The sequence below is a fragment of the Cajanus cajan genome, chromosome 3 (assembly GCF_000230855.2).
Source record: "Cajanus cajan strain Asha chromosome 3, NIPB_CcT2T_4, whole genome shotgun sequence".
NCBI classification, from domain to species: Eukaryota; Viridiplantae; Streptophyta; class Magnoliopsida; order Fabales; family Fabaceae; genus Cajanus; species Cajanus cajan.
Genome location: NC_138519.1, coordinates 9,394,467 through 9,466,555, shown reverse-complemented (window position 1 = coordinate 9,466,555; position 72,089 = coordinate 9,394,467). Strand labels below are relative to the sequence as shown.

General features: G+C 34.4%; 4 protein-coding genes and 1 long non-coding RNA gene across 7 annotated transcripts in view; 4 read left to right on the top strand and 1 right to left on the bottom strand.

Annotated features, from left to right (window-relative positions):
• LOC145956023 (uncharacterized) overlaps positions 1 to 392 on the top strand; it is a 417-nt gene extending 25 nt beyond the window's left edge. Inside the window, exon 1 of the mRNA XM_083071578.1 lies at positions 1 to 392. This exon is cut by the window's left edge and continues 25 nt beyond it. Coding sequence (XP_082927704.1) covers positions 1 to 392 — 392 coding nt within the window.
• A 3,889-nt stretch (positions 393 to 4,281) lies between these two features.
• LOC145956501 (uncharacterized) lies at positions 4,282 to 5,745 on the bottom strand. The gene is made up of 2 exons (XR_014432763.1): positions 5,421 to 5,745; positions 4,282 to 4,536 (listed from the first exon to the last, which is right to left on the bottom strand). It is a non-coding gene; the product is annotated as an uncharacterized LOC145956501 (long non-coding RNA).
• An 11,763-nt stretch (positions 5,746 to 17,508) lies between these two features.
• LOC109791595 (disease resistance-like protein DSC1) lies at positions 17,509 to 26,167 on the top strand. Of its 3 annotated transcripts, XM_029269922.2 has the most exons (6): positions 17,509 to 18,325; positions 18,488 to 19,143; positions 20,364 to 20,672; positions 20,901 to 22,002; positions 23,063 to 23,359; positions 23,460 to 26,165. In XM_029269922.2, exons 2-6 carry the CDS (start codon positions 19,109 to 19,111, stop codon positions 23,628 to 23,630), a joined length of 1,914 nt encoding a protein of 637 aa, XP_029125755.1. In that variant the 5' UTR covers positions 17,509 to 18,325; positions 18,488 to 19,108; the 3' UTR covers positions 23,631 to 26,165. The 3 variants fall into 3 exon arrangements, with proteins under 3 accessions (XP_029125755.1, XP_082926477.1, XP_020206493.1); XM_083070351.1 differs by lacking the exon at positions 18,488 to 19,143 and having other exon boundaries at positions 17,511 to 18,325; positions 23,460 to 26,164; XM_020350904.3 differs by lacking the exons at positions 17,509 to 18,325; positions 18,488 to 19,143 and having other exon boundaries at positions 20,464 to 20,520; positions 20,589 to 20,672; positions 23,460 to 26,167.
• Positions 26,168 to 28,820: 2,653 nt separating this feature from the next.
• On the top strand, positions 28,821 to 33,570 carry LOC109791596 (disease resistance protein RPV1). Its single transcript, XM_029269923.2, has 5 exons — positions 28,821 to 29,827; positions 30,605 to 31,709; positions 31,817 to 32,113; positions 32,232 to 32,459; positions 33,240 to 33,570. Exons 1-4 carry the CDS (start codon positions 29,130 to 29,132, stop codon positions 32,400 to 32,402), a joined length of 2,271 nt encoding a protein of 756 aa, XP_029125756.1. The 5' UTR covers positions 28,821 to 29,129; the 3' UTR covers positions 32,403 to 32,459; positions 33,240 to 33,570.
• A 7,290-nt stretch (positions 33,571 to 40,860) lies between these two features.
• Positions 40,861 to 46,345, top strand: LOC145956022 (uncharacterized). Its single transcript, XM_083071577.1, has one exon. It carries the CDS (start codon positions 40,861 to 40,863, stop codon positions 46,321 to 46,323), a length of 5,463 nt encoding a protein of 1,820 aa, XP_082927703.1. The 3' UTR covers positions 46,324 to 46,345.
• The last annotated feature ends 25,744 nt before the right edge of the window (positions 46,346 to 72,089 follow it).

Here is a 72,089-nt window from a genome sequence, read left to right as displayed (position 1 = left end):
TTCAACTTACAACTTTTGAGGGGACTGACCCACTGGATTGGCTCTTTCAGGCAGAGCAGTTTTTCCTTTTATACCAAATTGCTATGGAACACCGTCTCCACATTGCTGCTTTTTACATGAAGGGCGAGGCCCTTAGTTGGTTCAAGTGGATGTACCACAATCATCAATTAACGGATTGGCATTCATTTGCTCGTGCCCTAGAGTTACGTTTTGGTCCATCTTCTTATACCAACCATCAACAAGAGCTATACAAACTCCGTCAATTTGGGACCGTTTCTGAGTACCAGGCTCAATTTGAGAGATTATCTAATCGTGTCTATGGCCTTTCTCCTGAGAATTTACTAACTGCTTTATTTCAGGACTTCGGCCAGACTTACGACATGAATTATTGATATTACACCCACCCACAATCTCAGAGGCCATTGGTTTAGCTAAGCTGTTTGAAGCTAAATTTCGTGATTCTAAACCCAAAACCCCGAAACCCTACCTTACAACCCCCTCAACCAACTCCCACACTCATACTAGCCCTCCTACATCCACTTCTCCTACCCCGGTTGTTCCCCCCATTAAACGCCTGACTTCTGCCAGATGCAAGAACGAAGGGCTCTTGGTCTTTGTTACAACTATGATGACAAATTTATCCCCGGCCATAAATGTTCTACCCCTCGTTTCCTACTTCTCATAGAAGATGACCCTGACGTGACTACCAACACACCATCCCCAACTGAACCTACCTCCTTATCTCCCTTGTTTCATTTATCATTTTAAGCTTTAACAAGTCACCCTTCTCCTCAATCCTTCCAATTTCGGGGTTCCATTCACAACCTAAATGTGAGGGTTTTAATTGACACTAGCAGCTCCCACAATATCCTCCAACCCAGATTGGCATCCCACCTCCAACTACCCATTACACACTACAAGAAAAATCAGCATTATAATGCTGAAAATCCGTAGGTAACTGTTAATTACCTACGGAAAAAAATCCGTAGGTAATAAGCTCGTAGGTAACGTTACCTACAGAATTTTCTGTAGGCAAAGTTACCTACGAAATTTTCCGTAGGTAACGTTACCTACGAAAAAATTCCGTAGGTAACGTTACCTACGAAATTTAATTTTTTTTTTAATTTTAATAAATTTATTAATGTAACAACCTTCATATTTAGCCTCTCAAGGATCTTATTTCATGACACTTCACTTTTTAACGTGGTTTGTCCTTACTGCACATTTTCTGGGAAACTTCCCAGAAGGTCACCCATCCTTGTACTACTCCAGCTCAAGCACACTTAACTGTGGAGTTCTGATGAAATGGGCTACAGAAAAGCTAATGCATGTTATCAGTATAAGTAGTACAAATTAATTCATTTAAGTCATTCTCATCTATACAATCTCATACTTATACTATTTTTAGATCCCTCTCATTTTGGTCTGTCTAGACTGCTATAAAAATATAAAAATATATATAATAATTATATTATATTTAATTAATCTTTATATATATATATATATATATATATATATATATATACTTACTTGTATAATTAACAATCTACTTATTTATATTTAAAATTAATATTATGATACAATTTAAATTATTTATTATAAATTTAAAAGTTTAAATAATAATTTATATATTTTAAAATGATAAGGGCTATAATAACACCGGTGTAATTTTTCTAAGTATTACACCGCTCAATAACTTTATATTAAATATGAATTTTGTAAATCCAACCGTTAGATCGAAAGTTAATATCACTTTATATGTTTATATCAAATTTTGTTAAAATTGAACAACAACTTAAAGGTAATCAAAATGTTATTTTAGTATATTTTGAAATGTATATATTACGTCAATTTTGTTTTACAAGAATAAAGTATCAAATAATCTTGAACTAATATAAAATTTTGTATATATCAGCTAAGAGTACAAAACTTTCAATCTAACGGTTGAAGTTATAAAATTCACATTTAAAATATTATTTTTATAAATTAAATTTTAACATTATAATAAATAACCCTTATTATTACACTGGTGTTATTATAACCCTTCTCTTTTAAAATATTATTTTTATAAATTAAAATATTAAAAGAAAAATAATGTACGCATTTCGTTTCTACATTGTATTAAAAGAAAAAATATATATAATAAAAATTGTGAGAAAAAGAAAATCTTAAATAATACCTACGGAAAAAATTCCATAGGTAATATTCCGTAGATAACTAAACATTACCTACTGAAAAAATTCCATAGGTAACTAAAAATTACCTATGGAAAAAATTCTGTAGGTAACTAAAAATTACCTACGGATAAAATTTCCTAGGTAACTAAAATTTTTAACATTTTAAATAAATTATTAATTAATTAACTTAATATATTTATTCATCTTGAATTTAAGATATAAAATTCAAAAAATATATTTATTCTTGTTTTATTTTCTAATTATCAACCATTAATAAAATACTAATTTAAAATCTTATCTAATTATATTATAATATTTTCATATCAAATTTAAAACCAAATATTAGTATGTTATTTTTTATCATCATTAATTTATAAAAATAAAAAATTTAAAATAATAATTTTTATTAATATTTATTTTTTACTATAATCTATTTAATTTAAAAGCATACGCTACAAGTTATTTCAAAAAAACTTATATTACACTTAAAAATTGATCTATTTGAAGAAAAATGAATAAAAATAAAAATAATAATAATAATTATTATTATTATATTAAATTTATATAATATATTAAAATTATATATACTTTTGTTTATCTTTTTAAATATTAAACTTTTTGATTTATATAATAAAGTAAAATTTATGAGTTTATTGAAAGATAAATTCGTATTCTATTTACATACTTTATTACAATTTTTAAAAAATAAAATAAATTATTACTAATATTAAACTTTAAAATATTAAAAGAAAAATAATATACGCATTTCGTTTGTACATTGTATTAAAAGAAAAAAAATATATATAATAAAAATTGTGAGAAAAAGAAAATCTTAAATATTATCTACGGAAAAAATTCTGTAGGTAATATTCAGTAGTTAACTAAACATTACCTATGGAAAAAATTCCGTAGGTAACTAAAAATTACCTACGGAAAAGGTAACTAAAAATAACTTACGGAAACAATTCTGTAGGTAATATTCCGTAGATAACTAATTCCGTAGGTAATATTCCGTAGATAACCAAACATTACCTACGGAAAAAATTCCGTAGATAACTAAAAATTACCTACGGAAAAAATTTCGTAAATAATATTCCGTAGATAACTAAATATTACCTACGGAAAAAATTCCGTAGGTAATATTCCGTAGATAATAACAGTTTTTCTTGTAGTGACACCTATCCCTCACTTCTCTGTGATGGTGGGCAATGGACAACATATTGCTTGTACGGGGTTATGTGAGCAAGTTCCAATTACATTGCATGGTCATTCCTTTTCAGTTCCCTTTTATTTGATGTCAATAGAGGGTGCTGACGCAGTACTTGGTATTGATTGGCTACGTACCCTTGGACCTCTAACTGCTGATTTTTCTACCCTTAGCCTATCTTTTACTCATAATGATGTGCCCATCACCATCAAGGCCGAACCTAACCACACCCCCACATTAGCCACGTTCCATCATTTTAACCTCATGCAACACCACAATGCGATTGCTTCATGCCATCTCATCTTCACCCACCGATGTAACAGCCCAAGCAACCCGCATGAGGATATTGTCCGCTTTGGCCCACGGCCGCACGGTTTTGCTCTTGGCGATGACACGCATGCCACCCCAAAAGGCCTCCTCACAAGGAAGGTATCCACACCCATATATATGGCATGCTTCGTTCGCCTTCCTAACCGATGTGGGACTATATCCACCCCCCCTCAAGGGAGTCCAGCGCCCTCGCTGGCACACCGATCCGGGCCCCGGCTCTGATACCAATGTAACAGCCCAAGCAACCCGCATGAGGATATTGTCCGCTTTGGCCCACGGCCGCACGGTTTTGCTCTTGGCGATGACACGCATGCCACCCCAAAAGGCCTCCTCACAAGGAAGGTATCCACACCCATATATATGGCATGCTTCGTTCGCCTTCCTAACCGATGTGGGACTATATCACTAAATGTGACACCCTCTACCCCAACATAAATACAATAGATATAAACCATCTATATATAAATTCTTTCTTAGTCTAATATAAAATAATTATCTCAAGTATCATTGGGTAAAAGATGCACATTCATAATTTTCAACTTTAAGTATCAAATTGTCAAGAAATAATAAAATAAAGATTATAGATTAATCCCAGTAAAGGTGGCAGGGCCTCCTAGTTAGAAATTAACTTATAATCTTTTAGAAAAATTATAATATGACAAAAATACACACTTTCAACATAAATAACATAAAAATTACAAAAGAAAAATAATAATAATTTAACAATAAGTCTAGCTAATCCCGATGTCACATCCTATCAGAGCGAAACCCAAACAGAAGCCTAAGCTTCACCACCAACATCCTCAGCCTCATGCTAATTATCTGCATCATAATTTAAATATACACAAAAATGACAAGGGAGTGAGAAACTTCTCACTCAGTTGCAGATATAGAAATAAAAGTTAAATAGCACACACACACGCAATATAATTCACATATATAATCAATCTCACATATATGCTTATGTATAATGATTTTCTTGACTTGACTCACTATTGTATGCATGTGGCGCCATACGGAAGTTGCAGAATTCATCACTGGTGACCCGAAGGCACACCTATACAATTGTCGGTGACCCTAAGGTACACCTATCATTGGTGTTCATACACCTCGTTAGCATATCGTGGGTGACCCAAAGCTACACCTTGTTAGTCGTGGGTATGCGGCCTCAGCGGCACACCTGGAGTAATATGTGCATATGATGCATGTCATACATTCACAGACTCAACCTTTAGCATGTTACACATATTATATTCATATTTCATAATTAAGAATTATTTCAATAATCCAATTTAATAGTCCAATAGTCCAACAGTCCAAACAGTCCAACAGTCCAAACAGTCCAACAGTCCAACAGTCCAACAATCCAACAGTTCAGAGGTTGCTTAGGTATCATATTTTTCAATAATAATATATTAAGATCTTTTAAGTAAAGTAGGAAGCTTAAAAGGTAATATAAGATAATAAGGAGGCTCAGCCTTCCATTTAAATAATAGATTACAAATTTATAAATACTTAGGAGGCTTAGCCTTCCATTCAAATAACAGATTCTAATATGTAAATAAATAAGATATAAAACAAAACACATCAATAATACATATTCAAAGAAATAAACAACAGGCAAGGGATCGGGAGCCAATCCAACAAACAAACTATTTAACAATTATTCCCACACCCCCAAGTGAGGTTTCCCACTCCCCCCTTACCTGGGTTTACAGAAATTTGGGCAGAATCTCCTCCTCTCTATCTTTCCTTAAAAGGAATCGGAATTAGGGCAGAATCTCTTCCTCTTTCTCCTTAAACAAGACACTAGAGCAGAACCTCCTTTTCTTTCTCCTTCTCTCTCTCTTACTTTCTCTCTCTATTTCTCCATAATTTCCTTCTCTCTAGAATTCTAAATTTTCAAAACCTTAAGTCCCTATTTATAGAATTTTTGAAGTTACTATGCACTATGCACTATTCATTAAAATAATATTATAAATTACTATGCACTATGCACTATTCATTAAAATAATATTATAAATTACTATGCACTATGCACTATTCATTAAAATAATATTATAAATTATTATGCACTATTCATTATTATATTCAAATTTATTATAAAATTTGAACCCGCGTCCCTCGTGCAGCCGCCCTTCACTGTGCAATTGCATAGTGAAATACTATTCATACATACATATACGTAAATAGTAAAATACATATATATAAATAGTAAAATACGTATACGTAAATAGTAAAATACATAAATAAAATACTTATTCACATAATAAATACATAAAAAAAATATTTCTTTTCATTGAATAAAATTTGGGATGTTACAACCGACTTGATGACAATACCCACAACCCTGAACTCCATCTTCCCCCCACTTTAAACCCTGAAATTAAGACCCTCATATCCAACCATACCTCTATCTTCAATAAACCTACAGGCTTACCACCCATTCGTACTCATGACCATCATATTACTTTGCTTCCCAATACCCCACCTATTAATGTCAAACCTTACAGATACCCCCACACTCAAAAGGATGCCATGTCTCACATCATACAGGACCTACTTACTCAAGGTCTCATCATTCCTAGCCATAGCCCTTTCTCCTCACCTGTTTTACTAGTTCACAAAAAGGATGGTACTTGGCGGCTATGTGTTGACTACCGGGCTCTCAATTCGGTAACCATAAAAGATCGTTTCCCAATTCCCACGGTGGATGAACTTTTGGATGAGCTAGGCAAAGCTACAATTTTTTCTAAATTAGATCTACGCTTTGGATATCATCAAATCAGGATGGCTCCTGAAGACACTTATAAGACAACTTTTCGAACTTGTGACGGTCATTACGAGTTCCTAGTAATGCCATTTGGGCTTACTAACGCACTCTCCACATTTCAATCAGCCATGAATGATCTTTTTCGACCCTACCTCCGTAAATTTGTTTTGGTTTTTTTTGATGATATCCTCATTTATAGTCCAACATTTGCTGATCACTTACATCACTTAAGTGTGGTTTTTGATCTATTACTTACTAATCAATTTTTTGCTAAATTCATTAAGTGTGTTTTTGCTGTTTCTTCGGTTCAATATCTTGGTCACATCATTTCAGCCCATGGAGTAGCACCTGACCCTGACAAATTAAAAGAAATTCAAGAGTGGCCTCAGCCTCGTTCACTCACGACTCTTAGGGGATTTTTGGGCCTCACCGACTTTTATAGACGTTTTATACGCCAATACGCCACTCTCGTCGCTCCTCTCACCGATTTACTTGCTCCTCAAAAATTTACATGGACACCTGCTGCTTCATAGGCTTTTACATGCTTAAAAAATAAACTCTCTACAAGTCTTATTCTTCACCTCCCTAATTTTGATGCTCTTTTCATAGTGGAGACAGATGCTTCTGGGGTGGCCATTGGGGCAGTTTTGACACAGCTTGGGCATCCCATTGCTTTCTTCAGCAAGAAGATGAGCCCCAGGCTTCAGGCATCTGTTGCTTATACCCATGAGTTGTATGTTTTCACAGAGGCAGTTAAGAAGTGGCGTCAATATCTCATAGGCAGGCACTTCCACATTTATACAGACCAAAAGAGTTTGAGTAATCTCATTCAACAGACTATTCAAACTCCTGAACAACAAAAATGGACCTGTAAACTCCAAGGCTACAATTTTGATATATTTTACAAACCTGGGAGATTAAAAACAGTGGTTGATGCCTTATCCCGTCAGTTTGGTGACACTCAGCCGTTCATGTCCTGCATCTCCTCTCCTGTTCCTGTGTTATTGGGTCAACTGCAGCAATATTTTCAAAATGACCCTGAAGGAATTGCGTTCATTCAACAGGTACAAACTTCCTAGGAACTTAGTGCCAAATTTCATATTGCTAATGGTTTGATATACTACGGTGATCGCCTTTTCATCCCAGCAATTTCTGAGTTGCGCCAATCTTTGATTGCGGAGTTCCATGCTTCTCCGACTGCGGGTCATTCGGGACTCAAACCCATGGTAGCGCGTTTAGCTGCATCATTTTACTGGCCTGGCCTGTACACAGACACAAAGTTGTTCATCAAACAATGCACAGTATGCCAACAAAATAAGTATATACCACAACGAAAGCCAGGATTGCTACAACCGTTACCCATCCCGTTACAGGTTTGGGACAACATCACCATAGATTTTATTACGCATCTGCCCCAATCACATGGCCACACTGTCATTTGGGTGATCTGTGATCGTTTGTCCAAATCTGTCCACTTCATCGGGCTTCCTACGCATTTTTCGGCAAAAGATTTGGCTCGCCGTTTTTCTGTTGAAGTTTGTCGCCTGCATGGGATTCCTAGATCTATCACCACAGATCGTGACCCATTGTTTCTCAGCCATTTCTGGAAGGAGCTTTTCCACCTACAGGGAACAACACTGCGCTATAGCACAACTTATCATCCAGAAACAGACGGGCAAACAGAGGTCGTAAATCGGTCTCTTGAAGCATACCTTCGATGTTTTGCCTCTGATTTTCCCAAGCGATGGTTCTTATTTCTTCATCTGGCTGAGTATTGGTATAATACATCTGTTCACTCTGCTATTGGCATGTATCCTTTTGAAGCCTTGTACGGCCGAGCTCTGCCCCATTTTCCTCATCTCCATCTAGCTTCACTACAAGAAAATGACGATTTTGCGACGGTTATATGGCCTACATTGCGACGGTTAGAACTGCCGCAAAGACAACATTGCCTCTATATTAACATTGCAACCCTTTCATCAACTGTCGCACCAACTGCCTCTAAATTAATATTACAACCCTTTTTTTACCCGTCGGAAATTATAATTTTTTTTTATTTTAATAAATTTATTAATGTAACAATCCTCATATTTGGCCTTTCAAGGATTTTATTTCACGATATTTCACTGTTTAGCATGTTTTATCCTTACTTGTGCAATTTCTGGGAAACTTCCCAGAAGGTCACCCATCCCTGTACTACTCCAGGTCAAGCACGCTTAACTGTGAAGTTCTGATGAGTAAGCTACCGAAATGTATATGTATGTTGTCAGTATAACTTGTACAAATTAATTCATTTAAGTCATTCTCAAATATACAATCTCATATTTGTACTATAATAATAATATATAATAATTTTATATTACAAATAATAATAATAATAATAATAATAATATATTTAGTTATTCTTTATTTATATGTACTTACTTTTATAATTAACATCTACTTATTTCGATTTAAAATTATAATTTAAATTATTTAAATTTTTTAATTTATAATGATAATATAATTTATAAAATTATAAATATTTATTTATTACATACTTATAAATTAAATTTTAATATTTTAAATAAATTATTAATTAATTTAATATATTTATTTACCTTAAATCAAACATATAAAATTAAAAAAAAATGTATTTATCCTTGTTTTATTTTCTAATTATCAACTATTAATAAAATACTAACTTAAAATCTTATCTAATTATATATAATATTCTCATATCAAATTTAAAACCAGATATTAGTTATACAAAAATATTAAGATCATATAGTAAATTGGCAATAAGATTTTAGTTAAATAATTTAAAATAATTAATGTTTCAATTATATTGTTAATTAGAAAATAATTTATTCCAAAACTAATTAAATTTTTTATATTAATTATTAGTAAAATTTAATAATTTTTAAATTAACAATTAATTGGATCGATGAAATTCAACACACACTATGATTTATTGAGCGGAATAAATTTACCAAGAGTTATTTTGTAAGTTATCTTAAATCAAACATATAAAATTCAAAAAATGTATTTATCCTTGTTTTATTTTTTAATTATCAAATATTAATAAAATACTAACTTAAAATCTTATCTAATTATATCATAATATTTTCATATCAAATTTAAAACCAGTTCTTACATTTTCGACAAATATAAATTTTTCTAAAATATTCTATCAATAATATAGCTTTTCCTACAAAAAATTTCTCATCGAAAATATAAATTTTCTGACAGATTTAATTTTATTTTTATAAGAAATCATCTTCGATTAATATAACATTTTGTATATATGATTTAATAGTAAAAGATTTTCAATTTAACGGTTAAATTTACAAAATTCACATTTAATATAAAGTTATTGAGTTGTGTAATATTTAGTAAAATTTACACTGATGTAATTATAAACCCCCTCATATATATATATTAAATGTGACTTTTACTAAGTATTACACCGCTCAAGAATTTTATATTAAATGTGAATTTGGTAAATCCAACTGTTAGATTGAAAGTTCATATCTCTCATAGATTATATATACAAAACTTTATATTAACCCAAGATGATTTGATACTTCATTTTTATAAAACAAAATTGATGTAATATATTCATTTCAAAATACATTAAAATATAAACAATTTGATTACCTTCCAGTTGTTGTTCAATTTTAACAAAATTTGATATACACTTATAAAGTGATATGAACTTTCAATTTAACGGTTGGATTTACAAAATACACATTTAATATAAAGTTATTGAGCAACATAATACTTAATAAAAGTTACATTGGTATAATTATACAGGGACGGATGTACGTTTGGAATAGTGGGCACTTGCCCCACTACTATTTGACATATACATAATTTTTTATCTAAAAAAATAATATATTTTAAAAAATAAAAATTATATTCTAATAAAATAAAAATATAGATTCAGAAAAAAACGTTTATTTATTTTATATCTGTCAAATTTTTGAAAGAAATTAATTCTCATGTAATAAAAAAAATTTCTTAATAATGAATTAATTTTTTAAAATTTTTTAATTATAATATATATGTATATATATATATATATATATATGTCTTAATATTCACATATATAATGTAATATATTAAAATAAAAAGTTTTTGATAAAATAAAATTTTTACCATGCATGTTTATCTTTTGTGTTTTTTATTTATTGTATACGTTGATTGAAAAAATCAAAATAGTAAAATTGTATATATTGATTAAAAAAATCAAAATAAGAAAAATCAGAAGATTTATGTTCCATTTAGAATTGTTATTATAAGATATATTTTAAAATAAATTATCATCTAAAAATATATATTAGATATTAAAAACATATTTATATCATAAATAAATTAAACTGGATTTTTATAAAATTTAACATATTTATTTTTATATTTTTAATAGTGTTAAAAAGATGGACATTTAAAATAAAATTTATAAAATTTAACATTGTAAATTATTCAATAATATGTGATGTGATAACTCAAAAATTAAGTTATAAAATGATAATTATACTTATTTATATACTCTAACACATCTTACATACAAGATAAATTTATAAGTTTGTTGAAAGATAAATTTATATTCTAGTCACGATTTTGAAATTATATAAAGAAAAAAAAATTGTGTACCTCATGTTAAAGAAAGTATATATAAAATTGTTAATAAAATATAAGTTCATTAAGATAATATACATAATACTTCAAAAAAAAAAATTAAATTCTAATAAAAAAAATGCTGAAAATTTTGCGACGGTTTATGACTAACTGTCGCAATGTTAAATTTGCGACGGTTTATGATTAACTGTCGCAATGTTAAACTTGCGACGGTTTATCATAAACCGTCGCAATGTTAAACAAATTTTGCGACAGTTTATGATAAACCGTCGCAATATTAAACAAATTTTGCGACGGTTTACGATAAACCGTCGCAATGTTGAACAATTTTGCGACGGTTTTGAAAAACTGTCATATGAAGGGTCGCAATATCAAAGCGGCGACGGTTTCTAGATAACCGTCGCAATTTGTCCGTCGCAATTTATCATTTTTCTTGTAGTGCTTCCTTGATAATACTTGAGATTCGGGCCTCATTGCAAGAACGACACCACATATTGACAACATTGAAAGAGAATCTTAAGCGAAGCCGTCAAAGTATGATAGATCAAGCGAACAAAAAACGGGGTGATATTACCTTTGATGTCGATGACTGGGTTTGGTTGCGTCTCCGGCCTTATCGACAAACTTCTGTACACCATTGTCCATCAGCCAAGCTCGCGAAGCGTTATTTTGGGCCGTTTCAGGTGCTCTGCCGCATTGGCAGTGTCGCCTATGAGCTTCAATTACCAAGTACCTCCAAGATACACCCTGTGTTTCATGTTTCTCTCCTGCGCGCCTACCACGGCCCCAAACCACCCTCACACATTTCCGCGCCGCCGACCACCCTCAAAGAAGACAACCACGATCTTCAGGTTGATACTACCAATATTAAACCCCCTGTATTCCAACCCTCACACCCTACTCCTTTAGTGCCTACTCATCGGGCCCCACACCACTTTAACTCCCCCACTTCACCTTCTGACTGCCCATGTGAAGAGCTTCTCGAGACTTCTCAAGTCTTTCCCACCGCACTGTCCAATATAACTATTGAGGAACAGCCACGTCCTTTTCAGCAACCCACGTGGTGTCCACCACTTTCTCCACCTGTTGAGACCAATCCAGCAACATCTGGCCCATTAAACCTTGAGGACAAGGTTTCACTGAATGCGGGAGGCTATGTTAGGCCCAAAAGAATTACATCAAATCCATATTGGATGAAAGATTTCTTTTAATTTCTGTTATTTGCTTTAGTAGCTTTTCCTAAATGGGCTGTTGATGTTTTGGCCCAATTCTATTGCTTTTTAAGTGTATGGGTTGTCAGATTGAAGGCATGAATGAAGTTTTTTTCCCAGTTTTATAATTTTTCGTAGCTTTGCCCTAGTTTTCCGAAAGCCATCCTATCAACATTTGTATTTTAGGATTTGAACAATAGAGATGAATTGCATGAATAGGAACCTTGTACACGGTCATAGGGGTTGGAAGGAAAGTTGTCATTTAAACTTTTATATATAAAACCCTGAACTCATCGAGCAAGTTCTCGATCGCTTTGTTTCAAAACACCACCATTTCAATTTTTATCATTTCTGATTCCAAACATTTCGGTTTCAAAACCATTTCATTTCATTATTACCTTATCTTGAGCCTCTGACACAGTCAGGTACAGGTTGGACTAATTTCATCATGTTGGCTGCTCCTGTACTTGGAGAAGGTTGTTGGCTTTCATGTTTTTGCGTGTCCTAGCTAGTTGGAATTTGGAGATATTTATTTTATTTTCATGTTGATAGTTAGAGTTGTTAAAGTGGGTTCGGCCTGGTGAGTCAACCTGACCCACCACGGATTTGAGTCGGGTTGGATTGAAAAAAATTAAAAATTCCATTACGGGTCAATTTTGAACCTGACTCACTCGAATTGAACTCGTGGTGAGCCGGACTGACTCACTAACCCATGATTAAAAAAATACAAAAAATATAATAATTATTGGACCATGGTGCAACCTAACATGAGACAATAATGATTTAATGTTGAATTATGATTTGTAATTTTTATGATTTTGGATTGTATTTGAAGTTTAAGATGATTTTGGATTATATTTATCTATTTGAGATTATTTAGATTTAATTTGATTGTATTTAAAATTATCATTTAATATTTGGGATGAATGATTCATATATAAATGTCTTAATTCAGAATCTTATATTTTTAAAATAAGTTTGAGCTTTTTGATCAGTTTTAGTTGTATATTAAAAAAAAGATTAAAAAAATTATATTTCTTTTAAGGTGAACCAACCAGTTTAATCTACCAACCTGTGGTAGGTCGGGTCGGGTTTGACTTTTTTGAGCTCACTAATAAATAAGCTAAGTTGGATTGACCTACCAAATAGTGAACCCATAATGGGTCGAACCGGATCGGATGACCCTTTTGACAACTCTATTGTTAGTTGTGATTCCTTTTGTTGTTCCTTAAAAAATCTGATACAAGAAAAAGTCCTTTCTTTTGCAGGGTAATCAGAGAACATGATAAGCTCTAACAATTGAGGCTGCTTACAAATGTGAAACAGGAATAGGGCAGAAGAATGCACCTACAAAACCGAGCTTTTTTACATGTTGAATTTTACAAAAAAATGTATACATGTTTTTGTATACTGTCCTCGCAATAGCTGCGCTGGTTCTCTTCTCTGTTTATTGTTTTTCAATTTGTCCTTATATGTTCTTAATTTGGACTTAAAAAAATTCCAATCATATTTTAAGAATTGTATTCAAAATTACACTTATACATTTATTATATTATGAATATTGAAACATATCTATATATACATAATCTATCTTGTATTTTTAAAATAATGATATTTCTATATCGGATATATATTATATCAAATACATGTTTCGTTGTGCTTCAAACATAAAAAAGTAAAATTAGTTTCTATTTTCTAAAATTTGTGATTGAGTTATTAATGTTATTATTTTCTTACTTTAAAGATTGGGAAGCAAAGGTGAATAACAAGATGCGATTTTTTTTCTGATAGAATATAATCAGAGTCTCACATGAATTATAAGCATATAGATATTTTCATTTGTATGAAATTTTTTGAGTAATGATAAAAAATAAATTATCTTATGAGAGTAACTAAACCCATAATTAATAAAATCTTATCTATATGAAAACATGTATACCAGAACCGGTAAATAAAACTTCCATTCAAAAGTTTTACATTTTTTTTTGTTTTCATGTTAGGTAAAAAGTCCTTTTCACGGTGATAATTATTAATTAAGAAGACATAATGTATATTCAAGCTCTAACAAATTAGATCACTACCCTTCTAGAAGATCAAAATGGACAACTGTAAATTTAAGGGATGTATTGGTTTGAGCTTTCATAAGATTTTAAAAGACTTTTTTTTTTTGAGTAAAAAAGTTCGTTGGTATTCAATCAAGATTTTATATCACTTAAAAATAATCAAGTGGTATTCAATCTGGATTTTCAAGATTTTTTAAAGAGTCCATTAAAATCTATTGGTATTCATTTGATATTTTTTACAACTTAAAAACAATCCATTAGTATTAAAAAATAGAGTTAATTATCCCTACACTGCCAATGTAAAGTTTTTTACACTGGCAACCAATCATATCTTTTAAAGTTACTTATTTTATTATTATTTCATTAAAAGCAACTGACATGTCACTATTAAAAGATATGATTGGTTGCCAGTGTAAAAAATCTTTACACTGACAGTGTATAAGTGATTAACTCTAAAAAATAAAAGGATTTTAAAGGATTGTTATGTTAGAGGGATTTTGAAGGACTTTCTAGTGCTATCTATAAATACCAAATTCATAAAATAATAATCACATCCAAACTCATCAGATTTTGGAAGATTGTTTGAAGTGACTTTTCAAGTACTTCAAGAATTTTCAAGTAAATTTTTCATTTTTTTTATGCTTCTGTCTTCTCTATTTTTTCTATGCTAATAATATTGCACTATTGTTCATTGCTCATATATAATACTGTAATACTGTTCCCATTCCATTTCCCTATTTTGTGAAACTCTGATATGTAAATGATAGTGTCATTAACTTGTTCTATTTTTCTCTTCATTCTCTTTAATTGACCTCCTTTATTTTATTTTATTTAGTTAAATTTTTTCCTTTATATAACACAAAAAAATGCTTGAAATTTAACTTTTAAGTGGTAATTTTTTTATAACATGCGTCAAAAAAAAGGGAAAGGTGAAAGATGAAATTGATATCATGATCTCTACAATATATATATATATATATATATATATATATATATATATATATATATATATATATATATATATATATATATATAAGATGAATTTGAGTTAGGGTTTCTGTGAGTAGAATGAGATAAAAATGGATCTTAGTTGGAGAAAAAACCCTCTCAGTATAAAAACTGCGATCTCTCTCCTTTCCTTGAGTTTGTTACTCTTATCCTTCCTCATTTAGTGACTCAACAATTATTTTATTTTTTTACTATGATTTTTTTTAATTTCTATATTGTGAAATTAGAAATTTTTTATATTTAAAAAAAAGAAAATTAACATAAGACATTGCAGTATCTAATTTTGTAGGGTTTAGGGTTTATGCTCCATTAACTTATTTTAAAAAAAGGAAATATTGTTAAAATATTTGTTAGAATAATTTACATTGTTAAAAAATTATCATTTACTATATATAACTAAAATACTAAATATATATATATATATATATATATATATTTTCTCTGTATCTAAATACATCCGTTTATATAAAAAAATTTATATATCTAATATTTTCTCAGTATCAAATATACTGATTCCTTCATCTTCAACATTACCGGTTAATGAAGATCATACTTTTGAGGTTATTATTCAAATTCAGGAACAAGAGCGAGAAGACGCTAATGCTTGAAGGACTAGTATAACTATGGATATGTAGGTGAATGCTATTTAAGAGGATATGATATTATGAAAAATTCTTATTATTATTTATCTAGACATTTTTTTTATTATTTTTATTTTTGACTCTTTAAATTTGAATGTATGAAATTTTTTTGAAATCTTATCATATGTCAAAAATTCACGAAAATTCTACAAAATCTACATAGCCCGTAAAATCCATTAAAATCATGATTTAAAAGTCTTGTAGAATCCATTAAAATCCTGATTTAAAGTCTTGTAGAATCCTGCAAAATCTTAAAAGTTATGAAAATCCTGCAAAGTCTTTTAAAATCCGCAAGATTTTTTTTTAACTAAAAAAGTTCTTTAAAATCCTAATCCAATACACTCTCTTAGATTACAGTTTTACTATCATTGCCAAAATGTTGCCGGTACAAGTGGAGGAAAGGATAAAATGGGAGAAATTAAACAATTCTATTGCTAAGGTTTTATGTGCTTTTTTTTTTTTTTTGGAAATGTGTATAACTCAAGATGTACATGTAAATGTCTTCAGTCTTTGACCCTGCCTTGAAATGGGATGTATATCGTCCTTTATCTGCACAATTCTATTTTTTTTCTTAATTTTTTTTTTTAATTTTAGGAATGAAGTAGAAAGAGATACCTGTTGGTGGTATAGAAAATTTCAATGATCTAATCAAAAGAAGCAAGAGAGGATTATAGATCGACTTGGTATAGAGATTCCAGGAAATGTTGTAACTTTTAAAGAAGGAATGAAATGAAAATTGAGAAGTATTATGAAGTATATTGATTAGAAAACAAAAAAGATTGTGAAGAAAGAGACATCATCATATATAATTATGCCCCAATGGATTGGACTTACACAAGAGCTATAAGCTTTAAATACAGTCACAATAAATTATTTAACTATCACATTTATACTCAATTTTGTTTCTCTCTTTGTGTCTAATACTAACATCGTGATGTCCATGAAACATTTTTCATTAATTCTATTATTGCTTAACTTTTAATTTCAATTTAATTAATGAAAGGGATAAAGAAAACTGGCTTCAAAGTTAGTTGCGTAATAACTTTGTAATCTTTAATCAAAGCCGTTTGTTTACATGTTTTTGTATTAAAAAGTATTCTTATTTGATGATTGTTATAATTTTTATTCAATTTTGGATTTTTACCCATTTTTACACTTTGTTCTTGTATAGGTCATATTTGAAGCTACTGATATCAGATTTGAACGTTTTTGGTGTCTATGGAAAGATAAAAGAGAGTTCTACAACTTTTCTATTAGAAGAAAAATCTAGTTCAATTGTTAAGGGATCCAAAAATGCATTGCAAGGTTACGACCCTATGTAGTATTTTCTGTTTGTTTTTAAATTATAATGTTATAATTTGTTTAGTGATGTAATTAGTTAATTTAGTGGGTTGAACTTTTAATTACTCAGATTAGGCCTACTATATTTCTCTATTAATAGGTGTTGTGAACACGTCGACACTCATTTTTTAGATTTCAGATTTCCTGCTCTAGAAGTTTCTCTCATTTTTCTCTCAACTCTCTTCTTTTCTCTCTCACGAATTCCTCTCTATTTTGTCCGAGACTTTCATCTTCTCTCTGAACAGATTTGTGTGTGGACAATGATGGAGATGTGTGACTAAGTTCTCTTAATCGATTCAAGTTTTCGATTATGCGGCAAAATCCTCTCAAATTCGAATTCCTCTCATCTCTTCTTTTCTGTTCTTCAATTAATTTTGAATTAAATTCATGATTATGGATTTTGTTTTTGATTAATTGAAGGACATAATTAATTCGAATCAATTTAGAACATCAAATTGGATTCAATTCAAATTGAAATAATACGAAATAGATTTGTCTTCGTAGGATTTTCATAGAGTACGATTACGTTCTTAGTTCTTTAATTTGAATTAAATATTAAATATTGAAATTCATATTATATTTTTTTTACTGCAATAATCAGAATTTGGATTGATGGTTTATCCGATTGGATTTTAAAATTCATGATTCTGTAAAGTTTAAATTTTAGTTTATAATTATTATACTCCCATGTACTGCAATAAGACATTAGAATTCTGAAGAGGTGAATATGAGTTATACATGGTTTTTGAACGACATATATGTGAGGTAGCCCCTGAATCTATGATCCAAGTGCTATTTTTGTCAGGAAAATCCACATTCATGCAAATACTTGTGACATTGGTGCTAATGCATCAGGAGTATTTTCTGACTACATTTGATTAGTCAGAAAAGTGATTAACTGTTGGCATTGAGCATGAGTCAGGTTTGATGAGGGATTCAAATTCAAAGATTCAGGTGAGTTTTCAACTTGATTCACAGCTTTTGGTTGACGATTTTTGAAATAGTTAGGAGGGTAACCCATAAGTTTGTAACATTTATCTTTGGTATGACCGAACATCTCACAGTGATCACATTTTGGCCTTTCTTTCTTAATAAATCCCTTTTTGTTGCTATCAGATTGTGTTTTAGAAGGTTGGTTCACAATAAAGGCCATGTGTTTAGAGTTAGTAGAAGGAGTGTGAGTAATAGCAATTTCTTTATGAGCTTCTTCTTGAAGAATTAGGGAAAAGACATTACCAATTGAAGAAAGAGGATCCGAGAGTAAGATCTGACCACAAATTTGTGAAAAAGAATCATTTAGGCCCATCAGGAAGGACATGACATATTCAAATTGTGTGTGTTCTTGAAGGGATTGAAGTCCTCCACAAGTGCACTAAAAATTGGGTCTGTAGCCAGCTAATTCCTCCCATTTGGATTTCAATTTGGTATAGTATGTGCTTACATCATTTAATCCCTGTTGAAGAGACATCAATTGGCCCTTGAGTTGAAATATCCGGGGTTCATTCTTTCTTGAAAATCTTGTTTTCAAGTCATCCCAAATCTCTTTTCAAGTGGTTGCAAAGAGAATACTCATGATTATATCTTTAGAGACAGAGTTGTATAGTCAAGATATAACTACATTGTTTCTGCGATTCCAAGCAGCAAAGGTAGAATCTGTGGCAACGAGTTTCGGGAGGCTTCCGTCTATGAAGGATAACTTATTCTTCATGGAGAGAGCCACATGCATCGCACGACTCCATGTGGTGTAGTTCTTGTGATCAAGAGGCTGAGAGGTGAGAACAAGACCGGTCCATCTGAAAGGTGTAGAAAAAGAGGGTTGCTTTGGATCTTGGCTAGGATCTTTTGTTTGTGCTGTCATGTTTGAGTTTATTCCTTCTTATACCATATTAGAAATATGAACTTCTTGTCAACAGGGAGGGTGAAACAAGTAACAAGAATAGCCGCAAGGAAGGAAAACATAATATAAATTAATCTGAATTGAATTAATAACTGGTGTAGTACAAGGAATATATAGTATTGTTAACTTATAAGAGTATGTAAACATAGACTTGGTAACCTACAATATCAGGTAAACCCATGACAAGCTAAAACTGATCCAATATTGTGTCTTTTGTAGAAATGACCTAAATTATTCTCTATATTCTAAATAATTTTTTTTTTTGAAAGAAAACTTAATTTTATTTGATAGTGTTCGGCACTGTTGTCAATGCACTCCCGTGTTCGAACTTCCTCTCCCCATGTGGCACCTCCAACCGCAGCCCCACCAAAATCCACATCTTTCTCTTGAAACAAAATAAAAAATCAAAGTCTTAAAGTCTTTCACCACGCCATTTTAAAATTTAAAACACATACCACATTATTAGTTTAAACAAGTACAATCAGGGCATGCTTGCTGTCGTAAGTCCATGGTACCGCTGGGAGTTTTCTCAATCCATCAGAATACTTTATAGCAATAAACTTATTTCTCATATACTCTCTCCCAAGGAATATACCAAAATATTCCATATATGATTTACACAATATTTCAAAATAAATAATTAAAGATGAATAATCTACATTAAAACATGACTTTTGCTGATAAAAGGAATATAAAAATAGGGAAATATAGAAAAATAAAGATGTCTACGTAATGAAAATAAGAATATATAGAAAAATAAATATATTATAGATATTTTAATATTTTATTTATTTATTATTTTGTTGAATGGTTCAATACTTTATCAAGGGCTATTATTTTGTCTGGTTTAAAAAAACCAACCTTGTCTTTTTCAAGGTTTCCAGCACGGTCGATTTTTTATTTTTTATTTTTTTATTTACTAATTTTTTTTGTACAAATTTCCATACGAAATTCACTGATAATTTCCCTCTGGTCAACGCTAGTTTCGACCTTGAGTTAGTCTATATTAATCATCTGTGTACAAAAAATAATAGAGAGCAGACTTAAATTTTCCAATACAATGGTGTCTTACCCTTCTCCTCACACACGACACAGGGTGCTTCTGTCAGTCTCTCTTATTTTATGCGTGGCGGCAACGGAAATATCAGAGCCTAGTCTTTCACGACCTCCTCGTTCAAAAAAGTACGAGGTATTTGTGAGTTTCAGAGGCAAGGGCATCCGCGGAAGTTTCCCAATTAGTGGCATGATTAAGGTCTTTTCTGTAAACCAAATTCTTGCGTTTGTAGATTACGGGCAGGTTGTGATACCTGTGTTCTACAGGATAGATCCCTCCCATGTGTCGCATCCAAAGGGGACCTATGGAAATGCTTTCAAGGAAACTGCTCATTTGTCAACCCATTTTCGGTATGTATTTCCCTTTTCATACTCTCTTAGATACTTTTATTTTTTTTTAACTAATACTCTCTTAATCATTATACTAATATTCTCTTAGTCTTAATTGTTAGGGTGTTAAAAGTTATAAATTTTGATAAGTAATTAATGATGATAAGAAGATTTTTTTTATTCTTAATTTTGTCTTGTCCTAATGAAGGTTTTTTCAACTTTTTTTCTCCCTTTTTTATACACACATAGGAAGGACGACGAGCTTGTTGATGAAATTGTCAATTGTATGTCGATGAAGTTGAATGCTATGTACACAAGTAACTCAAAAGGACTTATTGGAATAGAAAAACCAATTGCACATATAAAATCATTGTTACGCAAAGGGTCAAACGAAGCACGTGCTGTTGGAATTTGGGGTATGGGTGGTATTGGTAAGACAACTATTGCTGAAGAAGTATTTTATCGACTCTGTGCTGAATTTCATGGATGTTGTTTTTTAGCGAATGTAAGGGAAGAGTCAAGAAAGCATGGAATAATTTATTTAAAGGAAAAGCTTTACTCTACCTTACTAGAAGAGGATTTGAAAATTGACACAACAAATGGATTGCCTAGTTATGTTAAGAAGAAACTTGGTTCTATGAAGGTTCTTATAGTTCTTGATGATGTGAATGATTCTGATCAACTTAAAATTTTAGTTGGAGCTCATGATTGGTTTGGATCTGGTAGTAAAATAATTATAACAAGTAGAGACAAACAAGTGCTCAGGAATGAGGTTGACCATATATATAAGGTTGGAGTATTGGACTTTGACGATGCACTTAAACTTTTCAAAATGAATGCCTTTAAACAAAATCATCTTGAGATAGAGTATTATGAGCTATCAAAGAGGATTGTCAATTATGCAAAAGGAATTCCTTTAGTTCTTAAAGTTTTGGGTCATCTTCTTTGTGGAAAGGATAAAGAATTATGGGAAAGTCAACTATACAAACTTAAAAGGTTATCTAGTAAAAAGATATATGATGTAATGAAATTGAGTTATGATGATTTGGACTGCAAAGAGAAAAAGATATTTTTGGATCTTGCCTGCTTCTTTAGTGAGTTGTTTTTAGAAGTAGACTACATAAAAATTTTGTTGAAAGATAGTAAGAGTGATAATTCTATTGTTGTTGGGTTAGAGAGGTTGAAAGACAAATCTCTCATCAATGTGTCGGAAGACAATATTGTGTATATGCATGATATTATACAAAAAATGGGTTGGGAGATTGTTCGTCAAGAATCTAATGAAAATTCTGGAAGTCTTAGTCGGCTATGGGATTCAGATGATATTTATAAGATATTGAAAAATAACAAGGTAAAAGCCTAATTTATTAGATGAATTATATTATTCTGTCATCATAAATGCTTTAATTATGCACTACTTATTTTAAAAAATAATTTTTTTACTGCTTTATAATTGTATCCCATTGATGTATAATTAATTATATTCTATGTTAGCAAATGTTGGGCTTTAAATGGATAATATGAGGAGAAAAGGCACAAGAGTAGTACAAATAATAATAATTTATTTTATTTTAACTTAGATTCTCAATTTTGGTAATAAGTTTGTGTACATTAATACTAATGTAAAAATATAATTTATTGATGCACTTTTATGTCGAATGTTATCTATACGACATAAAAATAATACATCGGAATATTTGTAAATAAGTCTAAATACTCTATTATAGATTTTTTTTTTTGAACAACAAAGTAAATATTCTATTATAGATGTTAATTTATTTATTATAGAATTTTTTTTTACGACATATAAATCAATATTCATCATATAACGTGTTAGTCAAATTTTGAATTTATTAGTGTTTTTTTTATGAAGGATAAGTTAACACTAGAATATTTTGTTGGATATCCATGAAATGGAAGGAAAGAAGGGAATGATGAATTTTTTCCTCCTTTAGTTGTTTAAAAAAGCATAAGGAATGCATAAGAAACATATGAGCGTCACCAAATCAGCTATCCTCTCAAAATGTGAAGAAAAAGATAAAGAAACTTGTCTTACTGATTGATTGACTAAAATAACTTCAATTTTGTGTACTTAAATATGTTTGTCTTTTTAGATACATACTTAACTTCCCTTCTTTTTATTTCATTTGTATCAAACAACTTATAAAATCTTATTTTATTTTATTTTTATTTTTTCTCTCCTTCTCACTTTAAACGAAAATATAATACAATATTCCATATCCTAGGAAGGTAGCTGCAATTTTTTAAGCTACTGGGAAGGACAATTTAAGTATCTCTCAGGTGAACGGAGTTAGTAAATTACTACTTTAGATAACATTTGAATTTTTAAATTTTTTGGAGATGTGGATTTTGATGATTAATTAATTTTTTTTCCCCAACTTTGATGGCAGGGGACTGAAGCCATTAGAAGCATAAGGACACACTTGTCAGTAATTAAAAAGTTGAAGCTAAGCCCTGACATATTTGTGAGAATGAGTAAACTACAATTCATGGATTTTCACAGTGAAAATGAATTTGATGGCTTGGATATTCTTCCTGAAGGACTTGAATATCTGCCAACGGAATTGAGATACCTTCGTTGGATGAATTACCCTCTCAAGTCTTTACCAGATAGCTTTTCTGCTGAAAACCTTGTTATCTTGGACTTGTCATACAGCCGACTAGAAACACTTTGGCATGGAGAACAAGTAAATATGAGTTCCTTCCTTTATTCTTTTTATTCAAATAATATAAACTCAACAACCAAAACTCATGTGTCATGTCTTCATTTGTTTTTTGTTTCCACAGAATTTGGAGAATTTAAAACAAGTAATACTTTATGGCTCGAAATTCCTAAAAGAATTGCCTGACTTTTCAACAGCCATCAATCTGGAAGTATTGGATATTCGTTTTTGCAGTCAGTTGACTAGTGTGAATGCATCCATTTTCTTGCTTAACAAGGTAAAGAAATTAGCTTGAAGTCACTCTTCACCTACCTGACATACAAAATATAATATAATATTTTAATATTTATTTTGCGAGCTACTGTTTTTTTCTTTTTAATATTAGAATTTCTCTTATTATTACATGTAGATTTTGCTTAAGAATTTACAATTTCCTGTAAATTTTTCTACAAATTTTTATCCACATGTAATTCTTTTGTAGATAATATGTTTATGTGAATCTTAAATTTGTAAGATATTTCTTATGGAATATATGAAGAAAATAATTATAAGAGAGTTTGTTGCAAATTTTTTTCCATGAAATTTTTTTATAGAAAAAAACAGAAATTAACTACAGCAGAAAGCTTTATGTAGATTTATTATTTGTAAGTAATTTTCTTGCATATTTAAAATTTATAAAACAAATTGCATTTAATTTTCTTGCACATTATAATAAATTTCTCCAAATTCACAATAAATTTTATAAAAAAATTTCTTACGAACCTAAAAGAAATAGATATTTTTAGATCTACGTATATATTTATATGAATTAATTTACTGTTCATTATACTAAAATTTTTTAATATCAATATTCTATTTTTAATTATAATATTTTCATTTAATTATATTATTGAAATTATAAATTATATCTTTATTATATGTAATAATATAGTTCAATAAATAAATTAGACCCACTTTGATCACGTACGTCTTTGAAGAAGAAGGCTAAACCATGGATCTTTATGCATAACCATCATTTAAACATTGGCACAATGTATCTCTCCTATTGAAAAAAGGTACTCCATGATCTGTTTGTCCAAGTGATCCTGAATTCATTGTAACATCGGAATAAAAGGAACTTATGTTTGGTAATAAAGGTTTCTTAATTACTCTGATAAGAATATTGACTCTATTCCAAGAATTCTAACTGGACAACATAAAATGATGTTGGACAAGCATTCAGAGCATGACTTATTTATAAAAAAGTATGTACAACAAAAGTTGGTGTCCCTCCAACTTGTGAGGCAAGGTGTACTGTCTTATATGTAAGTCATATATTTATTTGAGCAGCAACAAATTAACGAGAGAAAAAGACACCTTTCGCTCCTTTTCTCTAGAAACGCTGCTTCATCCACATCTGCGTTACGTTGCTCGCAATGAGAGAAATCACCGTCGGTGTTCATGCATGCTAACATTTTTAACTATTTTTTTTATTTATTTAAAAGTCATTTAAGTTTACTTGTATCTATTTGTGATGCACCGCAGGAAATATTTTTTTGCTGATGCAAAGTCTGCGAGAAATTATGGAGAAAAATGCTCAGCTAATTTACTTGCAACCTTTCCTGTGATTTTATTAATATTAAACATTTCTTTCATATTTTTTTCTACAAGAGAAATTGAAAAAAAAAAAAAAAAGAAAGAAAAATTCTTGGAAATTGTTTTGTGAATTTTCATTCTAAATAAATAACCCTATTATAAATATTTTTACAACAAAATTTAAAGATAATTCCTTCGGAATTTAATTATTCACAGGAAAATTATATATTTTTAATAGTGTTTGATTTAATAAAGAGATATAATATATTTCCACAGTAAAACTTCCGATTACAACTCTATGCTTAGGAAAATCCAATTCCGATTACTAATGATGATTTTTTTAGTATAACACTACTATAATTTCTTTTATTACGAGCAATTTTTCTTGCGAATTTTGTATTAAAATATGCAACAAATATTATTTCAACGAATTTTTTCTGCGAAATTTTATCTGTAGGTAATACCTTCGTGGATAATATGTTTTTGCGAATTTTAAGATTTGCAAGAAATTTTACTGCAAAATTTCTTGTGAAAAAAATTTGCAGGAAAAGTTTCTTGCAAATTTTTCGTAAGAAATTCTGTAAGAATATTTTTTACAAAAAAATTAAAAAAATTACTATAAATTCTATTAATAATTCTTCAACTTTCAAATTGTGACACCCTCTACCCCATCACAATATACAATAATTGTAAGATAAATTAGAATGAATAAAAACTTTCACAATTAGATAAGTCTCCATTAACAAAGAGGTAAAGGTTTCACATTCGCATACATAATCATAATCACTTGTGGAAAATAAAGTTAAAGGTTTTCCAAAACAAAAGAAAGAAACTAAAATCCTAAACTAGTCCTAACTATGCCCCGATGTCACATATCTTATCAGAGGATGCCCAACTAAAGTCTAAGCCTCATCACCAACATCCTCATGCTGATATTCACCTGCAACACAATTTAAACACATACAAAGAACAACAAGGGAGTGAGAAACATCTCACTCAGGTTTAGGTGCAGAAATAAATTAAGGTTAGACATCACACACAACAAATATAATACAAGTCACAAGCACCAATCACATATAAACAATACACATACACAATTAGTATCACATGCACACTCATTTATCATGCAATGATGTCATGGACTCAACTCATAATGCATGCATGTGGGGTCAGTCACGTGTCTCATAATCACATATCACGTGGTATGTTGTCGAAGCAACATACCTGGAGTAGTCTAGGAGTACATGCCGGCTCAACCGTGCACTCTCAACTAGAAGGATGTACTGCTAGGGTCTCGTCGGAATAGTGAAGCCACGCAAGATACGTCCCATGCACACAAACAGGCAGAACTGGGCCTTCTAAATCGCACTATCCCCTAGGACTCCTCCAAGATATTTTTCACACTTGGAGGGCCGTCCCTAACGATGTACTCCATATCGTATCCTGTCACATAAATGCATATGATTCATGTCACACATCCACAAACTCATGGACTCAACATTTTACTTGTCAAGAAATTTCATGTCTCTTGTCACTTGTTCACATTTCACATTTCACATTTCTCATAATCATACTCATAAGATCATCATTTGGAGATTCATGTCCTTATCATGCTCATAAAACACATCACATACGCTAACACAGTACCAAGTCAATTTTCACACAATTTTCACTTTCAAACAAGACATAAAACATATAAAACAACACAGGGGTCACGCCCGACGTGCCCCAACTTGTGCGTGGCGCATTAGATGCCGCACCAAAGCGCCTGGCAAATTTAATATTGCGCTTAAAGCTGAGAATTCCGCCGGGCATAGCTTCACACACGCTCGACATGACTTTCTTGCGCCCGGTGCAACTTTCGTGAGCCTGGCTCAATTTTCTTAAGCTCGACTCAATTTTCCTGGGAAGCTATTAATTTGCGCTCGGCGCAAAGAACTGCGCTCGGTACCTTCAGTGCGAACCTACACTTAGTAATCAGACGATTTTTCACAACAAACATGTAATTATATAAATCAATCAGTAAAAATCCTCCAAATAACACCTAGAACATAAATTCATACTCAATTTTACATAAAATACCTCAAATTTTGTCAAAAGATCATACCCCTAATTGTTTCTCATAGGGTTTCCCAAAGGAACCCATAGAACACTCTAAATCATATCAAAACTTATCTAATTTTGAAATCAAACATATATTCATGCATCAACCAGAAATCCAACAAAAAACTCAGATATTAAAATAGAAAACTTTCATAATTTGCCTATATAACCGTCATTATTACCATTAAATTAATTGTTTGATATTGTGATTTAAGCTTGGGCAGGCCGAATTGACAGGCCAAGTTAGTTCGAACTTGGTCACCATTTGACTGAGGTTGATACAATATCCAATCTATAGGATTTATAACCAAGTTCACCTCAACATACTAACTTGGTAACACATGTATGTTCATTTACGGGGCCAGGTCGGTACGTACCACATACTAGCTTGCCAGCCAAAGGATATTATAGCAAAGTTTTTATGATACTGTTATCTCTAATTAAGTTGGTAAGTAGTAAATTAGGTATGTTTTCTTAAGATAGAGAATGATATCCATTATATGGTAAGACAACATGAAAGCCAATCCAACCATAAATGAGAGACCACACCTGGTGGGATATCTGGCAAGAAAAAAGACAATTGATCTAAATCTTCTTCACGTCGAAAGCAAAAACGGCACGAGGTCCATATAGGGTAGGGAAATTTTTTATATATGTGCCCAGGACTTACTTTTGTTATATTTATTTTGGGCATCATGCAATCTTTTGTAATTAAGTGCTTAATTAGGTGCTGTTTTCGGCACATCTTTTACTTAAATTAAAGGCCTTTATATCGCTAAAATTATTTTTTCTTAAGAAAATTAGTTTTACCAAGGAGTCTTTAAAGTAACAAATACCAATGTGAACTTTGTACATGGTATTGCTCGATTATGGTATGTTCGGAAGAAAATAGAATGAAGATGAAGAATATAAATAACAATGTTTTTATTTTTATTTTTATTTTATTAAAGTAAAATAAAAAGATGAATTTTAAAACTAGTTTTTTTAATTAAATTTCTTCTTTTAAAATTTTACCCCTTCTTTATATTTTATAAACACGGTACATATATTGTCAATGGATTCGAATACTTTATTCTCAAATAGGTCACGGGCCATTTTCATATACGTATCATGTCTCCAAAAGTCAAACGAGAGGATAAGTGTTACACGTTCGTATCGTCGGCTCTTTGTAATTCATTTTATTATCCAAAATTATATACGAAACTCACTCATTCCATATATATGGTCAACGCTTTAAACCTTGAGTATTTTATTTATGGTAAGTTTAGGAAGAAAATGAAAGGAAAAAAAAAACTCGATAAACTTTGAATCTAACAGTTAGATTTACAAAGTTCACATTTAATATAAAGTTATTAAGCGGTATAATACTTAATAAAAGTTACACCGGTATTATTATAACACTCATCATATATATATATATATATATATATATATATATATATATATATATATATATATATATATATAAAGATTAGCGATCCACTTATTTCAAGAGTATTTAAACTTACTTTATTTAATAACTTATATTTTACATTAAATTTTAACGATTCATCCATTAAATTTGAAGTTATTAATGCATAAATCAAATATGCATATTTTTGAAAAATTTTAAAACCATTTGATATTTTATTTCATAAATTTAAATTGATAGATAATTATAAAAATATTTTATACGTTGAATTAAATTTATATAACAAAGTATAGTTTTCAAATTTTATCAAAATTTACTGACTTAATCTATGCATTAATAAATTTTAATTTAACGGTTAAATTGTTAAACTTTGATATAAAATATGAATTATTGAATAAAGTAGTAGTCTTTGGTCTGCAGCCCGAAATACACACTTGACACTTCCTAGAACGACATTTCCTGGAACTAGTCACTCACACACGACGTTTCCCGGAACTTGTCTTTGGTCTTCAGTTGGAAATACTCTTGATTTAAAACAAAAACAAAAGAATTATTCGTTAAAAAAGAAAATCAAAACTTGTATGTAAGAAAATGATATATACAGTTGAAAAAATGTGGAAAATAAAAATTTCGTTCTTTTAGCGCGTAAAGGTTATTTTCGTTTCCTTTTCCTGTAATTTTCCGACCAAATTTCTTTCCACGTACATGATTATTAACGTGATTCCTCCTCCTCCTCCCCCCTACAAGATAACTACTGTTTCCTTTCTTAATTCTCTCATTTATTTCTCGTTCTTTCGTAACCAACACAGCCTAATTAACTGTAGAGAAAAAGAATATACAAAGTTCACTCTTTTCAAAGCAATGGAATCTCACAAATTCGGCATGCTTCTACCTTTCTTCCTTATTCTATTTGTGGGGGCAACAGCAATATCAGACCCTGGTTTTTCGCAACCTGCTCGTGCGACGTATCATGTGTTTGTGAATTTCAGAGGCAAAGACATCGGCCCAAATTTCCTTAGTCACGTGATTCACGAATTTTCTCGAAAGCAAATATTTGCGTTTGTGGATTACCAACTTGAGAGAGGGAACGAACTGTCCCCAGCACTTGTTGCTGCAATTGAAAGGTCGTTAATCGCACTCGTCATTTTCTCTGTCAACTACGCGTCCTCATTTTGGTGTTTGGAGGAGCTTGTCAAAATATTGGAGTGCAAAGAGAGACAAAAACTGGTTCTGATCCCTGTGTTCTTTAATGTTGATCCTTCCGACGTGAGACATCAAAGGGGAACCTATGGAAATGCTCTAATTCAACACGAGAATACGTATGGTTTGGCTAAGGCGGACACGTATAGATCCGCATTGAAAGATACTGCTAATTTGAGTGGGTTTGCCTCAACCAATTTTAAGTGAGTATTTATTTTCTGTCCAATAAACATATATTTCTTATGCAAACATTACTTAATGCCCTAGCTAGCTGATTCTTGCTAGGGTTTCATTGGTTCATTGAATTTAGAGATTAAATTATATTGCTAGTGTTTTATAAAACCCTGCAATGCCCTAAAACCAAGGTCCTTCCTTCAACCTAAGAAAAAGCCTAGTGGGTCAAAACTCAAAACTTTGCCATTCTCATATTAAACTCTCAAAGACTCAAACTGCTTAGAATAAAACAGAAAAGCAATAATAAAAAACTTAAAATCGAAAAGAGACACGCATGGATTAACGAGAATCAGCAACGTGCCTTCCTCATCTGAGTTGAACAGCTGTATGTTTATAGAGTACAAACATGTTTATAGGATTAAAAAAAAGTTTATATAAAGACCAATTTTGAAAATAATTTTTTTATCCATAAAAAACGAAATCTGTACATAAAAAGTTTACAATAGTCATGCACTCCTCCCCATCAACTTTTATTGTCGCTTCTAATTTTGAGGTACATTTTGAAATAGGCATATATAAATAAGATAAAAATAAATAAGAAATGGAAATAATTGTATATATGGTGATATATTATATGTTGAAATAAAGAAACTGATTTCAAATTATTTTCCTAGTTAGTGGTATGATTCACTCATTGATGTTTTTATTATTAATTATAGTTTCTTCCTGTCTCAATTCTCTCCAATATTTAAAAGAATAATATTAAACAATTGTAATTAAGGTTTATTTATTTTTTTGTTGCACAGGAATGATGCGGAGCTTCTTGATGAAATCACCAACTGCATTTTGATGAAGTTGAAAGCGATGCACCCAATCAACTTTAAAGGACTTACTGGAATAGAAAAACCATTTGAACATATAAATTCATTGTTACACCAAGGGTCAAATGACGATGTCCGTGCTATTGGAATTTGGGGTATGGGTGGTATTGGTAAGACAACCGTAGCAGAAGAAGCATTTTACAGGTTGCGTTATGAATTTCATGGTTCTTGTTTTTTGGAAAATGTAAGGGAAGATTCGGAAAGGAATGGAATAATTTCTTTGAAGGAAAAGCTTTTCTCTACCTTATTAGAAGAAGATTTGAAATTTGACACATCAAATGGTTTGCCCGCTTATATTAGGATGAGACTTGCTTATATGAAGGTTCTTGTGGTTCTTGATGATGTGAATGATTCACATCAATTAGAAATTTTATTTGGAGATCATAATTGGTTTGGACCAGGTAGTAGAATAATTGTAACAAGCAGAGATAAGCAAGTGTTGATTAATGATGTTGATCTTATATATCAGGTTGGGGAATTGGACTTTGATGATGCATTTACGCTGTTCAACTTGAATGCCTTTAAACAAAATCATCTTGATGTCGAGTACCACGAGTTATCAAAAAGGGTGGTAAATTATGCAAACGGAATTCCATTAGTTCTTAAAGTTTTGGGTGAACTCCTTCATGGAAAAGATAACGAGTTATGGGAAAGTGAGTTATACAAGCTTAAAAAGTTTCCCAATAAAAAAATTCATAATGTCATGAAATTGAGTTACGATGATTTGGACAACCAGGAGCAAAGAATATTTTTAGACCTTGCCTGTTTCTTCAGTGGGTTGATTTTGAAAGTGAGTTATGTAAAAATTTTGTTGAAAAATAGTGAAAACGATAATTCTGTGGCTATTGGGTTAGAGATGTTGAAAGATAAATCTCTTATCAGTGTATCCAAAGATAATATTGTGTATATGCACAATATTATACAACAAATGGGTCAAGAGATTGTTCGTCAAGAATCTAGTAAAAAGCCTGGTGATCGCAGTAGATTATGGGATTCAGATGACATTTATGAAGTACTGAAAAATGATAAGGTAAATATATATACAACTTTTAGAAAACATTTGAAATTTTGTGGGTAGAAAACATTTGAAATTTTGTGGGAAGTCTGATTAATTTATTTTTTCTACTATGACTGCAGGGTAGTGAGGCCATTAGAAGCATAAGGGCACACTTATCAGCAATTACAAAGCTGAAGCTAAGCCCTCATGTATTTGTGAAAATGAGCAATGTACAATTCATGGATTTCCACAGCGAAAATGATCAAGATGGCTTGGATATTCTTCCTCAAGGACTTCAATATTTGCCAACTGAGCTGAAATACCTTCGTTGGATAAATTACCCACTGAAATCATTACCTGGGAGTTTTTCTCCGGAAAACCTTGTGATCTTGGACCTGTCATATAGCCACCTGGAAAAGCTATGGCATGGAGAGCAGGTAAATGATTTGTGTTTCCCAGTTTAATTAATTGTTTCTCTTATTTCAAGGAATAAAAAAAATCAACAACCTGAGCTCATGTGCGATGTCTATGTTAATTTGTTTTATTTTTCTACAGAATTTGGTGAATTTAAAACAAGTTAGACTTTATGGCTCCAAATATCTGAAGGAATTACCTGATTTTTCAAAAGCCATTAATCTGGAGCTGCTTGACGTCCGTTTCTGCAGTCAGTTAACCAATCTAACCGTATCCATTTCCTCTCTTGATAACCTTGAGAAATTGATTTGAACTTTGAAGTCACTTACCAAACATACAAATGACGCCAATGTACGGGATCAATTTAAGGTTGTTTCTTATATATTATAAAATTAAGTTTTGCTTTTTTTTTTTTTTTTTAATTCATCCAATTATCATTTTTCATAATGTTTTTCGCACATGTTTTCAATATGAAAAGGATATATGTTTTTCCCCTTATAAATATCACAATCCAACGAGTCCTAAAGCTAGGTCTTCCTACCTGTTAGTTGCTTAAGGCTTTTTTTTTTTTTTTTTTCTTTTTTGACAGCAAAAGATAATTATATTAAATAGGTACAAGATGTACCATAAGTCCATATGCAAGATTTCAAACAAATCTATCAAAGTATACCTCATCCCTCCTAATCCAGGTTAAGAGGTAATTTACATTTAAACAACTGTAAATTACCGGTTAACCAAGGCTTACAAATTATGTTGGACCAAGTTAGAAGACTATTCCCACACTAACTTGCAACTATCACCCAGTAAGTGTACCATAAACCCATATGTTTTTCCCCTTATAAATATCACAATTAATCCAACGAGCCCTTAGGCTAGGTCTTCCTACCTGTTAGTTGCTTAAGGCTGTGTTTATCTTTGATGACAACGTCTAGAATCAAATTTGGGATTTTCTTTATTTATGCTTTTAGTGCCAGCGTAGATGTACGTTCATTTTGAGTTTGCCTATGTAATATCAAATGTTGGTGTCCTATCGGAACCTGTACGAATAGGGTTTTTAATTTACTCGTTTTTGGGATTAACTTCTTGTCGTTTATTTCCTATTTGTGGATTTTTCTTATGGGTTAATCTGTTTGGTTTATGTTTTGATAGGAAATTGAATTTCTCCATCAGAAAATATGGAGACCAACATCGATCTTCCTGTAGAGATTAGAATTTCTCTGTAATTGGGGTGCTCCCAAAAGTAGCAATGTGTGTTTGATCCATGAAAGAACTTTGAGGAAAGGGTCATACTTACTATCACTCATGAAATGGAAGTTGGAAATCTTAGATTATTATACATATACGGTGGTATGTATACTTAGGTTATGTGTAATAATATTGTGTTTAGGGTGTTCATTTTGACTTTAATTGTAGACTTGATAAATGTTAGATCCTCTAGACGATTTAAGGTCAAGTTGGGTAGAACTCAAGTGTTCTTTTACTCACCAGTGTATTGTGAAAGATAAAACATATTCATAACACACAGTAGTAAAAAAAGACTGTATCATCAGTTCCATCATAAGTTCTGTGGCAAATTATTTTACAGAAAATAAGAAAATTAATTAATAGATGAAAATAAATAATAATTTTATAAAATTAATATTATGATTAATCTTTTTATTATAAATGATGTAACACAATAGTTACTTTCTAAAGAATATTATGCAGGAGAAATTATTAAGAAGTTCTATATCACATAATTTTTTAACTAGTCTCTATTTGACATGTAATTAAGTATTATTAATTCTTTTTTGTAAATTTAAAAATTTAAATACATGTCATATAATGATTACTTGAGACCATGGACATGTAGTGGTCCTAAACTATTTAATAATTCCTCCTTGTGAGGTATAAGTGAAAAGGAAAAAATTAATACTATATTGAAAAACTAACGTGACACTTGTGTTTTAGCTAATTTTTTTTTTTCTCAAAACACAACATTGTATTATGGACGGAGGAAGTATTAAACTAGATAAAAAGGCATATTCTCTTTATTCTCTATTATAAGCATAAAAAATGGATTTAACACATATTAAGAAAAGTGATCAATTACATTAAATTTTACTAATATCGTGATATTGTTGTTAGATTTTGGGCTCCCTTCCTATATGGTGAATATGTCCAAATTGTGTAAGTACATCATATCTCACTTACTCAAGGGAGGAGGAAACAAATTTGGTAGAGAGAGAGAGTGACTCAATTTGAGAGAAAATTGAAACAAAATACAGAGAGAAGAGAAGACAAAAAGTTACAAGTCGCTTATCCACTAGCCAACATTTGTTAAATTGCAACTAAAGATTTGTTCATCATTGGATCAGAATGATTTTTTGATAGCAGATTTGTACGACGTGACATTTCATATTCAATTGATATATCATCAAAAGAAAGTCTAGAGTAGGAGAAAAACGTCTTGCAATAAAAACTCTATTTTGAAACTTTTCATCTTCTTATTTCTCAATTGTAAGTAATTGTGATTGAATTCTCTTTGGTGCGTTCTTTTGGATACTCTTTTGTATCATTTGTTGATCATAGTAAAGTTTTTATTTAGTTTGGACGATTCATGATTTTTTACCCTTACATTGAGGGGTTTTTCATGTTAATAATAAATGTATCTCTTATGCACTTGGGATATCCTTTTTACTCTATTTTATTGGCGCTCCTCATAGATTCTTACAAGTAGGGGATTTAATTTTCATTGTGTTATTACTCTTTTTCATAGTTGTTATTGTGTTGGATTTTCATCATCAAAGTGGTATCATAGCCAATGGTCCAGCAGTTCAGAGTCTCAAATGAGTATTTGACAATGGAAGGCAGTGGATCCAAGTGTCAAATTCCTTGTGTTGAAAGTCTTCTTAGTGATGTGGAGGTCAGGCGACATGTCCTATCGACATAAGCTAATGACGATGCAAGTATTTAGAGTTGACAGTTGTGACTAAAACTCTAAGAGTCACAATTGAATACTCGTAGATGAAAAAATGGATTTCTGTTAAAGGGAGGTTAAATTATGGTCCTTTATTTGAGGGAAGGTTTGTTAGGATACAAACAATGTTCCACATCATTGGATCATGAGGGAAAATAAAATTTTATGAAACATAGTTTCTATTGGTACAAGGTCTTTTGAGAGATAACAAAAAATAAAATCATAAGGATTTAAGTACAAAGCGAATAATACCATACCATTGTGGAGACATATGTCTGTGTAAACAAGGTGTCCAATACTTCTTCCTAAATTGTTCTTGTTATAAATGCAAATAAAATATCATACATGAGAAATATTTTAGGAAGATGACACAAACATGATTAAATTTTCTTATATTAAATTTTTTTTTTTACTTATAATAGAAAACCGGAAAAATACCTCTTAACTAAATCTTCAAGCATCAACTTTTTCTTCGATTGTGTAAACTGTAAAGACTCCACCACGACCAACTTCTCTGATAAATGAAAAAAAAAGACCAAAAACAACTCTTAAAATTTGGTGCTAGTAAACTAGCTGGAAAGAAGAAGGAGAGAAGTAAATGGTGACCCACTACAAGAAAAACGCAAACTTTTGATGGACATAATCCATCGATAAAAAGGATTATCTGTCGGAAAAAGAAAGTTTTTGACGAATGTAAATCCGTCAGAAAAAGGGTGTCGAAAAAAAAATCCATTTGAAATAATTTAATCCATAAAAAGTTTCTGACGGATGATTTTATAGTAAATATTCGTCGCAAATTATCGACGAATATATTTGTCGGAAATTACCAACAGATATTCCGTTGGTATTATTTAAAAATCTTTATGTGGTTTCAATAGATAAATCTGTCAGAATTTTTTTTTAATTTTAATAACTTTATTAATGCAATACCTCTCATATTTGACCTCTCAAGGGCTCCATTTCACGACACTTCACTTTTCAGCGTGCTTTATCCTTACTCGCACACTTTCTAGAAAACTTCTTAGAATGTCACCCATTCCTAAATCCCTAAATTAATTCAAGTCAATCACATTTAACTGTGGAGTTCTAATGAGATAAGCTACCGAGAAGTAAATGCATGTTGTTAATATAGGTAGTACAAATTAATTTCTTTAAGTCATTCTCAACTATACAATCACATACTTGTACTATCTTTGGATCCCTCTCATTTCGGTGTGTCTGGACTATTATAAAAAAATAATAATATATATAGTAATTATATTATATTTAATTATATTAATCAATAATAATAATTGGTTAGCTCGAAACTTAAACCACCTTTTCTATCAAATACGAATCACAAACTCAGGATCTGTTCTCGTATTCTCGTATTTTTTTAAACCAAACAAACGTTTGTCTTTCTTGTTTCTTTTCATCGTTAGCTTTAAGCATTTGAAACAAAATTGACCAACTCAACAAGTTCTCTACATCAGGTTCAATAGTTGAAATTTAGCAACTTGCATTAGTCTAACATTTGGACCAAATTTAATTGGCTTTCTAACATGAACTTCTTAATGTCTCTGTTTCCTTTAAGCAAACATATTTCAATTTTTGTATCTAATTGAAAACATCCCGAAACATCTTCGGGTTTAATATATATATATATATATATATATATATATATATATATATATATATATATATATATATATATATATATATAACAGATATAAGGGATATCGAAACCCAAATACAAAGAGTAGAGTTTTTCAAAATTACAACAAGGTTAGCGATATATGATTTAGTTAAAGCACACTAAAGCCTAACCTCAACTCACAACATATCAACATTTGCAAATAGATAAACCTTACAAAAATCCCCCACAAGAGAAGAATAAAGAAGCACTTAATACACCTTATGAAGTCAATTATACCTCCTCACCATAAGAACCAACTACCCTATCCACACCCGTTGAAATAGATACATGGCCCAGGATTGCTAATCAATTGAGAGAAACAAAAGGCAAAGGTTGGTTTGAGGGTGGATAGCCACCTCCAACAAAAAATGAGAATGTCTCTAACTATATACCTTGTTCAAAGGTGCCATTGTCAAAGATACACTTTTGTACCTCCACAAGGTCCACATAGTAGGCCATGTTTCTGCCTCCGACTTGTTTTGAATTGTTGTTAGGAGGAAAGAAAAGTGGTAAAAAAATTTGCCTGGGAAGAGGTGCAGGTGTTAAGTCTCAATTTTACCTCTTTTTGGATGAGATTTATTGAACGAATTCCACTCATCCTCTGAACCATTGCAATATAATTGTTCTCTTTTTGGTTCATTTTGTGTGCAGATATAACTAACCCAAATTTAGCTAACAATACCTTAATACACCTCATTTTTGTGTAGGTATTGAGTTAGAGAAGTGAGGATTGAAGATTCTTAGGATTAGGAATCCAAGAGGCTAAGGAGCAGAGAAGAAATTGCGTCGGGCGCAAGATGACTCGCGCCGGGCTTGAGAAGAACAGAGTCTGGAAGCCATGGCGCCGGGCGAGAGAATACACGCGCCGGGCGTGGTCGAGACAGAGAGTGCTTGAAACTCTCTGGAAGACATCGCGCCGGGTGTAAAAGGAAATTGCGCCGGGCTTACACTGAGGCAGAAAGTGCACAGAAGAGTCCGTGCTGGGCGCGAAACCCTAATCTGATCTCCCTGGCTCGTATTTGAAGCCATTTTCGGGGGGAGAAACCCCCATTCTCACATTGGGCGCCTCCAGGAGCTGCAGAAGGGATTCCCAGGGCTTGGGATCGTCCGTGTGCGGATCTTTCCTTCGGTTCTTCACTTCCTCTTCCATCTCTATTTTGTATTTGCCCTCATTGTTGTGAGTGGTTTCACCCATTTTGTGGGGTTAGATGTAACCAACGTACTCTATTGTAATCTTTACGGTTTTAATGATATATATATATGTTGTTTTATTCTTTGTTGTGTTTGTTTCTATTCTTAATGCTTGCTTTGGATTGATCACCCTTTGCATGATTTAAGGTTCCATGGGTATTGGAAAATAACCTTTGAAACTAGTTCTGAAACATATGCCTAGTGGTGATTGTATCTAGGGATAGAGCTTGACCCATTAGTAGTCTTAAACCCTAGCCCGTAATGCGGGTGTAGATATTGGGTACTCAAGGGATTGATATTCAATATCCGCACCTAGGCTCTTTCTCTAAGGGATTAGGTTTGAGTAAACTCTTGGGTTGACTAAGCAATGAATTCAACAAGAGATTAAGGATACATTAGTGTTACGTTTGGTGAAATCTGACCCCCACAACCTCACATTACCACAATTCCATTCCTTACCTTTTCCACTCACAAAACAATATTTATTTACAGCTTTCATTCCAATAGTCACAACTTTGAATTCACTGCACAAACTATGAAATTGGAATTATTCTTTAGTCACGAATAGTCAATAAATGCTTATATTACCTTCTAATCCCTGTGGATACGATATTTTTACTACTTGAACGGCCGATATACTTGCCGTGTTTGAGACCGTTAATAGAATCTAACTGATTTATAGATTAAAACAAAAGTGTTTTAACGGAAATCTCAACAGCAGGATAGTTTAACCAAGATAGACATTGTTTCCAAACTCTGTCAACCATCGAACATGTACAGAAGATGTGTGTTGTGGTTTTAGTGTTCACCTTGCAAAAGATACACCTAGATTCCTACTCACCAAGTAAAATATTCTTGTGTGCCAAATTATCCACAATTGGGAGCCCCTAATTCATAAGCCTCCAAGCAAAGAAGAAAGCTTTAGGAGGGGCGGGGATAGACCATATTAACTTAAAAGATATCATGATCTTCTATAAAGACTGACTTAGCTAGGGATGGCAACCAGGCAGGTTGGATACAGGTTTCATGATACTCGTCCCCATCTCCGCGAGTTAAACCCATCCCCGTACCAATACCCGTCGGGTATATAATTTTCATCTCCATCATCGTCCCCGTTGGCTATTGGGTATACCCGTACCCGTAAAAAATTATTTTATTTTATTTTTGCAAAAATAAATGCACAATATTTTTAAATTATTTTTTCTTATAATTAGGTTGTTTCTCTATTTCTTAATAATGAAACAACTATAAATGTTTCACATTATAATAAATAATTACACATAATAAAATATTAAAATTCTTTAGCACAATTAAATTAGGGGTGGGTATTAAATTGGGGATGGGGACGGGGACAGGTGCAGGGAGGGTAAGTATATACCCGTACCAATACCCGATTTAATATATCAGGTTTTACCCGTACCCATACCCGATTGATAAGTGTCTAATTAGCTTGATTTAACATTCATTTGAGACACTTATCTAATAGTTTTTGTGTTGTTATTAATGTTATTTTGATTTATATAGGCATGGAATCAAAGAGATACTCTTGATCAATGTTAGCACATAGAATAGGAAGCCTTTAATCTAATTTTGTGCTTATTTTGTAGGAGTTGAAACCTGGAGAAGAATGGCTCAGCCATTCTGAGGCGCTCAGCGGAATAAGAACAGAGAGTTTCCACAATGAAGGCGCTCAGCGGATCATATCCGCTCAGCGAATTGGTCCCTGGAAGAAAAGGAATGCTCTCTGCCTCCAATCCGCTCAGCCATTTCCAATCCGCTCAGCGGATTTCATCCAGAAATGTGAAGGTGCTCTCTGCCTCCTATCCGCTCAGCGAATAAAAGGCGCTCAGCGCCTAGGTTCCTTCATGGTGAAGAATTCAGGTTTCTTCATGGTGAAGAACTCTCAATCCGCTCAGCCGTTTCGAGGCGCTGAGCGGATTCATATCTCTCTTGCTTACTCTGTTTTCATATATAAGGAAAGAAAGAGAGAGAAAGGGGACTGACACGAGAGGAAGAAAAAAAACAGAGTACTCTGGAGCTCGTGGGAACGCGAATCTTCAAAGGATCTTCTTCTTCTACCTCTCAACTTGTAACTTGGTGATTTCTTGTAATATGGAGAGCTAATCTCTAAGTTTGGGATTGATGTAGTCATCAAACTCCTATGTATTTCTCTTTGATTCATATATATATATGATCTATTACCCTTTGTTAGTGATTTGTATTCCATTCTTAATGCTTAGATAAACTGATCACTTATCTTTGATTTTGGATTTAGAATTTAGTTGGAAAACATTTTCTGGATCTAGACTTGAGTCAAATCACCTATTATTTTTAAGAGCCAGGGATGGTCTTGATCTTAATAGTTGTAACAAGTTCTGATTCGTAATGCGGAATATTGAACTAAATGAAGTGAGGAATCATTCATTGAGTTGAATATCCCAGAATTTCTTATGCCAAGGGATTGGGTTTGAATGAAAATAGAGAATGCAATAACAATGAGTAATGGAAATTTTAGAAAGAATCAATAGGAATACATAGGAGGGAGATTGATGAAATCAAATCCCAACTGTTTCTTATATCTGTTTTCTTTAAATCAAATTACTCTTTAGTTTCTTGAAGTTGGAAAATCATATATCTCAAATTTGAATATGTGTAACTATTCCAGTTTTAAATTTATAAGCATCAACTAATATAATAGAAATCTAAGTTATCTCACAAGTCCCTGAGGTTCGACAACCTTTTATTTTTACTACAGAGACTTGGGTGCGCTTGCCTATTTAAAAATCTTAACAAGTTTCTTGGCGCCGTTGCCGGGGACTTGTGTCAAGATAGTTGTGATTTCTATTGTACTAGTTGGAGCTTATTGTATATATTGTTTAGTTTTCATTTTGTTGAATATATTCTTTACCTGTTGTTCTAACTTTTCTGTCTAAGTCAGTCTTTGTATGCGAGGAAAAATTCCTGCTGAGCAGCTGTTATTTGATCCAGAGATTGAGAAAACAGCTAGGAAAAATAATAGCAGAAGAAGGCGACAAAGGAAGCTTGAACAGGAGAGACGGGAACAGGAGGGTACTTCCACTTCAGTTTCAGCTCAACACTTTAATTCTGAATCAATGGCTGAAGAAGGACCAGGTGGTCATGGACCTCATCATCAGCCAAGGAGACTCCTTGGAGAATACAATCATCAATTGGGTCCTAGGCACTTTTCCAGTATAGCTAGACCAGCTAAGGGGGTGGAGATGAAACCAGCATTATTATCTCTCATCACTGCCAATCAATTTGCAGGGATGGACCATGAAGATCCCTACACACATCTGTCAACTTTCTATGAGCTTATTGGCACTATGGGCATTCCTGGAGAAGATGAAGAAGCAGTCTACTTGAGATTATTTCCCTTCTCTTTGACAGGAAAAGCGAAGACATGGTTGCAGGCTCATCCAAATCAGAGCCTAACTAGATGGGAGGACGTAGAAAGGAAGTTCTTAGCTAGATTCTTTCCTCCTTCTAGATATATAAGTGCCAAATCAGCAATTGCAACATTTTCTCAAGGCGCTGATGAACCTTTGTGTGAGGCCTGGGAGAGATATAAATCCTTGCTGAGGAAATGCCCAAATCATGGGTTTGATGATGTTGCACAACTCAACATGTTCTGTAATGGGTTAAGGCCTCAAACAAAGATGTTATTGGATGCTTCTGCAGGTGGTTCTATGATGATGAAAGATTCTGAGGAAGCAATCACTATTATTGATGCTTTGGCAGCCAGTGATTACCAAGCTCACCATGACAGGAGCCAGCCTTCCAAACGGGGAATTCTAGAATTGGATACTCAAAATGCAATTCTGGCTCAGAATAAGCTTCTTTCTCAGCAGATGGAAGAGATAAGGAAACAGATGTCCAAACTTCAAGTAGGATCATCTTCACGCTCTCAACAAGTAATGAGATGTGATTTTTGTGCAGGTGATCATCCAAATGGGCAATGTTCTATATCTGAATCAGAACAGGAGGAGGAAGTTAATTATATGAACAATCCAGGAAGGCAAGGGAATTTCTCTGGTAACTATAATCAGAATCAAGGCTGGAGAAATAATCAAAATCAGTACTCTGGGTGGAAACAAGAAGCAGGACCATCACAAAGGCAGCCTCCACAAAAGCCATATCAAAATCAGTCTTCTTATCAGCCAGATAGGTTGTCAAAAATGGAGGATGCTCTTACACAATTTATGCAGGTTTCCACAACTAACCAGAAAAACACTGAAGCGTCTATCAGAAACCTGGAGGTTCAAGTGGGGCAGCTAGCCAAGCAATTGGCAGATCAACAAAGCAAAAATTTTTCAGCAAATACACAAGTCAATCCTAAAGAGCATTGTCAGTCAATTACAACTAGGAGAGGCACTGTGATAGGAAAAGGGATTGGTGATAATTTGAGAGACAATAATGGTGGAGAAGAAGAAAAAAAGAATGGAGTTGAGTTAGAAAGTGAGAAAGGAGTGGAGTTGAATAATGAGGCTGACAAAAATGAAAAAAATAAAATAGAAAGCCAAAAAAATGAGAGTAGAGATGGAGAGGTGAAGGAGGAGAGTAAGAAGAAAGGGAAAGAAGTTGTTAGGCCTCCTCCTGTGAAGAATTTACCTTACCCACATGCTCCGTCAAAGAAAGACAAGGAACGACAATTTGCAAGGTTCCTTGATATAATCAAGCGGTTACAGATCAACATACCTTTTGCAGAGGCCTTGGAACAGATGCCATCTTATGCAAGGTTTATGAAAGAGCTTCTGACAAAAAAGAGGAAGTTGAGTGAAGATGGAACAGTGGAGCTAGAGGCAGGTTGCAGTGCTATAATTCAGAAGTCACTTCCACAAAAGTCTAGAGATCCAGGGAGTTTTACCTTGCCAGTCACTATTGGCAATGTTTCTGTGGGGAAGGCATTGTTGGACTTAGGAGCCAGTATCAATCTGATGCCTTTGTCTATGTTACAGAGGATAGGCCAAGTAGAGGTGAGACCTACCAGGATGACCCTGCAGCTGGCTGATAGATCCATTAAGTATCCTCATGGTATTGTTGAAGACCTCTTGGTGAAAGTTGATAAGTTTTGGTTCCCAGTTGATTTTGTTATCATGGATATGGAGGAAGATTCTGAAGTTCCTCTTATTTTAGGACGACCATTCATGAAGACAGCCAAGGTCATTATTGATGTTGATGATGGCAAACTCAAGGTTAGAGTTCAGGATGATGAAGTGAATTTTAATGTATTTGAAGCCATGAAACATCCAAGTGATAAGTCAGGCTGCTTCAGAGTGGATGTGATTGATGAGCTGTGTATGGAAGCTCAAAAGTCATTCTCAGTAGCTACACCATTAGAGAAAGCACTGGTTAATGCAGTCAGTGAAATCAATGAGGAGGATGAAAAAGAAATACAGAAGTGTTTGGAAGAGCTGGACAAAGCAAAGGAAATTTCTCCTAGTTCAACAAGTGTTCAAGATTTAAACAAGGAGGAAAAGTTTCAACCTCAGAAATTAGAGTTGAAGCAATTGCCAAGCCATCTCAAGTATGTCTTTCTTGAAGCAAATGGTGGCAAACCAGTTATAATCAATAGTTCCCTATCTGTTGAGGAGGAAAAGAAGCTAATTGAAGTTCTGAAGGCTAATGAAGGAGCTATCGGTTGGACGCTGTCAGATTTGAAAGGTATTAGCCCTTCATATTGTATGCACCGGATCCTGATGGAACAGGATTATAGGCCTGTAGCACAACCTCAAAGGCGCCTCAATCCAACAATGAAGGAGGTGGTCAGAAAAGAGGTGATTAAGTTGCTTGAGGCTGGCATGATTTACCCTATCTCCGATAGTGCATGGGTTAGTCCTGTTCAGGTGGTTCCTAAGAAGGGAGGTATGACGGTCGTGGTGAATGATAAGAATGAATTGATCCCTACACGGACAGTCACTGGTTGGCGGATGTGTATTGATTACCGGAAACTAAACCAGGCCACAAGGAAGGATCATTTCCCATTACCCTTCATGGACCAGATGTTAGAAAGGTTGGCAGGTAAGGCATACTACTGTTTTTTGGATGGTTATTCTGGTTATAATCAGATAGCAGTGGATCCGGAGGACCAAGAAAAGACAGCATTTACATGTCCTTTTGGTGTGTTTGCATATAGGAAAATGCCATTTGGATTATGTAACGCACCAGCCACATTTCAAAGGTGCATGTTGGCCATCTTTTCTGATCTTGTTGAGAAGTGTATTGAGATTTTCATGGATGATTTTTCTGTGTTTGGAGCATCATTTGATACATGTTTAGAGAATCTCAACACTGTACTGAGGCGGTGTGTTGAAACTCATTTGGTGCTTAATTGGGAGAAATGTCATTTTATGGTGACTGAAGGAATAGTGCTTGGCCACAAGATCTCTGAGAAAGGTATCGAGGTGGATCCAGCTAAAGTGGAAGTCATCTCTAAGCTTCCTCCACCAACAAATGTAAAAGGGATTCGAAGCTTTCTTGGACATGCTGGATTCTATAGGCGTTTCATCCAAGATTTCTCAAAGATCGCCAAACCGCTTAGCAATCTCCTTGTTAAAGATGTTAAATTTAATTTTGATGATAATTGCTTGGCTGCTTTCTCACTTTTGAAACAAAAACTGTGTTCGGCACCCATAATCACTAGTCCGGATTGGAATTTTGGTTTTGAATTAATGTGTGATGCGAGTGATTATGCAGTAGGTGCTGTACTAGGACAAAGGAAAAACAAAATTTTTCATGCCATACATTATGCGAGTAAAGTTTTGAATGAAACTCAAATGAATTATGCAACCACAGAAAAAGAATTACTTGCAATAGTGTATGCACTTGAAAAATTTCGTTCTTATTTGATTGGCTCAAAAATTACTGTGTTTACTGACCATGCAGCAATCAAGTATTTGTTAACTAAATCTGATTCCAAGCCAAGGTTAATAAGATGGATTTTATTGTTACAGGAATTTGATTTAGAGATAAAGGACAAGAAAGGCTGTGAAAACCAAATTGCAGACCACCTTTCCAGATTGGAAAATGATGAGGTGACCATACTTGAAAGTGCAATCCATGAAGAATTTCCAGATGAAAAATTATTCTTGGTGCAGGAACGACCTTGGTTTGCCGATATGGCAAATTTTAAAGCAGCCGGGGTCATTCCAGAAGATTTTAATTGGCAGCAAAGAAAGAAATTCTTAAAGGATTCTACTTATTATGTGTGGGATGATCCTTATTTATTTAAGATTGGTGCTGATGGTTTGTTAAGAAGGTGTGTTTCAGGTACAGAGGTCAAGGATATCTTGTGGCACTGTCACAATTCACCCTATGGAGGTCACTACAATGGAGATCGCACAGCAGCAAAGATTCTCCAGTCTGGATTCTACTGGCCTACTATCTTTAAAGATTCTCATGAACATTGCAAGAATTGTGATAAATGTCAGAGAACTGGTGGAATTTCCAAAAGGCATGAGTTACCATTGCAAAATATTCTTGAAATCGAAGTGTTTGACTGCTGGGGAATTGACTTTGTAGGACCACTTCCTTCCTCTTATTCCAATGAGTACATTCTGGTTGCTGTGGACTATGTTTCTAAATGGGTGGAAGCTTTAGCAACTCAGAAGGCTGATGCACGAACGGTGATCAAGTTCTTGAAGAAGAACATCTTTACTCGATTTGGAACACCGAGAGTGCTCATTAGTGATGGTGGTTCTCATTTCTGTAACACACAGCTGAAGAATGTGTTGCAGCACTATGGTGTGAGACACAAGGTAGCTACACCTTACCATCCCCAGACGAATGGACAGGCAGAGGTTTCCAATAGGGAGTTGAAGAAAATTTTAGAAAAGACTGTAGCCAGTTCAAGAAAAGATTGGTCTTTGAAATTGGATGACACATTGTGGGCTTACAGGACAACATACAAAACTCCAATTGGACTTTCTCCATTTCATCTTGTCTATGGGAAAGCCTGTCATCTTCCAGTTGAGTTGGAGCATAAGGCCTATTGGGCATTGAAAGCATTGAATTTTGATTCGAAAGCTGCAGGTGAAAAGAGAAAGCTCCAGTTACATGAGCTTGAAGAGATGCGGTTACAAGCCTATGAATCATCACGGATTTATAAAAGCAAGGTCAAGTCTTATCATGATAGAAAAATTATCCAGAGAAACTTCCAACCAGGTCAACAGGTGTTATTGTTCAATTCCAGGTTGAGATTATTCCCTGGAAAACTCAAGTCCAAATGGTCAGGCCCTTTTGTCATCAAATCAGTTAAGCCATATGGGGCAGTAGAATTGGAAGAACCAAACTCTGGAAGATCTTGGATGGTGAATGGCCAAAGAGTTAAGCCATACTTAGGTGGTGATATTGAGCAACTCACCAATGTCACTCATCTCATTGATCCATGACTTCAAGAAGTGTCAAGCTAATGACAATAAAGAAGCGCTTGCTGGGAGGCAACCCAGACGTTATGTTTTTAAAAGTGGTTTGATTATTTAGTATTGCATGTTTAATTTCATATGTGTGATGTTTTAGGGAGTGAGTTTAGAATTTAATGCTTAAAATAAATTCAAGAATATTGTGTTAGATTATGCATTTTCTTTGATGTTCAATGTGTGTTTGTTTTGATGGAGTAAAGGAAGAATATTAAGGAATTTGGGATCAAAACTGAGCTAGAATAAGAATTGTATAATTTCTGATCCAGGACTCAGTGGCTCAGCCCCTCTGAGTGGCTCAGCCCTTTGTATCAGTCAATAATCAGAGGAGTCCCTGGAGGTCAGGCGCTCAGCGCTTGAGAGGCGCTCAGCGCCTCATATGAGGAGGGGTTTCTGGAGGCAAGGCGCTCAGCGCCTGGGATGCGCTCAGCGCCTGGAAGGAGAAAACCCCTAGAACTCTCTGGAGCCAATTGGCTCAGCGAACTTAAGGCGCTCAGCGCCTGGGGTTAGTGATCTCTCTGGAGCCAAAGCGCTCAGCGCTTCCCAAGCGCTGAGCGGATGAGTTACGGGTTTGAGCCTTCATTTGAATTAAAAGCCTCAACTGCTCAAGGGTCACACATAACCCACTCAGCCCTTTCCTATTCTAAACGTTTGAAAGAGCCTTTCCCCCTCCCTTTTGCTATTTTTATTCTCACTTGCTCTCAAGTTCTTCTGATTCCTTAATCTTTTGTGTGCTTCCAAAATCATCATCTCAAATCCCAGGTATGCTCATATACATTCTTCTTTTGCGCCAACCCTTGGTTGTTATTCATGCAATACATTCTGCTGCTTTGCCCTATTTATGTTAGTTAGGATTTGGTTATTATTCTGTTCTTGAAATTTTGTAATCCAATGGTTTGTTTTTAAAGACATATGTCTAGGGTTTGAAATTGCTGCATTAAGGTTCGTACCTTATATGTTAGGGGCATAACTCTCTGCATTCCAAAATCAGGGTTTGAATTTCACTGCCATACATTGTTAAGTTTTAAGTATATTTTGGCGTGGGTTCCATAGCCATGGGTTTTAAAAATGATAGTTCAGTTTCAACTTCTGGAGCAAGGCGCTCAGCGCTTCCAAAGCGCTGAGCGGATAGAGGTCAGAAACCCTTGATGGCTTAAAGCGCTCAGCGGACAAGAGGCGCTGAGCGGATGGAATGCAGAATCTCATGTTCTTTTATTGCATGAATTAACTGAAATTGTCTAACATTTATGGTTTGCTCTTGTTCTGAATGAATTGCAGATGGGAAAATCAAGACCCACTCATGAGATTCCAGCCAGTAAAAAGAGGAAGGGGGCTGCTTCTTCAAATCCTCCTCCACATGATTCTGACACTGAGGAGCCTACCCATTCACCTGTGGCTTCAATCCGTTTGGACAGGAACAGATTCATGACCAAAACTAAGCAGCATCGATATACTGAGTTGGAGCCCCGCCAAATAGTTGCTGAAAGACGGGTGGAGTTGGAAGCTGGAGAATATATGGACTTCCAAAGGGAGCTGACTCGCAGGAAATGGAACAAATTGGCTACTCCTGAAAAGAAATATAATGAAGAGATCATCAAGGAGTTTTATGCCAATGCTTACCCGCTCCAGAGGACTGATCAAACTAGAAACAGCTGGGTCAGAGGCGCTGTGGTCAGTTATTCTAGGGATGCCATTCAACAGTATTTGGGTAGTCGTGATGTTATAGGAGGTGATGGTTTGGATGAATTTGGTCGATTGAAGAAAGCCCATGCTTTTAATGCGGACAAAATGGCTAAGCTGTTATGTTTGCCTGGATGTACATACACAGTGGGACTCACAGGTAACCCAGTTTCATTCCTTAGGAAGAACTTGACTACCACTGCACGTATCTGGCAGAATCTCCTATATTGTAATGTGTACTGCATCACCCACATATCTGATCTAAACATGCCCAGAGCAACACTTCTTTATTCTATTTTGCAAAAGACAGAGGTGGATATACCTACAATTATTTCAGATGAAATACACAAGATCGTGCTATCTTCTCCGTCTTCAACAGGTGTTTCTAGACCTTTGGGCTTTCCAGGTTTAATTACTGGGCTATGTTTATTTAGTGGTTCTCGTTTGCCTGGCAATTTAAATAAAGCTCTCCGACCTCCCATCAATGCTGCATATATTAAAATACATTGCAAAAGTGAGCAGCATGGAGATGCTTCACAACCTCGACCCCAGAGGCATGGGCAAGGCTCTTCCTCTTCCCAAGTACCTGCTCAGGACTTCATGGCTGCACACTTTCATCACATAGAGCAGCAGAATCTGGCCAACCATCTGGCACTGATGTCACTCAACACTAGCATGTATCATGCCCATCAGCACCAGTTTCAGGGTGGCCCTCCTTTCCAATGGCCATCCCCAGAGGCATTTCAGCAACACTTTTATTGGCCTGGGGACAGTCCACATTTTGAAGGAGGAGAGGATGAGCAGGAGCAAGAAGGAGGAGATGGAGCTGAAGGAGATGACCATGATGATGAGGACATCTGAGGGTTTTTGTGCAGTTTATTTTGTTTCGTTTTATTTATTATCAGTATTGTGCATTTTATTTTGGATACATTAGTTGCTTGCTTTGGTTTAACTCAACTGACAAATTTTTCTAGAAAGTGCAAATTTATGATTCCAAGTTTTCAATGATCAATATTTTCTAATCTGGGAAGTTACATTGTTGCACAAGTGGTTACAATTTTGACTTTGATTGTGTGCTTCAAGTTTGTTCAAGTGAAGTTGAAATGATTCTAAAGTTGTTGATGTTAGGGCACTTAACCAAACCGTGTGAGTGAGTGAGCCAAACAGTTAAAATACAATCTTGGAGAGTCATCACTAATTCATGCGGTCAGTTTTGTTTGAGTCTCTCATTAGTCACAGTTATGCTATGCATGAAATTTCTAAGGCAGTTGTTTAATTTAACCAGTAGCCAAAAAAACAAAAAAAAAATTAAAAAAAAAAAAAAAAAAAAAAAAAATAGCCAACCCATGAATCCTTGAACATAAAATCTGACCTTAAACAGAACCCCTAAGCTCAAAATGGAAAACCATGATTGTCCTTAGCCTTGTTGGTAAGAGACATTTTTATGAAACAAGTGGGTTTGAACCAAGTTGGGGGTAGTTTGCATGGAGAGATCATGTGGTTGAAGCTGGATTGTATATCTCTATTATAGTGTATTATTATGTATATCTCTAAAAAAAAAAAAAAAAAAAAAAAAATAAAAAAAAAAAAATAAAAAAAATATTTTGAGTTAATTTTGTAATCAAGGTTCCTTGTTATCATTCCATTAATTTGTGCAATATTTCAAAAGAGAAGGAACCAGTAAGTCATTCAAAGAGGGATGAGGTATAAAGAATCAAGAGAATTCAAGCTAGAGCAAGGATTTGATTAACCATATGAGTGAGAATGTCTCTTGTCAAACAGGCTTTCAGATCAGATTCCCAAAGAAAAACCAAATCTCTGATAGCCAGGCCATGTTACAACCCTCTTAAGTCCTTAGTAATTCATGCTTAGTCTTAACAATAGACTTGTGAGAGACAGGTAACAAATCAGACTTAGCTTGTTTGGTGCATGAAAGGAGAGAAACACTCATCTGCACAATATACTAAGAGAGTTATACACTAGTGAGGAAATTTGAGTGCTCTTGGCTGAAAACAATGGAAGATGATTGGATATTTTCCTTGAGTGTGCTTGAGGTTCACAATGTTTGTCATCAATTGGGTATCAATTGTTGTAGCAATCACTCACTGGATTTTGAAAAATAAGTTCATTGTATTCTGTGAAATCATGAAAAATGTATTGATATATTTGTTGGGTGAAACTTTTGTATTCACTGGAAAGATGAGTCAGTCATATTATTCTCAACGAAGATTGTTGTTTGAGGACAAACAAATTTCTAAGTTGGGGGTAGTTTGATAAGTGTCTAATTAGCTTGATTTAACATTCATTTGAGACACTTATCTAATAGTTTTTGTGTTGTTATTAATGTTATTTTGATTTATATAGGCATGGAATCAAAGAGATACTCTTGATCAATGTTAGCACATAGAATAGGAAGCCTTTAATCTAATTTTGTGCTTATTTTGTAGGAGTTGAAACCTGGAGAAGAATGGCTCAGCCATTCTGAGGCGCTCAGCGGAATAAGAACAGAGAGTTTCCACAATGAAGGCGCTCAGCGGATCATATCCGCTCAGCGAATTGGTCCCTGGAAGAAAAGGAATGCTCTCTGCCTCCAATCCGCTCAGCCATTTCCAATCCGCTCAGCGGATTTCATCCAGAAATGTGAAGGTGCTCTCTGCCTCCTATCCGCTCAGCGCCTAGGTTCCTTCATGGTGAAGAATTCAGGTTTCTTCATGGTGAAGAACTCTCAATCCGCTCAGCCGTTTCGAGGCGCTGAGCGGATTCATATCTCTCTTGCTTACTCTGTTTTCATATATAAGGAAAGAAAGAGAGAGAAAGGGGACTGACACGAGAGGAAGAAAAAAAACAGAGTACTCTGGAGCTCGTGGGAACGCGAATCTTCAAAGGATCTTCTTCTTCTACCTCTCAACTTGTAACTTGGTGATTTCTTGTAATATGGAGAGCTAATCTCTAAGTTTGGGATTGATGTAGTCATCAAACTCCTATGTATTTCTCTTTGATTCATATATATATATGATCTATTACCCTTTGTTAGTGATTTGTATTCCATTCTTAATGCTTAGATAAACTGATCACTTATCTTTGATTTTGGATTTAGAATTTAGTTGGAAAACATTTTCTGGATCTAGACTTGAGTCAAATCACCTATTATTTTTAAGAGCCAGGGATGGTCTTGATCTTAATAGTTGTAACAAGTTCTGATTCGTAATGCGGAATATTGAACTAAATGAAGTGAGGAATCATTCATTGAGTTGAATATCCCAGAATTTCTTATGCCAAGGGATTGGGTTTGAATGAAAATAGAGAATGCAATAACAATGAGTAATGGAAATTTTAGAAAGAATCAATAGGAATACATAGGAGGGAGATTGATGAAATCAAATCCCAACTGTTTCTTATATCTGTTTTCTTTAAATCAAATTACTCTTTAGTTTCTTGAAGTTGGAAAATCATATATCTCAAATTTGAATATGTGTAACTATTCCAGTTTTAAATTTATAAGCATCAACTAATATAATAGAAATCTAAGTTATCTCACAAGTCCCTGAGGTTCGACAACCTTTTATTTTTACTACAGAGACTTGGGTGCGCTTGCCTATTTAAAAATCTTAACAAGTTTCTTGGCGCCGTATCATGGCACTGATGTATCATGATACATGCTAGGGTATTCCCCGTCAAAGTCAGGATGAGTTCGGGTATTACCCACGAGTACGGGTTCCCTAGACTCAGCTAATATGATCTGGTGAGCAGAATTAACAGAGAACATCCTCGAAGGCTCAACCACCCAACTCCAAGAGTCACACTAGGAAAAGTTGAAGAGGCGACTATTAATTTGCCACAAAAGTTATTGCTCTAATAGAATTTCTCACCCAAATCTATTTCTCCTCCACCTAAGGTGCCACGCCCATTCTCCTTCCACCTCTCCCCCCACATATGCAATAGAAACATGTTATTGATTAGAGATAATGAACAATCTAGGGAAGGAAACTACAAGATTAATAGGTCCCACCCACTTATCTAGCCAAAATCTGACTTTAGATCCCACTCCAACTGTCCACTCAGTCAACTTATCAAACCAATTATCCTCCTCAACTCTGCCACACACCATTAAAAGATCCCTCCACCATATAGAGTCCTTTTGTGAGGAGGCTTGGGCACACAGATTGTATCCACCTCCGTACCTTGATAGTAGAACCTGGACCCACATAGAGTTGGATTGGTGGAAGAGATTCCATCTCCACTTAGCCAGAAACGCCTTATTGAAGAATATGATATTTTTGACTCCCAATCCCCTTTGTGCCTTAGGTAGGGTCACCTTATCCCAACTAATCCAACAAACATTCTTCTAGTCCCCGTCTCCACCCTATAAGAAGCGCCTTTGTAGGGAAACTATCTCCTTAATCACCCGATTTGGAATTTTGAAGAAAGATAAATAATAAAGAGGGAAGGAAGTTAGCACAGAATTCACCAAACACACCTTACTAGCCATAGAGAGAACTTTATGCTTCCACATCACAAGTTTCTTCCTGAACTTTTGAGATAATGGGTCTCCAAGTGGCCACATGCATTCCAAGGATTTTCCCTAATGGGGAGGCCTAAATAAGAGAACGGTAGAGATAGAAGTGTACAATTTAACAGATGTGCAAAATCCTCAACTAAGGCTTGATCCACAAATGGAACCAAATTTACTCTTAAAAAGTTAACCTTTAACCCCAAAACCACCTCAAAGCACCTGATCAAACTTTTTTTTTTTTATCAAAAATACATTTTGCAAAGAGGCTTCTTTAAAGAGCATTGTATCATTTGCATATTGAACCAAACTAACTTCGACATTATTGTCTTCGACCTTCGCACCAATAAATCTCTCCTACTTCTCTACTTCCCTTATCAATCCTGACAATCCTTCTACTACAACCATGAAGAGGAAGAGGGCCAAGGGATCACCTTGTCTCAACCCTCTTTTCATTGGGAATTTGTCTGTGGGGCTACCATTAACTAGCACTGAGAGACAAGTTGTATTGAGACACTCCTTGATCAACCCAATCCATTTAGGATTAAAGCCCAAGCAATAAAACATGTACAATAGGTACTCCCAAGACACCGAGTCATACACCTTCTCATAATCAACCTTAAAAAATATAATAGGTTTTTTCATCCTTTTAGCCTCATTAACAACCAGCACACTATGTAGAATATTCCTACCTTCAAGGAAGGCGCTTTGTCACTCATCAATGACACTCGGTAACACTCTCTTGACCCTATTGGAAAGAACTTTGGCTAAAATCTTGTACATACACCCAACCAAAGAGATGGGCATGTAATCCTCAAGACTTTGTGGATCTTGCTTCTTTGGTGTTGGAGTAATGAAGGTAGAATTCGTACCCCTAGGTACCATTGTGATGGAATTCCATAAGAAAGCGACAAATATCCCCTCTTATATTTTCCCAAAATTCCTTTAAGAAATTGAAATTCACAACATTAGGACTCGGGCATTTATTACTATCGCACTCCCAAACTGAAGATCAAATCTCCTCTTCAGAAAATGGAGCAATGAGCAATTCATTCTAATATTGGGAAATTGATCTAAAATGTGTACCATCTAGTCTTGTTCTTTTTTAGCATTACTCTTGAAGCCTCTGATAAAAGAAATTTCTAACATGTCCCTTAACTATACTGTATAGGATGTTATAACCAAGAACCATGAATGAATAATCCTTTAAAGGCATTTTTCTTTCTCCTCCAACTAACTATGAGATGAAAGAATTTTGTATTCAAGTCCCCTTTCTTTAACCATTTCACTTTCGACTATTGTGATAGAACCGACTCGTTTCTAATTTCCACTTTCCAAAACTCATTTTGAAATTCCACTCTCTTCTAGATCTCTTCTTCAATCAACCCAAGGGTTTCCTTTTTCTTGTCCAGGTAGTTCAGATCTCTCATGATTCGCTATTGTATTACCTGTGGATTCTCAAATGACTTGAGATTATACCATTTTAGCTTTGACAATAGCAATCTCAACTTTTCCTTTAAGACATATGCACCCCACCTCTAAACCGAGATTCCCTCCCATTAGTCCACAACAAACTTCTTAAAAGACGGGTCTGAAACCAATGATCCAGGGTAAGAAATGGTTTTGGTCCCCAATCCAAGCTACACACCTACATATCTTGACAGGACAATGGTAAGGACAATGGTAAGAGATACATCTATTTAATACAATTTATAAACAACCTAGCTAGAACCCATTCCCTAGAAACCAAGATTTTGTCCAACCTACTCTTAACCATACCATTTGGCTTAAACTATATGAACCGCTTACCAACATCGGAATATCCTCAACTTCCATATTAGAGATAAAATCATTAAAGAGTTTAATATCAACAGGGTTGTGGGTCTTACACACTGAACTGAACCTTTTAGATGCCACTCTGATACTATTGAAGTCTCCAACTAGGCACCACAGAGATACAAAACTAACACTCTTCTTACCAGTTAGCTCACCCCATAGTTCTCGTTTTAACACTAATTGACACGAGGCATAAACATTGACAACCACAACTTATGCACCATTATCTTTCTAGTTACCTACAATACCTAGAAACCATAACCTTCAAACTGATTGGCCAAATCAAACTTGTCTTTTCTCCATGTAGACCACTGGTTAGGTTAATGGTGGGAACCACCCTCTAGTTACAATCCTCGTCCCCCATAATGAGTAACATACCTCATCCGTTATAACCTATTTCTTAGTTTCCTACAAGCACAAGATATGAATGTCTTCCTCAATTATCATTCTTTTAATATACCTCTGCTTGATTTTCTCACCCAACCCCCTTACATTAAAAGTCATCAACTTCATGATCTACCATCCATATTACCCACCTACGACTCATCAATTAACCTATGTCTCTCTTGTTGATCTCTTGACTCTAAATTAACCAGTGTTTCTATGATCTGTTCCTCCTCGCAATTAAAATTCACACCTAATGCCTTGCCAATTTCCCAAACCTGCTTAGCCTCCATGACCTCATCTTTTAGCCAGAACATCCTATTGCAATTTCTAACATTTCCATATGAAATTGAATTGCATAACTAAAGATCTTCTTGCCTAACCTTTCTTCAACATCGCTTAACAGAGGCAATCTATTTACCCCTAATGGTGTTGGATTGGAGATATGGGTGTAATTTTGGTCCGCCACATCATTTGGGAGAAGAAAGAATGAGTTAATGGGGAATTAGATGGAACAATAACAGATTGGGGATTGAGATAAGCCACCACTCCTAGATTCTCGTCGGCATCTTCGTCAACTTTAGTTATTTTGCATCCTGGCTGGAGACTTTGCCATGACGATTTGGCTTAGAGCGAGTTTAATAGGAGACGTAGATGGACCAGGATTAGACAACCCGTATGCACTATTCGTAAGTGAATTACCACTTAAGCTGGGCCTAGATGCATCGATCTGCCACACAACTAACAATGGGGCCCACTTTATAGCTGCAACCTCCAAAAATTGATTACCACATTTATAGCAAAGGTTAAACCTTGGTACACTATACTCTTGACATTCTTCAAACACATGATTTCGTGCCCCCCTGTGTAGATCGTTCTCATGTGATCCGATTGTTGTTTTTTCCTTTAAAATGGAAAAATCTAAACTTGATCCTCCACCAAGAAAATCTATTTTATTGTCAATTCGTCCATCCCAAAGCATTGTTGGTATGCTTCCCCCTTTTCACTCCATCACATGAGTCATTCTTTGGTCATTTTCATTGTCATCCACCTACTAGGTAAGAACCACGTGATTAAGATTCAAATTGCTTCTCTCCGTATCCACACGACGTTGTGATAGACTATGGCCAAGGCTAAGGAATCCAAGAGGTGATATACTAAAAGAACCAAGAGGAATGGGATGATCTTAAAGACATTTTTCTTATGTTTGTACATATAGTAGCTCTTTTGTATAGGTTATTTTTGCCTTTGTATTTGTAAGGCACTTTACTTGCTTTTTCTAGAGTTTGTATATTGATTTTAAGGTAGGCTACTTGGAGAGTTTAACTCCATTTAACCTCCCTAGTTGATACATTCATTTTGTATTTTTTCAGTAGAGAAAAGGGGGTGACATTTAGCAATACTTGAGGGTGTGACTAGTAATTGGGCCAGAACTAGGCCTAGGCAAAATTTTGCATATTGGACTCATTTTGCTCCTAATTTTTCATAGATTTGATTTAGCTAGGTCTCATCATCATATGATGAACCTAACTAAACCAAATCAAATATTTTTTTAAATAAATCTTGGAGCAATTTGGAGCCAAGGCCGCTTAACATTCTCTTTTGTTCATGGCCAAAAATTACTAGTTTTCCTTCTAGTTTTTGAAGCTTCTCCTCCAAGTTTCTAAACCATTGTAAGTTAGGCTGACCTTACCATGATTCTTAAGTGAACCATGGTCAAGGATAGCTTCTCCTACAAGTTTTAGAAACCATGGATGGTTAGCTACACCTTACCATGGTTCCTAATGAACCATGGTTAAGGTTACCTCCCCTATATATTTGTAAAACCCTCTCTTGTAATCACTTTTGAACATTTGAGAAATAAAATTCTGATTTCTCTCTCAAGAGTCCCTCTCCAAAACCGAATGAGAACTTTCTCTCCTAGGTTTTCTAGCAAAGTTTCTCAACTTTGCCTTGGTTCCTCAAGCTTCCTTCACAAGCTTTAGGAAGTGGCCGAACCTCCTCTAAGACTTCTCCTCCATTGAAGATTCTTCAAAGGAGTTTTCAGAGGTCTCAAAGTGTCAACCTCAAGAAGCATCACGGTCCAAGCATGGAACTATTGGAGAACATTAATTTTCTTCACCTAGCTCCATCACGTTGAGTTGCCTAAGTAATGTTCTCCCCCTCCACCCTCATATTGTCATCATTATACTACGATGAAGATGATTTGAAACTCAAGTTTGCGTTATTTTCATTAGATGCCACCAATATATCAGGATTACAACTCATCCATCAACTGCATTGGTTAACCAAGGTAGCCAACTCTTCCTGAATATGAACACACGTGATTACACCATTAACTTCGCCATAAAATGCATATTAACTAATTGAAAGAGTAGACATTTTAATAAGCAATCTAGTTGAGTCAAGTCTATTGAAAGAGGATGTTTCATTGCCAATGGAAACAAAAGAGCCAGCTATTCCCACAGCTTTTGAAAAACACTCCTCATTGTAGACCCCTAAAATTGTCCGGGTCGGAAATAAAGCTAGAAGGCTCTCAAAGACTGAAGGAAGATCAGCCAGAAGGACTCCTGGAAGGCCCTAGGAGGGTTTTCCGTAGGTCTAGAGGTCTTAGGATAGCAAAAATAAGAAAAGTGGGAGGAATGAAGCTCAATACGGCCTCCCAGAGGTTCACTACGGCCGTATTGAGTATTTTGAACTGCAATACGGCCGCGGCGAACTCAGTACGCCCGTATTGAAGTCTTTGAACTTCAATACGGCCGTACTGAATTCAATACGGCCGTATTGAAATTCAAAAACTTCAATACGCCCGTATTGACCCCAGGGGCCGTACTGCGCCTCATTCCTATAAATATGACGTCAATTTGACGTCATTTGACACTTTCACACTGAGTTTTAACCCTCTTCTTGAGTATTCTGGGTTTTTTTGAGCAGTGCTCTGCCTAGAAATCACTCGGAGAGTTGATCCGACGAAGTTTTTGAGTTCTGAGCATTTTGCTTGAGTCTCGAACTAAGTCGAAGGGAAATCCATCGGATTTCCAAGTCAAAAATTATTTTTTAGGAAGGAGTGAGCGGGCTTGTAGAGCGAGGGAACGCCAAAAAGCTTCCCAGTTTTACTTGATATATAAAAAGCACGCTTCAAGAGGTTTCTTTTCTAAAAATCCCTTCTTTTACTGCTTTCTGTGTGCATATTAAACTGTCATCATGTAGATAGTTAATTTATAATTGCTTAGAATAAATAGGGGTAATTTAGTAATTTTGTACTATTATTTTTAGAAATAATCTGTCATAGGGAACCCGAAAGGGGCGTTGTGGGGTGCTAACACCTTCCCCACGCGTAACCGACTCCCTTACCCAACTCTGGTTGTAATGGCCGAAGTTGATTTATAAAATCAATTGCCTTATCCCTTTTTCCAATGTTTTGAGTAAAACATTGGTGGCGACTCCACGAACCCTTCCTTTTTATGAAAACCGCTAATCCATGGAGGGCCCCGCTTGGGATTAACATGGATTGGTGAGCCTTTTAATAAAATTGCTCGTTTGACGAGGTCTCAGTTTGAGAATAAGTCATTCTAGCAATCCATACTTTTCAAAACAATAAAAGAGTCCAAACCATCCTTCGCGAAGGCCGAAAGCCCGTTTCGGGCCGGTGGCGACAGATGGCGACTCCACTGGGGATGCCTCGAGAGTCAGTCCCATTTAGTGACAGACTATTTTTAACAAATAATAGTTAAAATTACTTTATTACCCCTCACTTGTATGATAACATGTTTATCTATTTGGCTTTAATAACTGTTGTATTTTTAAATTTACGCAATTGTTTGAAATAAAAACTGCACACAAACCTTTGCACACAACAGTTCCCTCTATACCCGGGGGCATGAGTGATTAACCATAGGGAGTGGATGTTAGTACGGCCGGTTGTCGAATGGGTCTATAGGTGCCCGTAGACCGTTGTCGGAAAACATCACTCAAGGTGATAACCATGAACTTGAGTCCGACGGTGCGTTGGAGCTTTCCATCGACCTACGATGAGAGGAATTGGGTCCCTATAATGGGGGCACCTTGGGGGCCTTGGACTGGTGAGAACAGTTAGAACCACCTTGAATATGCACCATTTCTGCAGGATACCCCTACCTCGTGATTCGCTCGTGACTGTTCGTGGATGAGTGAATTGTTTGTGTAAATGCTTATGTGCAATTGTTTGTGCATTAATAATAAACCTCGTGATAAGGTCTAAAGAATAATCCCCATGCATGAAAATACCATGACATGAGAGGAAAGACCATGTGTGGAAATATAATAAAAGTGAGAAGCATGTACATCATTACCAATAAGACATCATGCATCCTCATAGACCATGCATTTTAGGTTCACCAATACCCTCTCGATGTGAGTAAAAGGGACCCATGACTATTGAGATTCTCCGTTGGGGAGAGATCATAGGCTAGGGAGGGTGATAAACTTTCATCTTAAAAAGGCAGCGCCTTAAAGTTGGAGTCTTATCAAGCTCACATCGAGAGTGTATTCATACCATAAATTAATTAGATTAAATATTCATTTTTAGAAAGTGGCTGGTCATCTCTCTGTCCTCACGCGCGCGCAGAAAATCAAGAAGATGGACGCGTTGGAGGAACAAATTAAGAAGCTTACAGCCGAGCTCTCACAGCTCAAGGAGCAAATGGCGCAAATGATGGAACTCATGCGTCACCACAACATACACGGAGCTGAGCACAGTGACCATGAGTCCCATCATGTTGGAGGAAGAGTGGAACAAGAGCTGAAAAGTGGGAAGCTAGCTGAACCTTCCCAATCATTTAAAGCTAAGAAGACCTTTGGGAAGAAGAAGGAGAGAGGAGTCAGCGCCATAACCATTTCCTCATCTTCTTCCACTTCGAAGTCAGGAAAGTCGCAATACAACCCTGTGAAGAAGTTTGATAAACTTCCGACCACATATAGCGACCTCCTGCCGAAGCTAGTGGAAGCACGTCTTCTAGCTTACGTTCCACTAAAGAAGGTTGATCCACCTCATCCCTATTGGTACAAACCGCAAGACAAATGTCTATACCATTCGGGGGCACCGGGGCATTCAACGGAGAACTGTAAAGCTCTCAAATACAAGGTCCAAAGCCTTATTGATGCCGGGTGGATCACTTTTGATTCAACAGCGCCCGACGTGAGCAAGAATCTTCGGCCGAAGCAGGAATAGAGAGAAGAACAAGCCACGATAGGGCCCCTTCATTTTTCTCTTTTAGGGACTCATGATCAGTACCCGAGATCATGAGAACCTTTTCATGTAAATAAGGGTTTTTCTACAGTTTTAATACATATCAATAAAGAGGCATTTTTACTCTCTTTTTTGTTCTTTTCTCTCTTTCCTCATTAACATTAATAATTCTAAACCTAAACAGAACCAATAAAATAATTATGTCTGTAATTGTTCGCTCTGACCGGGATCCGAAAAGTTGAGGATAAATGGGTTGAGTTGGACAGTGATGAGGAGACCATTTCTCCGGATCTGCAAAGATTGCTAGATCAAGAAGCTCGTCAAGAGAAATTGGAGACCGTGAATTTGGGGCAGGGCCGAGAGATAAAAGAGGTCAATATTGGGACCCATATCAGTGATGAAATAAGGACACATGTTTCCACTATGATTATAATAAAATCATTCTTCATTGCTTCTTTTCTTGCTTATAATAAAATTCTAAACCACATCATTTTTAACCCTGTCTGAATAAACATGAATGAGGTTAAAACCATCTTAATAATAATAAATCCACATCATTTTCATGTGGAGGTGTGTGTGACAACTTGGAGCACCTTCCCTTGGCCTCGACAAGTGCCATCATGGATAAAAATAAATCCTTTAAAATAAAAGAAGCTCGGCAGAAAACTCAAAAAGGGGACTGCGCAAAAATAAGAGCAAAAGACCCGCTAGGAATCCCACGAAAGGGTGACCTAGGCAAAAGTTAGGGTTACAAAAATAAACAAAAACAAAGGTCCGCTAAAACGCCACAAAAGGGTGTTTTAGGCAAAAATAAGGACAATCAAAAAAACAAAAATAAATCCATGATGGTACCATGAACCGAATTCAAAAAGAAAGGTTCAAAGGAAGCTATCCAAGTTGTCAATCACAACACGACTTTTTAACTTCATAAGTGTTTAATCAAACAAGCCTAAACACATAAGCCTACCTTGGCCATCCATTCTTACAAAAACCATTTTTGAAAAATAAATCCCCTCTAAAACACAAACTTCAGAATAAAAATATCTTTCTTTTCTTTTCTCTCTTGTCCCAAAAGATTTTAGGATAATCTAGTGGAAGCATGGAGAAATAAATCATCACTGATAATGGATCTAATCAGAATAATAAAATGGTGGAAGAACTGTGCCAAGAATTCAAGATCCAACATCATAACTCTTCCCTATTTCGGCCAAAGATGAATGGGGCAGTCGAGGCAACCAATAAGAACATCAAGAAAATAGGGCAAATGATGGTTGCCTCATTTAAAGACTGGCACGAGATGTTACCCTTCGCTCTTCATGGTTATAGGACTTCAGTACGCACATCTACAGGAGCTACTCCATTCTCCCTCGTCTATGGGATGGAGGCAGTTCTACCCGTCGAAGTCAAGATACCTTCTCTAAGGGTAATTATGGAAGCAAAACTTTCCGAGGTAGAATGGGTTCAAAGCCGGTATGACCAATTGAACCTCATTGAAGAAATGGCTGAACACCATATGCCATGGTCAAGCCTATCAGAGGAAGACCAAAAAGGCTTTTGACAAGAAAGTCCACCCTCGAGTCTACCATGAGGGAGAGTTGGTAATGAAGAAATTGCTACCAACTCAAAAGGACAAAATCGAAAAGTATGCCCCAAATCACGGAGGACCATACGTGGAAAAACGAGCCTTCTCAGGAGGAGCATTGATCCTCACAGACATGGATGGAAAAGAACTTCGATACCCAGTCAACACTGACGAGGTAAAGAAGTACTATGCTTGAAGACGTTGCTTGCATAAGCCCGCTAGGATGAAAACCCGAAAAAGGGCATCCTAGGCAAAAGTTAGGGCAAAACAAAAAGCCCGCCAGTACAAGGGTACTAAGCAAAACAAAGGCAAAATTATCCCCGCTAGGATACGTCCTAGGCAAAAGTTAGGGGCAAAAGAATAAGATGTAAAAGCAAAGCAAGCAACGGTCACTTGAATCGAAAACCGAAAGGCGGTTCAAGTGATTATCTTCTAGAAGCAAGCGTCTTGCAGCATCTACACTCCTGGCATAGGCATCTCATCCGAAGCAATTAGGGGAACGGGAAGAGCGACAATTACAGATATAATTGTTTAAGCCAAAAATGTATATAGCCTACCCTGGCCAGCCATTCTTCAGAAATTCCTTCTGTATATCTTTCTGTAAAAACACTTGTGAATATTAATAAAATATCTATTCATTTCTTTTCTCTCTTGACCATGTGATTATGCCTCTAAATTGGTATTTCAAAAAAAAATTGTATGAAATTCCTTAATAATCGGTCAATAAAGAAAATTGGAGGGGTTCCTATAAAATCCATAATCTCCTGCATAAAAGGCTCACAAAAATCCTCCCTCGCGTCTATGACAGAAACTCCTCCAAAGAAGAAGAGGATAGGGAGAGCCATTCACTTTTCTAAATAAAAGAACAAAAATAAAAACTTGCATCGCGTGCATCACACACATTAGTTGCACATTTAAAGACCTTACCACGAGGCAATTGCATAAAATAGAAAAATAGAAAATTGCTTGTGTATGACAGCAGTCAACAAAAGCCGAAAACAACAAAAAGGCAAAATACAGAAAATCCAACAAAATTACACAGAATAACTGAGCCTGGAGAGGCTTGCCAAAATAATACTCTCCAAAAGACATCTCAGCTTGCATTCTTGGGCTGAACAAAATAATTGAGCCTGGAGAGGCTTGCTGAAATAATACTCTCTCAGAATAATTGAGCCTGGAGAGGCTCGCCGAAATAATACTCTCTCAGAATAATTGAGCCTGGAGAGGCTTGCCGAAATAATACTCTCGCAGAATAACTGAGCCTGGAGAGGCTTGCCGAAATAATACTCTCATTAGAATAATTGAGCCTGGAGAGGCTCGCAGAAATAATACTCCCCAGAGAAACCCCAACTCAAGCTCACAGAACAAATCCCCAGCGAGAGCTATCAAAGCAAGATCGTCAAAATCCCCAATGGAAGCGCGATCATCCAAGCAGAATATCCAAGTCAAAGGACTTAAACTTCCTCAGTAAAGATAGCTCTCAGCTCGAGCGTTGAGTGAGGCTAAGCCTGCAGAGGCTTCCTAAATAATACTCTGGGATACATAAGATCCCCCATTCCCCAGTCGCCTACTCAGAGGCATCCCTACAAAAAGAGAAAATCAAAAATATCAATAAGTATTCCCCAAGTGGAATCCGGCTCTTAGCCAAACATCGAACGTCAAGCCGATACGCCTAACAGAAGAGGCTAATCAAAATCAACGACAAAATCCCCCAGCGGATAACAGCCTACACAGAGGCAACACAATCAGAAAATCAAAGAGAGACACCCGAATAAGGACAACCGGGATACTCCACTCACGTCAAAAGGACGTCAGCCAAACATAAGGCATCGCTCAACTCAGAGAGAGAGCATCTGTGTCTACACCCCAAGGAGTCAAAAATTCCCATGGGTACCAACTAAGCAATGCAAGTTGGGATACAAGAACCTATGAATGACTGCACATCCCCTAGACGGATCCCTGCGTTATCCAGCCCTCAGCGGCACAAAATCAGAAAAACAAACCGTCGAAGTAGCATTGTGGACTGTGGAGACAAACTATACTCAACTACCTCATTTTGAGAGGCAAAGTCTGGAGAGACGATACTCAAACGAAGTCTGGAGAGACGGTACTCAAACGAAGTCTGGAGAGACAGTACTCAAACGAAGTCTGGAGAGACGGTACTCAAACAAGGTCTGGAGAGACGGTACTCAAACGAAGTCTGGAGAGACGGTACTCAAACAAGGTCTGGAGAGACGGTACTCAAACGAAGTCTGGAGAGACGGTACTCAAACGAAGTCTGGAGAGACAGTACTCAAACGAAGTCTGGAGAGACGGTACTCAAACGAAGTCTGGAGAGACGGTACTCAAACGAAGTCTGGAGAGACTGTACTCAAACGAAGTCTGGAGAGACGGTACTCAAACGAAGTCTGGAGAGACGGTACTCAAACAAAGTCTGGAGAGACGGTACTCAAACAAGGTCTGGAGAGACGGTACTCAAACAAGGTCTGGAGAGACGGTACTCAAACAAAGTCTGGAGAGACGGTACTCAAACAAAGTCTGGAGAGACGGTACTCAAACAAAGTCTGGAGAGACGGTACTCAAAGAAAGTCTGGAGAGACGGTACTCAAAGTCTGGAGAGACGGTACTCAAGGTCTGGAGAGACAGTACTCAAGGTCTGGAGAGACAGTACTCAAAGTTTGGAGAGACGGTACTCAAGGTCTGGAAAGACAGTACTCAACCATCAGCGTCGTCAGAGGCACGTTGGTGTTCAACTTCCGGCTCGGGTGTCGAGTGAAGTTGATCCTGGAGAGGGTAAACTTAGCTACCGAGGTTGTCAGAAGCGCCGAGGTATGCAACAACCTGGAGAGGCTACTCAACAGTTTTCCACCGGAAGACGCTACAAGTCAGAAGGTTGGCACATCACCCGGACAATTGGGTCAACTCCTTTACTTGTCAGCCGGTACACCAAAAGGCCGTCCGACTAAGTAAAGGGGGGGCAGCTGTAGACCCCTAAAATTGTCCGGGTCAGAAATAAAGCTAGAAGGCTCTCAAAGACTGAAGGAAGATCAGCCAGAAGGACTCCTGGAAGGCCCTAGGAGGGTTCTCTGTAGGTCTAGAGGTCTTAGGATAGCAAAAATAAGAAAAGTGGGAGGAATGAAGCTCAATACGGCCTCCCAGAGGTTCACTACGGCCGTATTGAGTATTTTGAACTGCAATACGGCCGCGGCGAACTCAGTACGCCCGTATTGAAGTCTTTGAACTTCAATACGGCCGTACTGAATTCAATACGGCCGTATTGAAGTTCAAAAACTTCAATACGCCCGTATTGACCCCAGGGGCCGTACTGCGCCTCATTCCTATAAATATGACGTCAATTTGACGTCATTTGACACTTTCACACTGAGTTTTAACCCTCTTCTTGAGTATTCTGGGTTTTTTTTGAGCAGTGCTCTGCCTAGAAATCACTCGGAGAGTTGATCCGACGAAGTTTTTGAGTTCTGAGCATTTTGCTTGAGTCTCGAACTAAGTCGAAGGGAAATCCATCGGATTTCCAAGTCAAAAATTATTTTTTAGGAAGGAGTGAGCGGGCTTGTAGAGCGAGGGAACGCCAAAAAGCTTCCCAGTTTTACTTGATATATAAAAAGCACGCTTCAAGAGGTTTCTTTTCTAAAAATCCCTTCTTTTACTGCTTTCTGTGTGCATATTAAACTGTCATCATGTAGATAGTTAATTTATAATTGCTTAGAATAAATAGGGGTAATTTAGTAATTTTGTACTATTATTTTTAGAAATAATCTGTCATAGGGAACCCGAAAGGGGCGTTGTGGGGTGCTAACACCTTCCCCACGCGTAACCGACTCCCTTACCCAACTCTGGTTGTAATGGCCGAAGTTGATTTATAAAATCAATTGCCTTATCCCTTTTTCCAATGTTTTGAGTAAAACATTGGTGGCGACTCCACGAACCCTTCCTTTTTATGAAAACCGCTAATCCATGGAGGGCCCCGCTTGGGATTAACATGGATTGGTGAGCCTTTTAATAAAATTGCTCGTTTGACGAGGTCTCAATTTGAGAATAAGTCATTCTAGCAATCCATACTTTTCAAAACAATAAAAGAGTCCAAACCATCCTTCGCGAAGGCCGAAAGCCCGTTTCGGGCCGGTGGCGACACTCATCCCAAACATGAACAAGAATCTCAATGCATCGAACCCAAACCAATTTGTTTCCAGGAATAAAACTAGGCTCCTATTTTTGGATTGAGTGGAAAAAGGACCAAAAATCGTTCTTTTGATTCATATTGTTCATCATCTCTTCATCAGCACCAGAAATCAACACCATATCGTCCCTCATATATTTGACCTTAACAGTTGCCAAGTCATGTAATGATTAGGCCTCTTTTAATCTCTCAAACATTGTTAAATCCCTTATCTTTCCAACCCAACAATCTTTTAGCCAATGTGTATTAGCCTCTATCACCATAAAGGACACTTCGTTCCGTTTGTCTTGTTGCGTAGTTAATTTACGCCTCCAGACCCATTTTCCCCCTTTACACCCTTCACACCTACTTGAATTGCTTATACATAGGACTTAAAGTTCACTTGTGGTTGGTTGAAACTCTGCTCACCTACACTGCCCATAACAAAAACTTCAAGTATTCATTCTCCCAATGGGCTTCTAATCTGGGTCCGTGTCTTCTGTCATTATGCAACTAATTCAAGCCAAAGGAAATAGAAGGGGAGGTGAACCACAAAGATTCAATGATTAGAGTTTGGGTTATGGAAATAAATATGGTTCGTGGTATTCTTGAGGAAAACAGAGCTAGTGAGGAATTAAACAATTCTGAAGAAATGAAGTTGACAATGCAGATTTGGGACGCCAAAACACAGTAAGTCAGAGTACCACTTTGGCAACATAGTGATGTCTTCAGTCTAGAAGTGAAGGGTGGTTGATTATATGGGGGCCAAAGGATGGAAGTGAAATAAAATGCATTTGCCAAGTGCAAATCTGTTATATTAACATGGGCACAAGTACTGCGGGTTTGCAGCAAGCTAGGGGGGAATTTTCCTTCATAAATATTAAAGTGTAAACCTTGGTTAATTGGTAATTTATACTAGTTTAAAGGTAAATTACCTATTAACCTCCCTTAGGAACGAAAAGGTACTTATGTAGGTTTGTTAAGTATACTGTATATGGGTTTAAGGTACCCCTTGTACCTAAGTAATATAATTATCTTTGCTGTCCAAAAAAAATGAAGGAAATTGCCCTTGGATGACTTGCTGCGAGGGGAACCTTTCTTTCCGTTCCACATTCATCCTCTAAGGCACTATGCCTTGGATACTTTGGCAGCAGGTTGGCATACAGCTTAACATTGCTGATATAAATTTTATCCAATTGGTCTTCGAGTATCTTGGCATCAAGGATGTCCAGAAACCTAACAAAATCGAGTCTGCGACCCCACTTGTTTCTTTTATAGGCCATAACCTCCCACACTCTCCCAAATCGTTGGAATATTTTCCACATATCATACTCTTCGTAGGACTTATGAAAATTATCAAAGAAAGACGTAGTAAATCTCTTATTGCACCTGCTGCTACTACTTCCTCCTTGTTTGACAGTCATGGCTCTCAACGAAGCTACAAGATTTATGTGTGTGTGTGTATCTAAGAGTAAATCTATCTAAACTTACTTCATTTAATAACTCTTATTTTATATCAAATTTTAATGATTCAACCGTTGAATTTAAAGTTCTTAATACATAGATCAAATCTATAAATTTCTAAAAATTTTGAAAAATCATTTAATACTTCGTTTCATTAATTCAAATTAATGTATAAAATGATTTTATGATTATATGTTAATTTGAAATAATGAAACAAAGTATCAAATAATTTTTATTTTTTTTTAAGTTTGTAGACTTATCTATGCATTAAGTATTTTAATTTTAACGGTTGGATATTTATGATTTGATATATGTAGAACATGAATTATTTAAAAAAAATATAGAATAAACAGATTCCTCTAATATATGATGAAATTTAAGGATAAATTATAATAAAATTAAAATTTATGATGTCTATTTACTAACATAACTAAAAAACATAATATGATGGACCAACTTGATATGGTGCATAATCTTGGAAGATTTTGTGCACAATATTATTAAGGAGTTAAAACTATTTTACAAAATTTAATATGTATCTACAAACTGATGATTATTTTTCTTAAAACAAATTAACATTTATAAAGACTTAGAGACATGTTATATATGGCAAAGAGATTGATATAATTAACGCTAATAAAGTTGTAATTATGATCATACATGTTGACATGTAAATGATGTGACATGTAAAAATAAAAAAATTATTATGTTTTTAATTCTCTAAATTTAACAATTATTATTTTGATATTTTAAAATTAAAATTTATGTTTTTAATTTTTATAATTTTAAAAAAATATTATTTTAATTTTTGTATATATTTTTCTGATCCCTCAAATTTAAAATTTGTTGTTAGTCTTCAAAATATAAAAATTAATATTTTAGTCTCTTATGACTACTTATAGCATAACTAATAGTGATAGATTAATTAAGATAATTTTGTAGTATTAGTTGACTTAATATGATAATTTTGGTATCAATGATACTAGTAATAATATTATTGATAATGACCCATCAAGATAGTTTTTTAGTATTAGTAATAACATAAAATTATGATTATTTTGTAGTATTATTTGGTTTAATATAAAGTTTTTTATTAACAATGACAAGCATTTGTGAGTCAATTAATTAATGACATTTAAATATAAAGATTAAAATAATTTTTTTAAGGCTAAAAAAACATATTTTAAATTTAAGGGACAAAAAGATAAATTTTAAATTTAAGAAACTAAAATAATATATATATATATATATATATATATATATATATATATATCAAATTTAGAAAACTATAATGATAATTATAAAAAATTACAAACTGTTGGTAAAGGCCTTTGAATCCAACCTATTTAACCCCGTCTATACCACCGTCCAACATATTACCACGTAAAAAATACTAGTTATATTTTTGAAAATTGTCCTATACATAACTTAAATGCGATCCCAAAACTTTCACTCCATCTATCTATATATATATATATTACTAAATAAATTATTTATTCTATATATAAATTTATAAATATTTACTGATAATATTAAAATTAATATTAATAATTTAATATTAAAAATATAGATAAGTATATAATAATGTTCTTGTACATAAATATAACTATATTGAATATGATATAAATAAATTAAAATAAAGTTGATTATAAATGTATCATACAAATGTAATTTTTTTGCAAAATACCGAAAAATTGTTACGTTGATAATAATATCTTATTCCAATCATTAAAATATGCTAATAAAAAATTCTACGTTTAGTCTTTTTTATAAGAAATATATTGTAGTATAAAATATATTATAACTAATAATTAGGGTTATATTAGTGGTGAGAGATTAGAGTAGTAAATACTCAATGTTGTCAATATAATTTTGATAGATAAAAAAATGTTATAATTTGTTTTTTTTTATAGTTAATAAAGACAAATAATATTATTTAAAACATAGTGATTAAATTATAATTAAGATAAATAATATATATTAAAAAATATAAGTTAATATTTTTTTTTATATGTTCATCATACTATAATAACAAATTACTATCAAATTTGTATAGATAAATTAATAAAAAATTATTCTAACTTAATTATATATTAATTTGAGTTAAAACGTTAAATATCCGACTGTTTTAAATATTTATAAGGAAAGTTTTGCCTCTTTTGTGAGAGATATCTTTAATCTCTAGAAAGAAAAAAAAGTAATGATAATTTATTTGGTCAAAATCGTTTGTTAAATTATATAATCATAAATAAATAATAACGTTATTATTTTATTTTGTTATATTATCTTTATTATTTCTTTTGACTTTTACGTTGATTAGTTTGAATATTTTTTAAATTGATGAAATGATGAGTTAATGCAATTAATATACTTGAATTAGTACGTTATATGTTTTAACGTATTTTATATTTTTTTTTTTGATGAGGAGTTAAAACTATTTTACTAGTATTATATTATGTCTATTAACCGATATTTATTTTTTTAAAACATCAAGAATTAAACATATATACACAAAAATCTAAGATACATTATAGAGTCATAGAGAAAAAGTTATGGCAAAGAAAGAGATAAAAATTACTGGAGTTGCCATTATGGTCATACTTTTGTTAGGATTCACACAAGCACATTACAATCTTCCCTCTATGAAAATTGAGTCAAGAAATGTATCTGATGAACCAGGGACGGAGCCAGGATTTCAATACTGGGGGGCCGAGAATAAATTCCAAAGTGATACCACATAGCAGGCCGTACCAGAAGTCCAAAAGTTGAATAAAAAAATAAATTTGGGTTATTCATTTAATTATACATATGAGTTTATATTAAAAATAGGGGGTGCCATATAGTAATATATATGTATATAAAAAAAAATTAAAATTGTTGGGGGGGCCGTGGCACCCGTAGGTCCCCCCTTGGCTCCGTCCTTGTGATGAACCATGTGCTGCCAAATGTGGCACAGATTGTATACTGTCTAAGCTTTTCTATCCAATATGTTATGGTCTTTGTGTTTCAAAATGCCATAAAACAGGCACCAATATTGTCTACAGTTGTCTTTCTGGTTGTGGCTTGACCACGCCCATTTACATCAATAGTACTGGTACTCATTCTCATACAATGTTGGTCTCTTTTTAATGTTTTATCATTATTTTTATAATTGATTTAATTATAATTTTACCTCTTTTTGATAATTGACTTTTCATGTGCAGCTGCTCTTGATGTTGCAACCCAGAAAGTGGATTCTTGTTTGCAAGAGTGTCACAAGAAATAATTTGTTACAAGAATGTTAAAAAATAAGGTTATTGTAGGAAAACTAATACATTGTAATAAACAAACAGAAATCAATGAGTAACATGTATTATTTTTTATCCTTAATTCTGTTTTCTAATCGTTTCCTTTCATTTTTCTTATGTTCCTTTAACATCTATTATTTATTAGTGCATACTTATATGCCCTTTACCAATATTGTTCGGTAGAATTTGTCTAATTTGTCTAAATGAAAAAGCTTATTATTCAAAATAAAGAAAGATTTGTAGGGTAATATCGTTATTTACATATATAAGGAATTTTTTCATAGTTTTGGACAGATTTACCATGCATAATATATATAAGAATTTTACAGTTATATAGTGTTCACAAGTTTCTTATTTTATTTAATGGACAAAAACTAATCTATTTTAACAAAAACAACTTTTCCTTATACAAATTTTTTTCCCTAAGAAATAGAATGCTAATTTGTAACACCTTGTTGAGTAACGAATATGATTGAAAATTTTCGCCGATAGAGAAAAGAAAATGTAAATTAAACTAAAAAAGTGGAGGAGCCAGTGATGTAAGTGGTGACCTCTGTGCTTTTACCCAAAGGTAACAACAATACTCAAATGCTGAAAGACATTTTGTTGAATACTTATCTATAGCTAGTTATGTTGAAACAATCACGTCACTGGTGCAAAAAAGGTATTTACGTCACCCAATTTACGTCGCAGACCACAAACATCGACGTTGTAAAAACGCGGTGGCAGTTTCGTAAATAAGTGGAGACTAATTTACGTCGGATCCCTCGTAGTCCGACGTCAATTAGGTAATTTACGTCAGTCCCCCCTAGTCCGACGTAAATTTACGTCGGTCCCCCTAGTCCGGCTTAAATTTACGTCGGTCCCCCTCAAAGCCGACGTAAATTTACGTCAGAGAAGCATAATCCGACGTAAAAATTCCACTATATTCCCCAACTTACCATTTTCCATTCCGCGCGCACAGTTAATACGAAATCCTCTGATTTTCTCTGAATTTCTGAGTCTCCCACATCGTTTATTGCTACATTCAACGTATCCAAGTCTCTAAGTGTCTGCACGTTGGTCGTTTGAGGTTAGTTTGTTGTCCACGTAATTTATTTATTTTTTTATTGCTATTTGTTCCTGTGGAACGGACCGTTCTCCTTAAATTACTGGCTTCGTAAATTGTTGATCTGGAACGGCCCGTTCTGATTTCAGTACGGGCTGTTCCAGATGCATTAAATATTGACTTTTTTAGGATTGACCTTTAGTTTACCATCGTATTAGTAGAAAAATATATGGATTTTATCCGAAATTATTATCGATTTTTTAGGTTTGTATTTTAGGTTACAAAAATTATGAATAACTGAGTCAACAGTTAATTTGTGTTAATATATCACTACTAGAAAAATTAATATTTGTGACGAATTTTGTGACGGAAAAAATAGCATCGCTAATAGTGACGCATTTTGTGAGGGAATTTTAAGTTTTGTGACGGACTAAAATTTATTGACTTTTGTGACGGATTTTGTGACGGAATATATTCCGTCTCTAAAAATCCGTCACAAATTTCGTCACTGAATCAAAAAAAAATTTGTGACGGATTTTGTGAC

Coding starts and splice junctions, on each gene's coding strand:
- LOC109791595 (XM_029269922.2), top strand. CDS start 19,109: ATGTGGTGTAGTTCTTGTGATCAAGAGGCTGAGAG. Junction 22,003..23,062: donor AGATATTGAAAAATAACAAG/GTAAAAGCCTAA, acceptor CTTTGATGGCAG/GGGACTGAAGCCATTAGAAG. Junction 23,360..23,459: donor CACTTTGGCATGGAGAACAA/GTAAATATGAGT, acceptor TTGTTTCCACAG/AATTTGGAGAATTTAAAACA.
- LOC109791596 (XM_029269923.2), top strand. CDS start 29,130: ATGATTATTAACGTGATTCCTCCTCCTCCTCCCCCCTACAAGATAACT. Junction 29,828..30,604: donor TTTGCCTCAACCAATTTTAA/GTGAGTATTTAT, acceptor TTTGTTGCACAG/GAATGATGCGGAGCTTCTTG. Junction 32,114..32,231: donor AGCTATGGCATGGAGAGCAG/GTAAATGATTTG, acceptor ATTTTTCTACAG/AATTTGGTGAATTTAAAACA.
- LOC145956022 (XM_083071577.1), top strand. CDS start 40,861: ATGCGAGGAAAAATTCCTGCTGAGCAGCTGTTATTTGATCCAGAGATT.